The sequence below is a fragment of the Herpailurus yagouaroundi genome, unplaced genomic scaffold (assembly GCF_014898765.1).
Source record: "Herpailurus yagouaroundi ecotype Mexico unplaced genomic scaffold, PumYag 250, whole genome shotgun sequence".
In the NCBI taxonomy this organism is placed as follows: domain Eukaryota; kingdom Metazoa; phylum Chordata; class Mammalia; order Carnivora; family Felidae; genus Herpailurus; species Herpailurus yagouaroundi.
In genome coordinates, this window is record NW_024412467.1 from 21,795 (window position 1) to 93,883 (window position 72,089).

General features: G+C 41.7%; 3 protein-coding genes across 4 annotated transcripts; all 3 read right to left on the bottom strand.

Moving 5' to 3' along the window:
- Window positions 1–14,672: 14,672 nt before the first annotated feature.
- LOC121020632 (peptidyl-prolyl cis-trans isomerase A-like) lies at window positions 14,673–15,180 on the bottom strand. The gene has a single exon (XM_040460737.1). It carries the CDS (start codon window positions 15,178–15,180, stop codon window positions 14,698–14,700), a length of 483 nt encoding a protein of 160 aa, XP_040316671.1. The 3' UTR covers window positions 14,673–14,697.
- A 9,790-nt stretch (window positions 15,181–24,970) lies between these two features.
- On the bottom strand, window positions 24,971–25,900 carry LOC121020434 (putative olfactory receptor 2W6). The gene has a single exon (XM_040460483.1). The coding sequence runs from the start codon at window positions 25,898–25,900 to the stop codon at window positions 24,971–24,973; it is 930 nt and encodes a 309-aa protein (XP_040316417.1).
- A 17,225-nt stretch (window positions 25,901–43,125) lies between these two features.
- LOC121020523 (olfactory receptor 2B6) lies at window positions 43,126–44,325 on the bottom strand. Of its 2 annotated transcripts, XM_040460590.1 has the most exons (2): window positions 43,397–44,325; window positions 43,126–43,165 (listed from the first exon to the last, which is right to left on the bottom strand). In XM_040460590.1, the coding sequence occupies exons 1-2, from the start codon at window positions 44,323–44,325 to the stop codon at window positions 43,126–43,128; spliced, it is 969 nt and encodes a 322-aa protein (XP_040316524.1). The 2 variants fall into 2 exon arrangements, with proteins under 2 accessions (XP_040316524.1, XP_040316525.1); XM_040460591.1 differs by lacking the exon at window positions 43,126–43,165 and having other exon boundaries at window positions 43,384–44,325.
- Window positions 44,326–72,089: the final 27,764 nt, after the last annotated feature.

The following is a 72,089-nucleotide window of genomic DNA, read 5'->3' on the forward strand; positions in this document are numbered from 1 at the left end:
ATTTTTGGCTATGGGGCCGAGATAACATTGATACCAAGAGGCACAAAATGCCATTGTGGGCCCTCTGTTAGAGTGAAGACACATACAGGCCAAAGGATGCATGGAGTCCTGGCCCAGGTCCATCTCAAAATGGGTCTATATTAGTTTTATATTGTGGCTTTAACAAATCATTGCAAACTTGGTGGCTTAAAATACTGCAAATTAATTAACTGAGAGTTCTGGAGGTCAGAAGCCCAACATGGGAGTCACTGGGCTGAAATCAAGGTGTTGGTGAGGCTCTGTTTCTTTTTGGAGGCTCCAGCGGACAATGTGTGTCCCTGCTGGGTCCACCGGCTGGAGGAGGCCTGTGCCCTCTGGCTCATGTCCTCTTGCTCCATCTGCAAAGCCACCATCTGGCTGAGTTTTTCTCATATTGTCCTTCTGACTTTTCTTCTGTTCTTGCACTGTCTCTGATCACAGCTGGGACAAACTCTCTGCTTTTAAGGACTTCTGTGACATGATTGGGCCCCATCTAGATAATTCTGGGTAACCTCCCCATCTCAAACTCCATATCCCTAATCATGTCTTCGAAATCTCTTGTGTCACATAAAGGAGCATTCACAGATTCTGTGACATCTTTGAGGAGCTGTTATTGTGCCTGCCAGAGTTCAGTGGATCCACAGATTGTGTGGTGGTCATTACCTGCCATGCCTCAGAGCAAAACTGAGAAGAATATTCTTGGCAGCTGGTAAAGCTTTCACATTGGTCCCTTTTTTTCTTATTAGATTACTGGTTAATTATAAAAGGATATAACTCAGGAACGGCCAGGTGGAAGAGAGGCGTAGGACAGGATCTGGGAAAAGGGTATGGAGCTTCCACACCTTCTCCAGGGGCGCCAATGCCCCCAAATCTCCACACAGTCATTAACCGAGAAGCTTTCTCACAGTGTCTCTTGACTTGTTGACTGGGGTCCATTGTCTAAAAGGCTAAAAGGCCCATTAAGCTGCCCCAAGTTCCCAGCCACAATAGTGTATCAGAATGAATACCACATTACGGCTAAAGTGGCAGATTAATGCTACCCTCAAAGACTTAAAGGTATAGGGATAGCGGTTTCCATCATATCCCCATTCCATTCACCAGTCTGGCTCCTGCAAACATCAGATGGATTGCGGTGGGTGACAGCGGCTTACTACAAACTCACCAAATGGCACCACCATTGCCCCTGTGCGGTCGGATAGAGCATCTTTAATAAAACAGACACACACACACACACACACACACACACACACACACTGGCCATTATTATGCTCTCGTTGATCTTCTTGATAAGAATGCATTCTTATCAACACCCAACAATAAGGACAATTAGATTGGATATGTGTTTTAGAGATAACATTGACTTTTTTGTCCTCACTGACAGTAGAGCCTGAAAGGACCTTGGTCATCTGGACATTGTGAAGAACACCATACTCTTCACTATGTTGATGACATTACGTTAATTGGCCTGGTCAGCAGGAAGTGACCACCACTCTCGATATCCCTTTAGGATACATGTACTGCAGAGAGTGGGAGATAAACTCTATAAGATTTAGAGTTATATCACATTAATGACATTATATATATATATATATATATATATATATATATATATAAATTCTAAATCTTATAGTTAGCCAACATAAGTGTATACAGTGTGCTCTTGGTTTTGGGGATAGATTCCCGTGATTCATCGCTTGCATACAACACCCAGAGTTCATCCCAACAAGTGCCCTCCTCAATGCCCATCACCCATTTCCCTCTCCCCCACCCCCATCAACCCTCAGTTCTCTGTATTTAAGAGTCTCTTATGGTTTGCCTCCCTCTCCGTTTAAAAATATTTTTCCCCTTCCCTTCCCCCATGGTCCTCCATGAAGTTTCTCAAATTCCACATATGAGTGAAAACATATATCTGTCTTTCTCAGACTGACTTATTTACTTAGCATAATACCCTCCAGTTCCATCCATGTTGTTGCAAATGTTAAGGTTTCATTCTTTCTCATTGCCACGTAGTATTCCATTGTATATATAAACCACATCTTCTTTATCCATTCATCAGTTGATGGAAATTTAGGCTCTTTCCATAATTTGGCTATTGTTGAGAGTGCTGCTATTAACATTGTGGTACAAGTGCCCCTATGCATCAGCACTCCTGTATCCCTTGGGTAAATTCCTAGCAGTGCTATTGCTGGGTCATAGGGTAGATCTATTTTTCATTTTTTGAGGAACCTCCACACTATTTTCCAGAGCGGCTGCTCCAGTTTGCATTCCCACCAACAGTGCAAGAGGGTTCCTGTTTCTCCACATCCTCACGAACATCTGTTGTTTCCTGAGTTGTTAATTTTCACCACTCTGACCAGTGTGAGGTGGTATCTCAATGTGGTTTTGATTTGTATTTCTCTGATGATGAGTGATGCTGAGCATCTTTTCATGTGTCTGTTGGCCATCTGGGTGTCCTCTTTGGAAAAGTGTCTGTGTCTTCTGCCCATTTCTTCACTGCATTAGTTGTTTTTCGGGTGTCAAGTCTGGTAAGTTCTTTATAGATATTGGATACTAACTCTTGATCTGATATGTCATTTGCAAATAGCTTCTCCTATTCCATTGGTTGCCTTTTAGTTTTATTGATTGTTTTGGTTGCTGTACAGAAGCTTTTTTATCTTGATGAGCTCCCAATAGTTCATTTTCGCTTTTATTTCCCTTGCCTTCGGAGACATGTTGAGTAACAAGTTGCTGTGGCTGAGGCCAAAGAGGTTATTGCCTGTTTTCTCCTCTAGGGTTTTGATGGTTTCCTGTCTCACATTTAGGTCTTTCATCCATTTTGAGTTGATTTTTGTGTCTGGTGTAAGAAAGTGGTCCAGGTTCATTCTTCTGCATGTCGCTATCCTGTTCTCCCAGCACCATTTGCTAAAGAGACTGTCTTTATTCCATTGGATATTGTTTCCTGCTTTGTCAAAGATTAGTTGGCCATACATTTGTGGGTCCAATTCTGGTTCTCTATTCTATTCCATTGTTCTCTGTGTCTGTTCTTGTGCCAATACCATACTGTCTTGATGATTACAGCTTTGTAGTAGAGGCTACAGTCCAGGATTGTGATGCCTCCTGCTTTGGTTTTCTTTTTCAACAATGACATTTTTAAGTGGTCTGGGGATAGGTGGTCCAGACTGCTGTGTCATTTACCTTAGTTTTACCAATGACTTTCTCTTGACTCACACCAATATACTAAGGTGGGGGGAAGAGGGAGTTTACTAGGACCACCTGAGACAAGAGGAAAAACACAGACCTGGTTAACAGATGAGTCATCTTGGTATTTTGGCGAAAGCCAATATTTTAAACTTTTTTTAAAATGTTTATTTCTTTTTGAGACAGAGTGCGAGCAGGGAAGGGGCAGAGAATGAGGGAAACATAGAATCTGAAACAGGCTCCAGGCTCTGAGCTGTCAGCACAGAGCCCGACACGGGGCTCAAACTCACAGACTGTGAGATCATGATCTGAGCCGAAGTCAGACGCCTAACCTACTGAGCCACCCAGGTCCTCCTGCCAATATTTTAGACTACTGCTGATTTATACCCCCCACTCAGAGTGTCTCAGGAAGACACTTGTGAGAGGAAATCCTCCCAATGGGCAGAGCTTCAGGCCAACCACCTCGTCCTCCACTTCATATCAAGAAAACATAAGTCGAACGTAGGTATCTAGTATATTCCTAGGCAGGGGTGAGTTGGTTTGGCTGGTTTATCAGGGACATGGAAGGAACAGGATCGGGAATTTGTGGACAAGGAGGTCTGAGGAGTAAATAAATACATGAATGGATCTGTCAGAGGGGCCACACGGTATACATCTCTATCACATGTTGATGACCATCCAAGAAATCATCAGCTACAGAAGGGGTAAGAAGTATCACCATGTATGGGCCCAATAGGGGCTCCCTGTCACCAACAATGAGCTAGTGATTGCTGCTGTGAAGTCATGGACCCAAAAGAATTGGAAACACACTTTTGGATAAATGTTGCTTGAAGATAAAAATTAAAGTTATAATATCTTTAAAGCTGAAAGACAAAGAAGTCATTACATATGAATATCTAGAGTTGAGGGCCAAAGGAATGCACAGAGGAAATATTTATAGCATTAAATCCTTTTGACAGAAACAAAATGGGGAAAAATGAATTAAAGTTTCAATTCAAAATGGAAAGAAAACAACAGAAAGTTAAATGAAAGAAGAAAGACTAGAATAAAGAAGACTCAAGGAGAAATTGATGAAATAAGGTAAAAATGAAAAGTAGTTAATCCATATAATTAATATTTTCCATTCAAAGGATGCATGAAATAAGTAATTGATTAGTATGACTTGAAAAAAGAATTAACAAAGCAGCACAAATGAAAATTAGGAGAATGAAAACAGGGTACACAAAGATTATAAAACAAGTATTAGAGAATATTGTTGAACTCCTTATCAGTGATGTACTAGATAATATGAGCAATATTCTGTGAAGTCAATGTGCCAAAATTGGCTCCCAGTGAGAAAATATTAATATTCAATACAGAATTCCATAAAAATAATTGGAAATATAAAAAAATATCTATTTCTCAAAGACACACAGATGGTTTTATGAATGATGTTATCAAACTTTCAAAGAACAGAGAATTTCCCCAAACATTTCAAAAAATATGAAAAGCTCCCAAGTCCTTGAAAAGGCAAGAATCATCCTGATATCGTCATCAGACTGATAGTAAAAGGAAAAAAGTCAGGCTGAGTTGTGGGCATAGAAGGGAACATTCCAAATAAAATTTTAGTAAATGGAATCAGTATGAAGAAAAATAAATTTATAATATGAACACATGGAGTTTACTCCAACAAAGCAAAGAAGGCTTAATATTATGAAATCTAAAAACATAATTTACAACATCTACAGCTTAAAGTGAAAAAAAAAAAAAACCATGGGATAGATATTTCTCACCAACAGAATACTTTTCACAGAAATATGAAAAGATTTACCTCCTATCTCTCACCCCTTCTTTTTCTTTCTTTTTTTATTGTAGACAGAGAAAGAGTATGTGAGCGAGTAGGGGAGAGGGGCAGAGGGAGAGAGAAAGAATCCCAAGCAGGCTTCATGCTCAGTGTGGAGCCCACCACAGTGCTCAACCTCACCACCCTGAGCTCATGACCTGAGCTGAAATCAAGAGTTAGTCGCTCAACTGACTGAACCACCCGGGCTCCCCTCCCCTCCCCTCCTCTTTCTATGTAAGTACGTTCATACTTGGTATATAATTCAAAAGGCTTAAAAGGATATAAAGTGACCACATAGATACCAAAAAACATTCTGTTAAATTTAATATCCATCAATGATCAGTACCCAGAGTATATGGTCCATGATTTAGGAGCACAGTCACAGGGAAGCTGCGAGAAAACCCAAGTAGAGTGACTGAAACAATCAGATGAGTATCTCATGTGCAAAACTATAGTTAAGGTTTGGTGAAGGAGGTCAACAATGTTATCACAAAACCCAAACTTTGTCCATATTTCTGTTTCATTATCTGTTAGATAACACTTTCATCCCCTGGCACATCTCCTCTCCTCGGGTCTCACTAGGACACCAGCCACTCCTGGCCATATGTGTCCTTTGAGGACATGCAAATGGGTAAGTGACGGATAAGACAATCAAAATACTTGAGGTAATAAAAATATTGCTTAATGTTATGGTGATATACCTGAAACCCCAAGAAGTTTAGCACTCAGACCGTGACAACTGGTACGTATTTGGTAAGATAAATTCATCAACGTGAAAAATCAGTGACAAACCTTTGTGGCTGTATACCAAAAATAACCACTGGACACTAAATAAGAAAATAATATTAAAAAGATGAAAATAATGAAGAAAAATATCTTTAGCAAAGTCTTGAGTAACTACAGAAATGTACTGTATTTTTGGAAGTCTTACTAGTTTAACATCAATTTCTCTCAAATGAATTTATAAATCTCTTTCCATCCCAATAAAACATTACTATAAGATTTTAAAATCATCTTGACAAACTAATTTTAAACTACATATGGAAGTTTCAGTAAAAAAATCAGTATAGGCTATTTTAGTAAACCTGAAAACCTAACTTTGTAATAAATGTTTTATTTTAGAATTGTTTTAAGTTTATAGAAAAATTACAAAGATAGTACAGAGAGCTCCCATATAACCCACATCCAGTTTCCTCTGTTATTAATACCTTACAATAATATGGAATATTGATCACAATTAATGAACCAATGCATTTACATTATTATTGACTAAAGTCCATGCTTTATTCACATTGCCTTCATTTCTACCTAATGTACTTTTTTCCCCTTTCAAAATCCTTAACAAACTAAATTTAAACTGTATTTAAAAAGTAATGACATAATATTGACTAACCACCCTTGAAAGAATAAAAAAGGGACTTGGAATACATTTCATGTATAGTATTTAAATTGTGATATTAACATAAAAAGAGGCAAGCAGATCAATAGAGCAGAATCAAGTATCCACACTGACAAGTGCTGTGTCGATTTTAGTAGGAGTTATTCAATAATCTGCATTTGAAGAAATTGGCTGTTTTGGAAAATAAAGTACATTTAGAAATGTATCTTTCAATACTCAGAAAATTTCAAATGGTTTTATAATTCAGTTTTTAACCTATAAAACTTTAGGGGAACATACAGCAGAATATCTCCATAATTTTAGAGGAAGTAAGCCTTTATTAAACAAAAATGCAAAAAACAAAAGTCATAAGGAAAACGGGCAGTTGTAAAGGAAAATCCCTCTACACCAACTAAAGGAAATGTTTTTCCTACTCACTTCACTCCGAACACTTCTGTGACCAGATGTGTGGTGTTTCTCCCCACACTAACCAGCTCTCCAACACCAGCTGGGTGTCCTATAATTCAATCTGATCTGACATTATCTACCTGGAGTTGGGCTCCGATTCCACCTGTTAAGGGCTCAGTCCCACCAGCCCCACTGACTGGCTATAAATCAGGGTTCCCATAGCCCCCTCCTCATGTTCCATAATTTGCTAGAATGACTCACAGAACTTAGGGAAACACTATGTTTACGAGTTTATTACATAATAAAGGACATGACAAAGGACACAGATAAACAACCAGATGGAGAGATACATCAGGCAAAGTCCAGAAGTGCCCCACCTCACTAGCGAGCATCTGTCCCTATGGACTTGGGGTGCACAGAGATCTTTATGGGGGCTTCCTCATGTGGGTATAATTAATTACTAACTCAATCTCCAGCCCCTCTTCCCTCCCTGGAGGATGGGTGGGGAGGCTGAAATGACTACCACGTAGTCATTGCGTGGTATTTCTGGTGGCCAGCCCCCATCCTGAAGCTACCCAGGAACCCAGCAAGACTCACCACATTAGAACTGAAGACCCAGGAAATTCCAAAGGATTTGGAGCTCTGTGTCAGGAACTAGGTTCAAAGGCCAAGCATTAGAATAAAAGACATTCTCAGGGCACCTGGGTGGTTCAGTCGGTTAAGCGTCAGACATCGGCTCAGGTCATGATCTCACGGCTCCATGAGTTCGACCCCCGCTTGGGGCTCTCTGCTCTCAGCACGATCCTGGAGCTTGCTTCAGATTCGGATCTGCTGTCCCCGGCTCCCTCTGCCCCTTCCCCACTCACACTCTCTGTCTCTCTCAAAAATGAACATTAAAATAAATAAATAAAAGATATTCTTTGTACCCCTACCGCTTAGGAAATTACAAAAGTTTAGGGAGCTTTGGCCAGAAGCCAGGGACGAAGATTAAAAAATATATACTTTGTATTATATTACAGTAGCACATTAATAAATATCCTCACATTGCTTTATAAACTCAATACAAAAATACTTTATTAATTAAAGCTTTAAAAGGAACAATAGTAGGAGAAAATACAGTAAAATAAACTGTATGGAGTTTAGAAAGAATGTAAAGTATGCAAAGTAACCATACAATTCAGTAGGATCGAAACAAACATCAATGGAAATGGAAAAATAGATTGTGTGATTCATAGAGGAGAAAACTCTATTAGCCAATAAAATACAAGAAGATTCTGAAATTCAATGGTAATCATTGTGATGCAAATTCAAACAATAATTTACCATATTTCACCTATCAGATGAATTGCGGTGGCACTGTGGGGTACGTGTTAGAAGGAATTATATATTAATACCATGTGGGAGGCAGAGTTCAGTTTTTCTGTTGACAGAGGGTATGAAGCAATCAATAGAATGGGATTGAAGGAAAAGAGACCGTTTAAGAGATACTCCAACAACGTAATTGAAAATGCTTGGTGTGTGTCTGGAATAGAGAAGACAGAATAATTAATTAATTGTTACAGAATAAAAGAAATGCTGTTCTCCAAGGTCTAATTCAGTTGTTCAATGGTTAACTTGCAGTAATATAGGAGCAGAGTGTATTCATCCAAAAGAGAAGTAACATCTCATGATACTCTACATGGAAGACATAATAAATGGGCTTAAATAAACTTTAGAGAAGTATGGGAAAAATGTATTCGGTTGAAACTGAAAAGAAAACTGTATGCACACTTTAAAAAAGCCCAGGAAGGGGCGCCTGGGTGGCGCAGTCGGTTAAGCGTCCGACTTCAGCCAGGTCACGATCTCGCGGTCCGTGAGTTCGAGCCCCGCGTCAGGCTCTGGGCTGATGGCTCAGAGCCTGGAGCCTGTTTCCGATTCTGTGTCTCCCTCTCTCTCTGCCCCTCCCCCGTTCATGCTCTGTCTCTCTCTGTCCCAAAAATAAATAAACGTTGAAAAAAAAAAGAAAAGAAAAAAGCCCAGGAAGATGTCAAATGAGAGTTGACAAAACCAAAAAAGTAAATTAAAAAATAAAAGAATAGAATAATCCTAGAAATGAAGAATAAGATACAATTTTATCCTTTTCTGCCTTAACTATTTGAGGCTATGAATTTCATGGAAGCACTGACTTAGTAAAATCTCAGAAAATAATATGCAGTATTTTGTCAGTATTTTCTGAACATTTTATAATTGATAAAATGAATACATTCATAGCCTTTGTAAACAATTCTAGGTTTGAATTATGTCTGTTTGCTTTCAAGATTTTATTAGGTTTTACTTCTTATTGTGATTAGAAAACAATGCCTCATGGGGCACCCGCGTGGCTCAGTCCGTTGAACTTCCGACTTCAGCTCAGGTCATGACCTCATGGTTGGTGACCTCATGGTTCATCACCTCAGGGTTCATGAGTTTGGGCCCTGCATTGGGCTCTCTGTGGTCACCACTGAGCCCGCTTCAGATCCTCTGTCCCCCTCTCTCAACCCCTCCCCCACTTGTACTCTCTTTCTCTCAAAAATAAATATTAAAAAAAAAAACACAAAAAAAACAAAATGATGCCTCTAACAGTTTTGTTTTTTTAGGATTAATTGAAATGTTCTTTGCGGTCTAATACATGGGAACTTTTGGCAAATCCTCCATAGGAATTTAAGACAAATGTGTATTCTGTTTTAACCTGTAAGTTTTAATTTTTATTTCTTTCTTTTTTTAAGCAAGCTTCAAACCCAGCCTGGAGCCCAACACGGGGCTTGAACTCATGACCTAGAGATCAAAACCTGAGCTGAGATCAAGAGTCATTCGCTTAACCAACTGAGCCACTCAGGTACCCCTTAACTTGAAAATTTTAAAATAAATTTTCGTTTAGAACAATTTTAAGTTTGCAGAAATATTGTAAAGATGGTACAGAGAATGTCCATATCACTAATACCCAGTTTCCTCTATTCCAAACATATCAGTATGGTACATTTGTCACAACTAATAAGCCAATATTAACACATTGCTATTAACTAAAGTCCATATTTTCCTTAGTTTTACCTAATGTCCCTTTTCTGTTCCACGATCTTATCCAGCATATCACCTTATTTAGTGATATGTTTATATATAGTCATCATGGCGCCTTAAACTTTTCTTGGCTTTGAGTTTCTCAGACTTTCCTTGTTTTGGATGACGGCCACAGTTTGGAGGAGTTGTGTCCCTCCGCTGACACTTGTTGGACTTTTTCTCTCATAAATAGACTGAGATTATGTTTCTGGGAGGAAACACATACAGAAAAAGTGCCATTCTCATAAAATCCTATCGAGGACACACGCCATCAACATGACTCATCCTGTCCGTGTTGCTCTGGACAGCTGGCTGAGGTGGATTTGCCAGATTTCTCCACGGTCAACTTACCCATTTCCCCCTTTGCGTACATCCCGTATACCTTGAGAGTAGATTACTACGCATGTACCATAGTCACTAAGAGTTGTGGCTCCAATTCCTTGAGGGTGGAGTATTTGCATAAATTGTGTAGAATTTTTCTGCATGAGACTTATGTCTATTTCTCCCATTTATTTAATGTGCATTTATTTATATCAATATGGATCACAGATATTTATTTTATACTTTGGGTATAGCTCAATACAATTTATTTATTTTGTTTCACTCAAATTGCTACCACTTTGGCCTCTGGGAGGTTTTTCCCTTGCCTGCCATGTCACTTTGACCACTTCCTTACTTTCCAGTCCAATAAAATGCTCCAGTATTATCTTGTATATTCCCTTCCTTAGTCCTAAAATCAATCATTTCTTCAGAAAGCCCAGGTTCCTTTATTGGAGATTGGCATTAGAAATCAAGACCTGTTGGGGCACCTGGGTGGCGCAGTCGGTTAAGCGTCCGACTTCAGCCAGGTCACGATCTCGCGGTCCGGGAGTTCGAGCCCCGCGTCGGGCTCTGGACTGATGGCTCAGAGCCTGGAGCCTGTTTCCGATTCTGTGTCTCCCTCTCTCTCTGCCCCTCCCCCGTTCATGCTCTGTCTCTCTCTGTCCCAGAAATAAATAAACGTTGAAAAAAAAATTTTTTAAAGAAATCAAGACCTGACTGTGAGGTTTGCTCACAGTTCTTGGGACATCGATGCTTCTAGACCCTGTCAGTTGAGAGAGCAAATATATGTGTGTTATTGTCAGTTTTGGTGTTAGGGTAAAGCTGGCCTCATAGAATAAGTTAGGGAATTTTTCTGCTTCTTGTAATTTTCTAGAGGAGGTTGTGGAAGATGGGTATATGTTTTTTAGAATTTACCAGTGTAGCCAGGTGCTTTATTATTTAAGAAAGTGTTAATTATCGACAATTTATTTAATGGAAATTGTTATTCAGATTATCTATTTCTCCACATTTGACTTTTATTAGTTTGTTTTTTTAAGGAATCGGTGCATTTCATCTAGTTTATCAAATTCATGATCATAGACTTGTTTATAGTATCCCCTTATTATCAGTTTAAGGTCCCCGAGGTCAGTGCTGATGACCCCTCTTTCATTTACGGTTTTGGTAACTTGTGTCCTCTCTCTCTGTCTAGTCTGGCTAGAAGTTCATCAATTTTATTGATTCAGCCTTTGATTTCATTAATTTTTCTTGATTGTTTTCTTGTGTTTTATTTCCTTGATTTGTACTCTATAATTTTTCTTTTCTGCTGCTTGCTTTTAGCCTATAAATATTTAAGCTTATAAACTGGATCCATATTTTATTTTTTATTTTTTTAAGTGTATTTATTTATTTTGAGAGAGACAGAGCATGAACGGGAAGGGCAGAGAGAGAGGGAGAATCCCAAGCAGGCTCCAAGTGTCAGCGCAGAGCTGGATGCAGGGCTTGAACTCACAAAACAGTGAGATCATGGCCTGAGCCAAAATCAAGAGTCGTATACTTAACTGACTGAGCCACCCAGGTGCCCCTGGATCCGCATTTTAAATTATTAGTTTTGTATGCTTAATTGGCCAATGGCTGTGCAGGTTTAGGTGAATTTTCCTACTGAGAATGTTTTCATATGACTTCCTCTTTTAAATTCTCGTACTGTACCTTGTAAAGACTGATCCTAAATGATTTCATGGCACATCTCTCTTGTATAGAGAAAACCCCATTGTTACAATGTCCTTTGTTATCTTGTTTAATGTTTAGAATCTTAAACTTGTCTGAAACTATATTTGAAGTCTCTATTATTATTATTATTATTATTAGCATACATTTGATGTGCCTTTGAAACCATTTAATGTCTACAGAGGATTCTTGGAGAGTTACTAATTTAACATTTCATCTCTGCTCTTACCCTCAAAATATCCCCTTTGCCTGCCAGAACTAATGGTTGGAATAAGCAGACTGATGGCTTGCATGAGACTTGAGGCTCTCTGAGACATCCAGGTGAGGGTCCATTGAGGGCTTTCTCCCTGGAAGTCGGCAAAATGAGAAAATAGTCTAGAGACCCCTAGAGCAGATCCTGAAAAGATGGCAACTCTACTCTGTAATACCCAGATATAAATGTAGAGGAACCCACATCCACAGGGCAAGTGGAGCGAGACTTACAGATGCATTCTTATCATGTTATCCCTGTGCATAGAACATCTCATGGCTTTGGCTCTGTGTTATAATTGAAATATAAGCTCCTTAACATGTCTTCAGAGTCCCGTGTGACTTGACTCCTACCTACTGCTCCAGTGTCACCTCTCTCCCTACTGCACCCACACTGCCCTGGTCCAAGTTCTTGAACGGTAAACCGATTTTCCACCTCCTGTTCTTGGAATGTGTCATTCTCTAAAACGGTACTCATTTTCTCTCTGCTTCTTTCGCTGAATAATGCCACTTCATCCTTTAAATCGACAATTTAATTCCCTTAATCATAATGTCTCCCTTCAGCCCATACCTGTACCTTACTACAACATCTTATACTTTGTGGTCATAGCTTTTATATTGAGCAGTCGCAAGACTTATGAAGAGAACTCACAGAATGAGGGCAGGGTGGTGTTTGGGAATGTGGACTCTGGATCCAGGTGGCCTGGGGTCAGACGCAACTCTGCCGCCTAACCGTGGGATCATAGCTCATGTGACCTTACTGTGCCACGGTTGCTTCATCTGTAAAAATAACAACGGGAAGTGAAGTGTTTATTTTGGGGGAGGATTCAATAATTCAGTTTATGAAGAGCTCAGAACAGTTCCTGGCATGCAGTACACTCATATGGTAGCTTTTAGGATATTGTCGTTATGGCAATTGTCCCTATGCATTTGCATGTGAACTTGGGCCTATTGCTTCCTCCCCACTGGATCTAGTAGTTCCGAGAGAGCAGACGTATGATGATTGCTCTCCCCTGTGTTTCTACCAGTGTCTAATAAATTAACATCTGCTAAATTACTTAACATGAAAATTGTGAACTGATTTTGGCTTTCCAAAGTCAGTTAATGTCCTGCAAGGTAACATTTAAGAGACTGGGTGAGGCGAAAAGTTGTGGACAGTGAGCAGGATGACATTACTGGGGCTTTTTCTCCTCAACACCAAATGATTTATTCAATTTGGTTAAGAGTTCTTAGTTATAACACTTGCTTTCAGCTATTAAAGCGGAAGGACGAACACGGTCAGTACTTTTCAGGAGAACAGAGCGGGTACAGTCCTACCACTTACGGCTGAGCGTGATTTTCCTGCCACTTCAGAAACTGCAAGGGAATTGGGAGTAAATACAATGTGGCTTTAAAATGCGAAATGTAGGGGCTCCTGGGGGGCTCAGTCAGTTGAGCGTCCGACTTCGGCTCAGGTCATGATCTCATGGTTTGTGGGATCGTGCCCCATGTCGGGCTCTGTGCTGACAGTTTGGAGTCTGGAGACTGCTTCAGATTCTGTGTCTCCCTCTCTCTCTGCCCCTCCTCCACTTGTGCTCTGTCTCTCTCTGTCTCTCAAAATTAAATAAATGTAAAAAAAAAAAATTGTTAATGTGAAGTGTAGACTTAAAAAAATTCCCATTTAAGGGGCGCCTGGGTGGCTCACTCGGTTGAGCGTCCGACTTCTGCTCAGGTCATGATCTGGCAATTGACGAGTTCAAGCCCCGCGTCAGGCTCTGTGCTGACAGCTCAGAGCCTGGAGCCTGCTTCAGATTCTGTGTCTCCCTCTCTCTCTGCCCCTCCTCTGCACATGCTCTGTCTCTCTGTCTCAAAAATAAATAAATATTTTAAAAAAAATTTTTTAAATTCCCACTTACCAGGACTGATTCCTTTTTACAAGCAGAAACACATATGAGATTTAGAGAGACACTGTTAACAAAGACACCGAAGAGGGATGCCTGGGGGCCTCAGTTATTGAGCATCTGACTCTTGATTTCAGCTCAGGTCATGGGATTGAGCCCTGTGTTGCGCTCCATGCTAGGTGGGGAGCCTGCTTGGGATTCTCTCTCTCCCTCTGCCCCTCTCCCCCAGTTGTGCTCTCTCAAATACATACATACATATATGCATACATACAACACAAAAGACCCAGAAGAAACCCACCAATCAATATCAAGCTGCTTTACATTCTCACTCTCACTAATATTGGAACACCAAACTGTTTGATCGCATGGGGAGGACTGAAGCCATAATTTTCTGTCCCTGTGTTGAACTGGGCCCAGACACACTTTCCCAATCCCTATTTTATTATTTTTTTTTATTTTGTTGTTGTTCAGCTTTTATTTTGTAATCATAAACGTAGCTCTGCAATCCAGCCAGACTTGGCGGGGAATCAGGAAACTAGGGGACCCATAGAACTGCAGCCAGAGCACAAAGATTGTAGGATGTTTTGAGTAGATGGGGGTGAAGGACTGCTCCCCTGAGCGACAGAAGGAACAGTCTGGCAGTTTAGATGTAACGCGAGTCAAATGCACTAGATTTGTCCGCAGTTGGCAACGGTGATCTTGCTGCTCTTGCCAATGCTGGACCCAAAGTGTTCCCTGGCTTCCACAACATTCGTGCCCTCTTTCGTCTTGCCAAAGACCACCTGCTCACCATCACACTCAGTGCTGGCAGCGCAGACGAAACCTGGGAACCATTCGTGTTGGGTCCAGCCGACCACGGATGAGATGCCAGGATCCCTATGCTTCAGGATGACATTCTCATCAAGTTTCTCCCCATAAGTGGGCTTGCTGCCAGCGCCATTATAGCGTGTGAAGTCACCACCTTGGCACATTAATCGTGAACCAATCCCGTGAAAGCAGGAAACTTTATAACCAAATCCATTCTCCACAGTGCACAGAACACAACAATTTTCCGTTGTCTTTGGAACTTTGTCTGCAAACAGATCGAAGGAGACATGGCCAAAGGGTTTGCTGTCCAGGGTGATGTTGAAGAAGACAGTGGGGTGGATCATGAGTGGGCGGCTCCTGGGCTCTGGCATCCGCAAAGCTCCAATCCCTACTTTAAACACTGAGACCAAGTAATAATAACTTAATATCTTGCTCCAGGAAATACCAACTGAACAGCTCACTTATCAAGCTTTCCTTCAACACCTTCACCTTGTTGTACCTACCAAGCTACTATTTTTTTTAAGTTTTTGTTTGTTTGTTTGTTTGTTTGTTTTATTCATTTTGAGACAGAGATAGAGAGCAAGCAGAAGAGGGGCAGAGAGAGAGGGAGACAGAATCCCAAGCAGGCTCCGTGCTGTCAGTGCAGAGCCTGATGCAGGGTTCAGTGTCACGAACCGTGAGATCATGACCTGAGGCGAAGTCAAGAGTCAGATGCTCAACAGACTGAGCCACCCAGGCGCCCCATAAAGCTACTATTTGTAAGCTCTGCCCAAACTCAACCAATTCTTTGTTTTGCAAGGCTCACCTCGTAATCGTTCATGCCAGGTCTGAAAACCTTATAAATAGCCTGATTTTCCCCTTTTGAGATACCAATGGACTGTCAAGAGAGTATTTTCCATTTCTGCGGTGGGTTCAATAAACTCAGCTCTGCTTGATCACTAGCTGATATGGTGGTCTTTGGGGGTCTTGACAGTAGATACACTGTAAGTTTTTGGTGGACACATACATTCATTCTCGTTGACTGTATGCCTAGGAGTGAACCTTGAGGTCATAGAATAAGAATATGGAATATATTGTCAAGTAGTGGCCTCCTCCCTATATCCATGTCTTTTTCTAGCTCCCACGCACATTAGTTATGCGAGTAGCTTTGGCCAATAGCTTATCAGCGAACGTGACATAATGTTCAGAAATCTGAAAAGTGTATGTCCTCTTGGAACACTGTTGCCATGTGAAGAAGCCTGGGTTAGCTTCCTGAAGACAGGGAACCAACAGCCATCACCGAACATAAGAGTGAAGTCGTTTTTATCCGGTCCCAGACAAGCCATAATGCAGTAACATTGCCCGGTCTTGTCTTCCCTGAGCAAAACTAGTGGAAGAACCATCTGGTTGAACTAAGTCCAAGTTGCTGATCCAGAGAATCACGAACAAATTAAAGATGTATTGTTTGATGCCACTGAACCTTGAGATGGTTAGTTAATGGGACAATAGGTAACTGATGTGGTGTTTATTAACTTTAATGGAAACTGCCAAACAGCTCTCCAAAGTGGCTGCACCATTTTAACACTCCCACCAAGAAAGGATGAGAGTTCAAGTTGTTCCACATCCTCACCGACACTTGGTATTGTCCTCCTTGTGTTTTTAGCCACTATTCACAGTAAGGAAGACCTTATCGCACTTTTTTGAATGAGTACTGAGTTGAGCATCTTTTCATATGTTTATTAGCCATTTGGATCTCTTTTTTTTTTTAAGTTCTTGTTCAAGTTGCTTGCCTATTTTTAAAGTATTTTTTAGTATTCATGTTGGAGTTCTTTATAAGTTCAGGAGATGAGTCTTTCTATCAGCTATGTGTAAGGTAAGTGTTTTCTCCAATACTCAGTGGTCTGCCTTTTGATGTTCACAACGGTGTCTTTTGATGATCAGCGGTTTTAAATTTTGATGAATTCTAACTTTTTTTTTCATATATTGTCAGTACTTTTTGTGTCCTTTTTTTTGTCAAAAATTTTTTTAATGTTTTATTTATTCTTGAGAGAGAGAAAGAGACTGAGCATAAGTGAGGGAGGGGCAGAGCGAGAGAGGGACACAGAATCTGAGGCAGGCTCCAGGCTCTGAGCTGTCGGCACAGAGCCCAGCGTGAGACTCAAACTCACAAGCTGTGAGATCATGACCCGAGCCAAAGTTGGATGCTAAACCCAATGAGCCACCCAGGTGCCCCTTTTTGTGTCCTTTTGAAGTCTTCATTTACCAAGGCCATGAAGACATTTTTCTGTGTTCCCTTTTTCAAGCTTGTGGTAGATGGTCTCCATGAGGTTCACCAATTTCTTCCCTCTGCACGCATAATGCCATTCCCCTAATGATAGAAACAATATATTCTTCCTTGCCCTCGGAAGCCGGACTGGCTGGCCTCATGACTCACTTGACCAACAGAATGTTGTGAAAGTAGACATTCTGGAACTTTGGAGGTTTGGTCCTAAAAACCTTTAAGGTGTCCACCACAGTCTATCAGAACACTCACACAAGAGGCAGCCAGCAAGCATGTCTAACTACCCTGAGATTCCTTGCTGGAGGAGTGCTCCCATTAACCTCCCAGCTATTTCAACCATCACAGATGAAGCACCAGGCATGTAAGTGAAAGAGCACATCGAATATTTTATTTGCAAAAGGTGCTATGTGAAGAAATGAGGCCCCAGATACATGGCCCCATCTGAGCTGTGACAGCCATTTTCAGTCTCCTAAGCCATCTTAGCTGAGGCCCCAGATGTCCTAGAGCAGAAATGGTTGTTCCTGGAAGTCCTCTCTGAACCAACGCTGACAAGTGGCTGTGGCCCGGGTCTACTCTCCAGAGCGGTATTGCATTTGGGGTGGTTATTACTGGATCATTAGTGGTACCACCTTTTATACTGGTTACTATGTTCTCGTTGAACCCAAGGGAAAATGAAGACGGGGCCCATTTTGTCTCTCCTGCTGGATTTACAAAGTCCGGTACTTCTAGCTTTTATCACAGAACTGATATGACACTAATAAAGAGAATATAGATGAGCTTTCAGAAAAGAAGACTTTCCCCAAAGGTGTACAGCTCCTCCCACAAATGACTCGGGAGGTTTTTAGGGCTCAAATATTTCTCATGATTAATTTGGTCTGACTGTGCTTTCTACCTACCTCAATTTTTATGTTGAGAAGACAGGAAAACCAGATTAGCCAAAGGGATGGCTATTAAATTAAATAGTATTAGTAAAGTTCATGGACTAGAGCGTAGGCTCACAGTGGACATAATTTGGCCGTGCTGTTGAACCTTTCTGGAACCATTTTAGGGCAATTCAACCTTTTGTTTGGAGCCTTGATGACTTAAGGAGGAAGAGTCAAAATCTGGGAGTCACTCTTATTCAGCGGAAGGAAGCTGTGTATTTCCTTGATCCAAGGATGCATTCTGACCGTGAGGCCAACTGACTACACCCAGGGGTGGTGGGCCGGCAGGCAGCAACCCCCCCCCCCCACCACGCCCCCACCCGTCCCGGGCTGGTCCACCGTCCCCTGCCCACGACACAGAAGCCTCCCTCCCCGGCTGCTTTTCTCAATCACATACGCTTTCAAACATCCACACAACCATCTTGCCTTCTAACAGTTAAAGCAAACTAGTACATTAATAAAACACGGTATTAACAACTATGTAAACGATGCCATTAGACTTCTGTGACAATTCCTATCTTACAGCTAAACAACCCGGGAATCAAACAGGTTAAGTGGTATAGATAAGGACTCACATTTATAACATGACAGGGCTGGGGCTCCATCCTGACTTGCAGGAACGAAATGGTCTATGCTCTGTCCACTGCTCCCGATTGAAGGAAAATAAAAGTTAAGGGCTAGAATGGAAAGAAAAGGGGTATTTTCTGAAACCAGGGCTAAATCTGGATGCTAACAATGACTGTATACCCCATGAGAAATTAATGACAAGAGTCTATTCAGAAGGAAAAAAGTTTTCTTAATTTCTGGGGCATTTGATAATTTCATGGATATTATATGAAAAGGAAATCACTGCATACAAACAAAGAATCACACTGAGGTGTTTACTGTATGTTAATCAATTGGAATTAAAATAAAAATGTAAAAAAAATAATAAACTGAAGCATTTAGACAGTTTAATCAAAAGATGTTTAAATCAGGGACACCTGGGTGGCTCAGTTGGCTAAGCGTCCGACTTCGGCTCAGGTCACGATCTCACGGTTCCTGGGTTTGAGTCCCGTGCTGGGGTCTGTGCTGCCAGCTCAGAGCCTGGAGTCTGCTTTGGATTCTGTGTCTCCCTCTCTCTCTGCCCCTCACCTGCTCGGGCTCTGTCTCTCTCTCTCTCTCAAAAATAAATAAATGAATAAAAATAAACCTTAAAAAATGTTTTTAAAAAGATGTTTAAATCCAATTTAAGGCTAATTCCGTCTGGACTGATCATTTGCAGTGACCTGAATATCATTTTGAGGCATAATGTGCAGATTACACTTCTAAGTCAGAAAATGCTAGAATGATGAAATCTTTATACAGGGACCCCTGAACAACACAGGTTTGAATTGTGTGGGTTCATTTTTTTCAATAAATACAGGACAGTCCTGCAAATGTGTTTTCTCTTCCTTATGATTTCCTTAATCACACTTTCTTTTCTCTCGCTGACTTTATTGTGAGGATAAGTACACAATACACCTAAGATACAAAATATGCGTTAGTGGACTGTTTGTGTTATTGGCAAGCCTTCTGGTCAATAGCGGACTGTTAGCAGTCAGCTTTGGTGGGGAGTCAAAAGTTATATGCAGATTTTCAACTCCGTCAGGGGCTCAGTGCTCCTAAGCCTCACACTCTTCAACAGTCAACTGTATTGTTTCTTCACAGTCTTAAAGGATTTCTGCACCAACGTGGCCAGAAATTTTCATCTGTGTATCCAAACAGATAGATAATTCCTCCCTCGATGCATTTAATTTGGTCAGCCTCGAAAGAATTCGGGCTAGAGGTAATATTTTACACGGGGTTCAGGATGCTACCAGCACAACGCATTTCAAATATACGTGATTTGCTGTTATAAGCAACTGAGTGCAATAAATTTATGCTGTTTTGCCAAAATCTGTCATGCGACGTTGTTATTCATCTGTTCAAGAATAAACATATCTTCTGTGTCATTGTTTTAAGTACTAAAGGGAGGTATAGACGATTTCATAGTCACGGCTGGAAATTATAACACACATATTGGTGCCTCCTCAGCAAGTGTTAGAAGTAGGCAAAAAATAAACCAGTGAAGACATGTATGTTCTGGACACTATCAACCACCTTGACCTGATTGATACCGATGTCACAGGTCACCTTTGTCAGAAAACTGTCCCAAGAATATAGTCGCAGCTTGTTTTCACCACAGAAAGTCCCAGCAGGCAGTCCCCGGGGACAGGAAGGGCCTCCGCCGTGTGGCACCTTCAAACCCACACAGCAGCACCCCCTTTCCCACAACATTTGTCAGAAGAAATGGCAGACCTCGGTGGGCACATTTTCTGGTGCCTGGTGACCATCTAGAACTTTCACGAAGACGCCTGCAGGAAGTCCCTAAGAAATCATCTGACTAAAAATTTTTAGGGGCGCCTGGGTGGCTCAGTCGGTTGAGCGTCTGACGTCGGCTCAGGTCATGATCTCACGGTTCGTGAGTTTGAGCCCCGCATTAGGCTCTGTGCTGACAACTCAGAGCCTGGAGCCTGCTTCCAATTCTGTGTCTTCCTCTCTCTCGGTCCCTCTCCCCCTCATGCTCTGTCTCTTTCTCTCAAAAATAAACCTTAAAAAAAATTTTTTTTTTAAATTTTAGAAGAACTCAACATCTTTGTTATCTTGGGGAAGTACATGTTTGATGCCATAGAATAATGAAATTCCTCATTTTACTCTTCTGTCTTTACTAGAGCTCTTCACATAAGACTTTTTTAAGAAGCCTGCCGTACTGTCCTAACATAGGGCATAGTTTGCATGGCAATAACAGTAGGCAATGCACTAAAAATTATGGCAGAGGGGCGCCTGGGTGGCTCAGTCAGATGAGCGTCCAACTCTTGGTTTTGGCTCAGATCATGATCTCTCAGTTGTGGGTTCGAGCCCTGCATCAGACTCTGTGCTCACAGTGTGAAGACCACTTGTGGAGATTTTTTTTTCTTTCTCCTTCTCCCTGCACCTCTCCTGCTTGCTCTCTATCTCTCTCTCTCAAAGTAGATAAGTAAACTTTGTTTTTTTTTTTAATTATGGCAGAAAAAATGTGGTAGAAAAATTATGATAGAGGTAGATTTTTGCTTTTCAGATAGCCAGTCAATCCTGGAATTTTGCAAATTATCAATTACACAAAGCAAAATAAAATTTTTATTTGTCTTCAGAATCATAAAGAAGAAAATGTGGGCATTTTTAACAAGAAATCAGGAAGTTATTTGTTATACTTAAAAAGTAAATATGCCTTTTAATTTAAATTTTCCTATCAATCGCAACTGTGATATTTAATTTCACACAAAAGGGATGTGAATACCTATGTCTTTGTGGAGTTTTGTGAGCCCTCCTTTCTTTGCAAGTTGATAAATATTATTTTGATAAGCTTCATAATGATGAATGATTTTCTCATATTATGGATTCATTCCTTTGAGTGGCAGTTTAAAAAACCTGATCCCCTAATACAATAAAGTACTTCAGTGAAAAGAAGCTTGAATTTGTTTATCTTTTTGTTTTGTTTTGTTTAGTTTTGTTTTTACAGCACTTGTAAAGATAGTAAAAACTTTGGAAGTCCAACAGAAGAATTGCTTTGGTGCCACAGTAAGAGACAAAGTAAGTTGTTGGCTGTGAAAAACCCTGGGCATGTCTCCAGGGAATATGTCTGTAATAAAGGGAGATCCTACGTCATGAAAAATCCATAGAATTTATTTTATAATGGGTGTTTGACACTCATCCCACATTCACATTTGCTCTGTTATAACCTCTAAGAACTATTTTAGCCAATGTTAGACCTCTCCTAGCAAAATGACCCTTTTCCTTTTAGATTCTGTCTTAAGTACACTCCCAATAAACAAAGTCAAGGCAAATGGTCTGTAAAATACAGATTATGCAAAATAAGTGTGCCATCGGTGTTTTCTGATATACAGATGTTAAGATATTAAGCTACCATCGATGTTTTCTGATACACAGAAGAAAAAGCAGCATAGAAATGCAGGCTCTTCTGTCAACCACCAGATCTGCAACGCCCGTCATGGGCAGCCGTGCCGTCACAAGAGTAGACTTCTAGGTGTTCCCTAACTCAGTCTCTCGCGTCCTGAGACGTGGCGTTTACACCTCGGCACCAAAGGCAAAATGGATGCTTATTTAAGGCGTTTTTGTTTTGTTTTGTTTTTTACCTACCCCTTACAATACCTTGATTAAAAGTAATTGCCACTTTCAGCGTAACACTCAGCATTATGTAAATATGATCCTTCCCACTGGCATTCGCGAAGGTGGTCCTCTAACTTTCCAACAGATGTACAACTTGTGAACATATGTGGTTGCGCTTACATTTACAGAAGCTTTTTTAAAAACACGAGGCACTGGTCTCACTAATTGACTAAAAATGGGACATGAGTAACAAATAAGGAATAATGAAATGGGAGAGCACTGTAAGGGAGACTAATGTTAATGAGGAGGGGAAAAATCGCTTTCTTAGGTCAATCTGAAGAGGTTTATCATCTGCACTGTTGTTACCATCCAAACAGCCTCTAGACCATGGCAGAATTCATGGTAATCTTGAGTTAATGATTCCCATGTAGGGGGAAATAAAAAAAAAATTTAAAAAAAAGTTTTGTTACCTAAAAGTTGGGGATGACTTTTGATATATGTAGAAATTCCTCAACGGATTATTTTCTCTCTCATCATAGAATTTATACTGAATTGAGAAAAACAGCATAAAACATTTGACAGCAGATGTAAACTCAGTCTGCTGAGACAGATCCACTTATAATCTTGAAGAATGGTGTATCAATTAAAGTGAAGGATTAGGGGGGCGCCTGGGTGGCTCAGTTGGTTGAGCGTCCGACTTCGGCTCAGGTCATGATCTCACGGTTTGTGAGTTCGAGCCCCGCGTCGGGCTCTGTGCTGACAGCTCAGAGCCTGGAGGCTGTTTCGGATTCTGTGTGTCTCTCTCTCTGCTCCTCCCCTGTTCATGCTCTGTCTCTGTCTCTCAAAATAAATAAATAAACATTAAAAAAATTTAAAAAACAAAGTGAAGGATTGGGGTGCCTGGGTGGCTCCACTGGTTAAGCATCCAACTCCTGATTTCGGCTCAGGTCATGATCTCACTGTTCGTGAGTTTCAGCGCCGCATCAGACTCTGCACTGACAGAGCCCCTCCCCTGCTCGTGCTCTCTCTCTCAAAATAAATAAATAAAACTCGAAAAAAAAATTTTTTAATACAGTGAAGGAATTATTTCTGGATGTGATTAATCAGCTAAGATGAAAAATCATCCCAAGCTATTTCTGATCGCTTACTATCTGCAAGGCATTTTAATAACAACCTGATACTTGGAATGATGTCAAGAAGGATTAAAAAAATAGCCTTACAATCAGGGAATTGACAGCCTAATAGGAGACATATAAATATAATAGTATTAACTAGAAAAACTGTATTTCCAGGTGTAAAAATGCAGAAGTACAAAAGAAGGGCCAGGGCATTCTTAAATCCAAGGAACTCAGATAACTGTACAAATGTGATGCTAATTCGAGCTGACCACTGGCGCATGGGGAAGATTTGGATGGGGCATTTGCATGGAGAAAGGGGGAGAAATGGTAGAATTCTCTTGGAGGGTGTGTGGGGTATCCAGCACGCTGGTGCGACTGTGCAAGCACAGGGATGGGGGGGGGTGCTGTACACACAGTCTACACTGTGTAGCAAAAGCAGTGTCATTCGGTAGACGACAGCAGAGGTGCAGACTTATACACACCGCTTCTGAATGCCACGTATCCCCCCGTGTGACCTGGGCTAATTCACACAGGATCTATAAACCATAGTTTTGTCGTCTGAAAACAATCAGGATGAAAACACCTACGTGCTTTCATAGGAGGCTTGAGACCGCATACTTAGCTTTACAAGGTAAATAAGGTACAAGGTTTATTTTGTAGGGAAAAATGTATGCTTCCGTAGAAAATTATGCATTGTCCCGATTCTAGAGCTTACTGGATTCTGATTCTGTGGCCGGTGTTCCGCAACGTTGTAAATTACGGCGAACTCACAACAGTGCAAAGTAACCCTTGCTGGTGACAAGCGAATTCAGTCCTGTCAGGCAGAAGCTGAACTGGCTTCTCTCCCCACAGCAATGTTTTGTCTCCATTTGTACATTCATTTCAACATTGCTTCCCTTTTAGTTTTATATATTTATTTATTTTAGAGAGAGAGAACGTGGGGGAGGGGCAAAGGGAGAGGGAGAGAGAATCTTAAGCAGGCTTTTAGGCGTGGACCCCAACACAGGACCCGATCTCACAACCTCATGACCGTGAGCTCACTACCCGAGCCAACATCAAGGCTCGAGCCACCCAGGTGCCCCGACACTCCTTCACTTCTTCCTACCAATTTGTGCTTTTTGACTTTTTTTTTTTAATTGGTCACTATGTTTGCCTGATTCCTTCATTAATTGAATAAAATCTTTTCACCTCTCTTCCAAGACTTCATTCTTTCTACTAAACATTATTTTGCTAAGGTAGCTGCATACTATGTGTGGCTCTGGTTGATTGCTACTGACTCTGGATACACTTCAGGGTATTTACCCATATTTTTTTTTAATTTTTTTAATGTTTTTATTTATTTTTGAGACAGAGAGAGACAGAGCATGAGCAGGGGAGGGTCAGAGAGAGAGGGAGACAGAGAATCCGAAGCAGGCTCCAGGCTCTGAGCTGTCGACACAGTTCCCGACGCGGGGCGCGAGCTCATGGAGTGTGAGATCATGACCTGAGCTGAAGTCGGACGCTCAACCGCCTGAGCCACCCAGGCACCCCAGTATTTACCCATATTTTTAAAAATCCAAGTGTGTGACGCACGGGCTGAATTGATCGCAAGCACAAAGTAAATGGCAGTGTTTGGAAAGAAATGTTTCACCTACGGCTTCATAACTCAGCACATGGTCGCTCCTGCTCATGGTTGCCTCCCCAAGACCCTTTTCAGCGCTCCTTTTACCTCCTTGTTCCTTAAGGTGTATATGAGTGGGTTCAGCATGGGGGTAACCAGGTTGTAGAAGAGGGTGAGAAACTTGCCCTGGTCTTGGGAAGCGCTGTTCCCGGGCTGCATGTACATGTAGATGATGCTCCCGTAGAACAGAGAGACCACGGTCAGGTGGGAGCTGCAGGTGTTGAATGCCTTGCGGCGCCCAGCGGCCGATTGGATCTTCAGCACGGCTGCTGCGATGTGGCCGTAGGACACGAGAATGAGAGCGAGGGGCAGGAGGACGATGAGGACGGCGAAGGTGAAGGCCAGCATTTCCACCGCGCGGGCGTCCACACAAGCCATCTTGATCAGTGCTGGCATTTCACAGAGGAAGTGGTTGACCCTGCGCCGGCCACATCTGGACAGAGTCATTGCGAGCGGGGACATGACGATGGCATTGACCAGTCCACTCCCCCAGGCCACGGCCACCAGTCGCAAACACAGCTGGGGGTGCACAATGACCAGATAGTGCAGAGGCCTGCAGACCGCAGCGAAGCGGTCATAGGCCATCACGGCCAGGAGGATGCACTCCACGCTCCCCACACAGAGGAAGGAGAAGAGCTGGACCGCACAGCCAGCGTAGCTTATGGTCTTGTCAGGGCCCCAGAGATTCACCAGCATCTGCGGGATACAGCTCGTACTGAAGCAGAGATCTAGAAAGGAGAGATTGGCCAGAAAGAAGTACATTGGGGTATGAAGTCGAGGGTCTAAAATACACACAAGGATTATGGTTGAGTTTCCCAACACAGCCACTGAATACAGAGTGAAATTGACCACGAAGAGTACCAGCTCCAGCCTCGGACGATCAGAGAAGCCCACTAAGATAAAACCATACTCTGAGCTGTCATTGGATTTTTCCATGGTCTTCCTTTCACATCATCTGTATACCTGTAAGAATAAAACAAACACTGAATCGATATTTTCTAAAGCCCCTGAATGTCGGGACCTTTAAGGAACAGGTAAGCCACCAAGTCCAATATCAGAATAGCTTCTGCCCAGCTATAGAAGCCGTTCATCATTTGTTCAAACACGTAATGCAAATTATTTCATTGTTGGAAAATTCCAGCTTCTAATCATCATCCATTTATTAAGGAGGAATTTTTTTCCTAATTCATGAGAAAGAGAATTTCAACTTCATTGAATATACTTCATATCTAATCTCTCTTCATATGACAGCCATTTACATGTTTTGAACTAAACTAAATTTTCTTTAGGTCAAGACATTCAATTTCCCTTAATGATTCTCCCTATAACAAGGGTATCAAGTCTATGATCACCTTGCAACCATCTTCCACGTACCCTCAATGTTGGCCATGACCTTCTGGAAATGTGACAGCCAGGGCTGAGTTCAGTATCCAAGATATGATTGGAAAAACACAAGGTAAAGAGAAACTAACATGACCTGGAGATTAGATCCTTATTAAGAAGGAATAAGCGTGCAATTACTTCATGGTGTCAATGTCACCTTTTTATTTAGGTTATAATTGAATCTGCCAAATATTTACTGATTCCTGTGAAATGCTGTCAAGTCAAATCTCTTTCATTCGTTTCTCTGAAAGAAAAAGACTTCTGCAGTGTAGAATTGCGAGGATCAAGGGAGATATCACACCCACTAATAAAATGGCAACTTTGGGCACATTGGTCTTCTGGTCGTCTTTCAGAAACATGGCAACAGCATAATTAGCTTGTGGAAGAGAGGTGCATGGCCAGAGGGATGAAGGGAGAGAGAAGGAAAGAGACTGTGGTAAAGAGAGTGATTTAAAAAGTAGATGGAAAAAGATTGAGGCTCAAAAGAATAAAGGCTCAAAAGAATAAAGAGAGCTGGCTTCATAAAAAGACAGGTGTATACTTGGAATCGAGGATGCCAGGATAATAACGACCCTAACAAAGAAAGGGAGAAAAGTGTGACAACAGCAGAAAAGCAGGTACAGAAGGAAAAGTACCTCAGACCGTCTGTCATGTTGATTCTGTGAGAACCGAAGCCAAAATAATGACTACAATTATTAAATGGCCATTGTAAAATATCTACTCTGCTGTGTGATCTAGAGGATCAAGGGCTGCTTCGATTATGATAATATGTTCAACTAGCAAGGTGGGACAGATGAAGGCAGAGGAGAACACAAGTTGTCACAAATGTTTTAATTTTCAAATTAGAAAACCGTATCTTTGCTGATAACTGCTCAGCTTCAAAGTTCTTACAGTAAATTTATTTTCCACAGCAAAATACAATATACCAAAGTGAAAGAAAGAAAGTTTTCTTAATTTTCTCTAATCATTTAGGCTTACCTGACTTCAACTGTCCCAAAGGATTTAGGGATAACACATAGTAATGTTTTTTCCTCACGTTGGGATTTGTTACCTGGGATTTTGTGGGAGATTGTGCCGTTAACGTAAGTAGAAAATAAAGATAGGGTGATGTGAGACTAATGCACCAGAAATCATATAGAAGCGGTTACAAAGACCTCAGCTTGTCCAGAAAGGGTACGACATACAAGCCCTGAGCTGACTTGTGTGCATTAGATTCTAGTTTCTTCCTGAAGATAAGAGTTGTAAAAGCTGTGTGATTTCTCTAATAATTTGACTAACGTGATAGAGTAATGGTGTGTTGCTACCTCAGAGGAAAAGTAAAATAGAGCAATTGCTGTAGGGCAGTTAAATTATAGAGGAAAAAAAGGCAACTGTCGTGGAAAATAGGGTTAGCTGTTCCTCCTCTGTCTGCCTGCCATTTGGGCCGAATAGCCAGCCTTCAGGAGCCTTCTAGGAGCCGTCCACCCAAACCCCAAGGTGAGGCAAAGACTTCCTGCTGACCCCAGAAGATAACCAGTGCAGGCGTGGAAGCTCTTATAGATGCACATAGAATAAATGGAGGACTAATTTCTTAGCATCAAAATGGTACCTAGAGGTTGACAGCATGTTTCCTTGTTGAGATTGCAGGGACTGTGTACTCCTTTGGGTAATTAGCAGGGCTACAGAAGAAACTAGAGGTGCAAATTCTTCGGGGAAATCTTGGAATAACACCAAGATGATTGGGCATCAGCACTCTTAGATTCTTGGTTTCTACCTGGGGCCATAGTCTCAAATTTTGATGTGTGTGGTGGGGGTGGGGGGCGGTTAACTATTTCTGGTGTTTGGTGGGACAAAAAAGTTCAAGTTTGGCAATATAGCACAAATAGGAACATCTTCCAAGCACCTCTTTGTCCTTGAAGTGAGATTTAGTCTGTTTTCTAAGGAAACAATCTTAAAGTCAAATTTCTTTCCATTTTAATATAATTTTCAAAAGGGTAATGCAAAAGAGTAAATAAAGTTTCTCTTTGTAACTTGATTTTTAACTTTTATTTTCACTTAGGTTGGCGAAGTTTCTAGAATATAGTAAACATAAAGCAAATACTTGGAATTTGATCGATTGGTGTTCTTTACATTATAATCAAACAAATGGGCAGTGGATAACAAGATGAAATGTAGTGAAATAGTAATTCATAAGATCCCAAAATACATAAAACTTTTTCAACCTCATTTATGATTTATAATTATTTATAATTAAATAAATACAAATTAAAACACTGCGATCTTTTCACTTTGGTAATATCCAATCTGTGAGGATATGAGAGAATGGCACTCATACACTGCCTGTGGGAATGTCAATCAGGTTTACAATTTTGGAGGATGGTTTTACCAAATTTAAATTTGGCAAATGCACAAATCTTTGACCCACTAATTCCAATTCCTTGAATTTATTATTAGGATTGCTTCCATAGGTGTGTAAAGATATATATGTATCTTTATATCTATATACCTCTATGGATATCACAGTTACATTGTGGCTAAAAAAGGAAACAGACTAAATGTCCATTAACTGAATAATAAATGTTTACACAGTTGTAAGATAAATAACATAAAAAGCACAAACAATGTAATGTGTATTGATATTGGTGTTTGTAAAGAATTGAGGAGCACCTGGGTGGCTCAGCTGGTTAAGCAGCCGATTTTGGCTCAGGCCACGATCTCACAGCTCATGGGTTCGAGCCCCACGTCAGGCTGTGTGCTGACAGCTCAGAGCCTGGAGCCTGCTTCGGATTCTGTGCCTCCCTCTCTCTGCGCCCTCCCTGCTCGCATTCTGACTCTGTCTCTCTCAAAAATAAATAAGACATTTAAAAAACTAAACGAAAAAAATTGATATGAAATTGATATGGAAACAAAAATGAAATATAGAAAGCATATTTTAAGTATATTATATATTAAATATATCTATTAAGTATATCATACATATTAAAATTATATTAAATGTAATTTCTATTTTAAAACATGTTGAGATTAATAAAATTAAATATAGTTTTTATTTTCCATGTTTACATAAATATGCAAAGATAATGGGTGTTTGGAGGAGAAAGATTTTGTTTCCATTTTTCCAAATTAAAAAAAATTAACATATAACCCTATAAAAATGTAACATATAACCATGATTATGTTGCTTTAAACATTTAAAAGAAATAAAACTTTGGAAGGGAATACAAAGAATTTGCTTTGAGTATAGTATTTAGGTTTGACCCCAGCACAGTCTCTAGCTCACAAAGAGCACAGATCTTTGCATCTCATTGCCAAGGCACGAACATCACTGCGAGTGGCTGCATGCAGATTCTATAGAGCCCATGATCCAGCTTTTTTAAAAAATGTTTATTTTTGACAGAGAGAGTGTGCATGCATGTGCATGGGCAAGCGGGGAAGGGGCGGAGAGAGAGGGAGACAGAGGATCCCAAGTGGGCCCTGTGATGACAGCACAGAGCCTGATGCAGGGCTTGACCTCACCAACCGTGAGATCGTGACCTGAGCAGAAGTCAGAAGCCCACCCGACTGAGCCCCCCCAGGCGCCCAGCCCGTGACTCCATCTCCGTGACACAGGATCACACTGCCCCAGAGCTCTCCAGATGCTTGGTCTTCTGACCCACATTGATGTAGGTGTATAATTACATTCATTATTTCCTCACACCACCCAGGAATTTGGTAGGAAATAAATTATTTTGCCTCGTTCACAGATTGACATTTAAGTAGAGAAAACAAGCACTTTTCAAGATCATAGCAGGAAAAATTTCGACTTGTAGCACCGAGACCAAGTCATAGCTCAGTTGACGAAATGAGCGGTTTCCACTAGCTATGCGCCTGATCCCTCTCAATTAAACCTCACTCTGATTCTCTGGGCTCAGATGGAACCTGTAAACGTGGTGCGACCATAAGTATTTTTGTACAAACTACTAGTTTAAAAAAGAACACAAATTGGCTCGATTTTCTTCTTTTTTTTCAAGATGGTGGTGTGAATAAGTATGGAAGAGTAAGTATAGAAGAAACGAGAGATAATAATACCTTGTTTTCCACCTTTAAATGCTTTACAGTGTGAACATAAAACGAATGAATCTACATAACTAAGAAGAAAATGCAAGGTTTTGAGTCTTTGGGGTTTATTTTTTTCTGTTTTTCTCGTCTTTTAAGTGAAAAGAAAATACAACCGCCTATCATTTCACCAGACACGTGACTTATTCACCCTGCAAGTTGTGTTCTAAAGGAGATGACAGAGAAAGATGAAGTTATAGGCTGAAAAAAAACCCAGAGAATGAGAAATGTTCGGATCTGTTGAAAAAAGCAGTTTTTCCTAGGCCATCTCTGCTTGTTGGTAAAATTGAAATATGGCTCCATTTCCTCATGGCATTCCCTCTGGAGAATCTTAAGGGATTCTGGATGATGAGGTCAATGAGCAACATTTAAAACTAGAACAGGCGGGAGGGCAATTTTCAACTTCTGCAGTTTTTTATAAAAGTTAGAAGGAAGTACAAGACCCTGGAGAGCTCATTACAAGGCAGCTTAGACGAGGGCTCTGGTGACAACGACCTTGGCTTCTCTGCGTCCACAGGGATCTGGGAGAGTACCACTGATTGCCGTAGCTATTAAAAAGTTTCCAATGAGTTTCATTATAATTCACGACGCGGAGCAGTCTCGAGGGTTGTCTGCCTTGGAGGAGAAACATTCAATTAAGAACTGACGGCTGCGGAGAGTGAACTCATGAACTCGCGTCAGCCCCTGTCACCGTGGGGCTCCCTCAGCTCTGCAGTGAGAGTTGTGGGGTTCCCTGTGGGGTTCCCTCAGCTCTGCAGTCGCTCCTCAGGAACCCTGGAGATCTGCTCAACAATGTTATTCACACCTGAACTTTCAAACAAAACACCAAATCTCCACTCTTCCAGCGTAACTGGCATAAGCATGTCGTCACTTGTGGATGGCATTTTGCTGAGCAGGGAATTAGGGGGGGTCTCTAGGAGAGCCATTCTCTATCAGCGACTTTTTTGTTATTGTTCTATACGTTCTCCTCAGCAATAATTCCCATAAAAACTTCCCATAAAAACTTCCAATGCAGAATTACTCTGGGAACGCAATAAGCTTTTACTCATCAAACACATTTGCAGGCATTGTGAAAGATTCGTGGTATATAAACAAATTTTATGCATCTGCCCTTAAGGATCTCTCAATCCAGAGGAAGATAAGAATGAGGAAGTTCCAACATTGTGTCAAAATTACTACTGTATTCAAAACATTGAAAAAAGGCAAACATTGGTTTATTGATTCTATTGAGAATGCAATAATAATTCATTATTTTCCCCACTCTGTATTTCTCCTCCTTTTAGGTATTGTATTCGCTGCTACATTCCCAATGCCTACCAAGTGTTAGCACATACTAGTAACCCAATAATATGTAAGTATATATCAGTTAATCTATAAAGTGATAGTAAATATGACATGTTGAAGGCTTGCTGCTTTTCCAAGGAACATTTTGCAACAACAAAAAAAGCACAGGTAATTTTCAATAGAGTAGATTCAAAATAGTGACATCTCTATCTTATGTCTTCTTCATGCATCTCCATTTACCGTAACTATTTCTCAGTTTACTGACAACTATGTACATGTAGTTAAATAATAAAAATAATAAGTGGAACCAGGTGATTATATAGTAAAATTGAAGATTCGTATATAACAGCATCCCGGAAATTCCATACCTATAGAAAAACTTGCACATATGCCCAAGAGATAGAAACAACTATGTTGATAACAGCTTTATTTGTAGTAGCAGAAAATTGGAAAGCACCTAAATCGATGTCAGTTGGAGATTAATACATTGTGGACCATTTATACAAAGGAATACACTGCAGTACAGACAATGAATCAAAATGGATGAGGGGCGCCTGGGTGGCGCAGTCGGTTAAGCGTCCGACTTCAGCCAGGTCACGATCTCGCGGTCCGTGAGTTCGAGCCCCGCGTCGGGCTCTGGGCTGATGGCTCAGAGCCTGGAGCCTGTTTCCAATTCTGTGTCTCCCTCTCTCTCTGCCCCTCCCCCGTTCATGCTCTGTCTCTCTCTGTCCCAAAAATAAATAAACGTCGAAAAAAAAAATTTTTTTTTTAAAAAAAAAATGGATGAATCTCACATTACATGAAATGAAAGTAAAGAAAGTTTTGCAGTGGTTGAAGTGATCACGCAGGGAATCATAAGCCATGTTAACACTTTAAGCTTTGCAATAATGGCCATGAGGGTTTGGGGCAGGAGTGAGACAGTGCCACAGTTTTAACTAAAGGATGCCATTAATATATAAAGAAAACATGGTGTGTATATATACACATATATACAATGGAATACTACTCGGCCATACAAAGAATGAAATCTTGCCATTTGCAACAATGTGGATGGATCTAGAGAGTATTACGCTAAGTGAAATGTATCAGTCAGAGAAAAGACAAATACCATATGATTTCACTCATATGTGGAATTTAAAAATGAAACAAATGAGCATAGGGGAAAAAAAAGAGGGCAAACCAAGAAATAGACTCTTAACTATAGAGAACAAACTGGTGGTCACCAGAGGGGAAGGGAGGGGTATTGGTTCAGTAGGTGGTGATGAGCACAGGGTGATGTATGGAATCACTGAATCACTGTGTTGTACACCTGAAACTAACATTACACTGTATGTTGACTAGCTGGAATTTAAATAAAAACTTTCAAAAAAAAGACACTTAAAAATAAATAAATAGGGGCACCTGGATGGCTCAGTTGGTTAAGAGTCAGACTCTTGGTTTCAGCTCAAGTCATGATCTCATGGTTCATGGGATCGAGCCCCACATCGGGCTCTGCGCTGACAGCACAGAGCCTGCCTGGGATTCTCTCTCTCTCCCTCTCTCTCTGTGCCTTCCCTGCTCACATCAATGCTCTCTGTCTCAAAAGTAAATAAATAAACTTTAAACTAGATAGGTAGATAGATAGATAGACAGATAGATATAGATAAAATCTTAAAAAAATAAAGTATGCCATTAACAAACATGTTTTAGTACAAGCATTCCCACTGATATGGGAATAAATTTGAGGGGAACAAGGTTAGAAGCCAAAAGAAAAATTTAGAAACTGTTGTAGTAACACAGGTGAGTGATAGAAGTAGGAAGTAAAAACAAATTCGAGAAATATGGAGATATTGAAGACGATAAACTGACAGGATTATTTACTGCACGCAAACGGTGAGACAAAGGCTGCTTGAAATTCCATTTTGACCAACTGAATGCTCTCTGTCGTCTCAGTTTCAAACTCTCTCTCACAAACACCTCGTCTTATTTTTGCAGCTGACTTCGTCTTGAAATCTGATTCTAACTACCCTTCAACCCCTCCAACCCATTGGGTCTACCATGTTTCTCTTCCTTCCTATCCGCTTTCCTCCATCGCCCAAATTTGCACTATCACAACTTTGGTGAAGTTCAAGTCTCTATCAACCACATACGCACCTAATGCAGCCGAGCAGGACCGGAGAAAACAATTTCGTTTCCAAGCCGCAGCCACAGACCTCACGGAAACCCCAGGGCTTCCCATACTTCCTCACCCCTGCACCTTCCCAGGGGCACGTCGTCCAGCTCCTTAAGCCACCGGCACCTCCCGGCTGACCGTCATCGTCAGCGCATGAGCGGTGCAACGAGTCTGCCCAAGAAGAGAGGCAAACAGAACTTTCCAGACTCCTCTTCGGCGACGGCCTCTGCCACCTGCCCACGTCGCGCCCCTGAAGTCCCCGCTGCCCTCCTGCCCGTTTTCACAGATGAACCTCTGCCTCAGAGCAAAGCCAGCCCCTCCGTTACCCCGCTCTGGTCCATTCTGCCTCGTCTCTAGAAATGTGCCCATCCTTCCGTGTTATCAAGCGCTCACGTTTTACGACCTCATTCCCAGGAGGACACAAATATACCATGAATTCTGACATCTTAAAAAAACAAAAAACAAAAAAAGAAAACAAGAAAAAAACTTTGCCAACCCCTCTCCCCACCAGGTTCATTTTTATATAATTTGAAATGATGCCTCTTCGCAGATAAATTTCTCAGAAAGAAGCTCTATGTCTCTCATTCTTGGTTAAACCCGCTCTAGTCTGGCATTTGACCCCCTCCCTGTACAGAAACAGCTTTCGTCGTGTTCCAAATTGCCTCCAGTTTCCCAAATGTGACAGTGGGTTTTAACCCTCATCCCGCTTGACCCAGTGTCCTCTCTCGCCTTCTCACACTGTCTACAGCTGGCTATTTCTCTAGATCACGAGGATCTAAGACACACGAGTCCGTACCACACGGAGTTCCTACACTTTGGAGTGGCTGCCGGCAGAGGCAGTCACTCCGAAGCTGCCTCTTTCTCAGGGGGGTTGAGCGCGTTTTTGCATGTGTGCAGGAAGGAAAAAAAATAGTGGCTGGTGACGATACGCGTGGACCACAGTCCCTGGAAGTGCTGTTTATCAAACATCTCCGTATCTCATCCCTTCTGTGTATGTGCTAGGATTGCATTTCCCTGTCCCCTTAAATTAAGATGTGACCATGTGAGTCCATTTGGTCTTAAAGATGTGAAAAAATATCATCTGTCTCTCCCAGGAAGAAGCTCTGGGACCCAGGGAACAGGTCCCCACTGCCGTGATGATCACGAATGCACAGCGGCCTGAAACGTCTGCTCTGTTTTGTCCCCAAGTGACTCCGGAAGGGACCTTCACGGGCTGCCTCGTACAAAGGACAAGTAAACTTTGCTGTGTAAGTCACCGTGACTTTGCTTTATCACAGCACAACACGGACCGCCTTGAGGGGAACAGCCTCCCTGCCTCCCCTCCAGCCGCCCGGGCCCGTCTTGTTCCTCAAAGAGCTACGCGTCTATGCTGGTCTCTCGGCGATTGCTCTGCCTATGCCCTCGGACTAGCCCTTGGCCCTCAGATGTGCTCTCGGCTAAGGCAGACACCCCTCCAGACCTTTGCTCAAATCTCACCTTCTAGACGAGGCTTCCCCTGAACCTGCCATTTAATGTTGATGCTCCCCCTCGGCATTCCCAAATTCTCTTAAATTCACTATAAATTCTTTTGTGTATCCTAATACCTTCTTATATACTTTTAGAGTTATTAGGTCTAATGTTGATTTTATGTAGTCTTTGATAGAATGCAAGCCCTGCAAAGGCAGAGATTTTTGTCTATTTTGTTTACTCCTGTCTCTCAAATTCTATAACAGTCCATGGGGGGTTTGGTAGTAACCCAATCAATATTTGCTAAATAAATTGAAAAAACAAACATAAGTAGATGTGCAAGTAAAGTCTTAATGTGAGGGCTTTTAGTGTATACAAATAGAATCTAATATTCTGAAGTTCATCGAAAGTAGAAAAGTAGGAATATTTTATTTACTTTTTATTTTTTTTAACATTTCCTTATTTTTGAGACAGAGAGAGACAGAGCATGAATGGGGGAGGGTCAGAGAGAGAGGGAGACACAGAATCCGAAACAGGCTCCAGGCTCTGGGCTGTCAGCACAGAGCCCGATGCGGGGCTTGAACTCAGACCGGGAGATCATGACCTGAGCCGAAGTCGGACGTTTAACCGACTGAGCCACCCAGGCGCCCCAAAGTAGGAATATTTTAAAAGGAAAACACTGAGCTCATGGGTACAGAGAACAGATTGGTTGGGGTGGGGGGGAGTTGGGGGGTGCAGGTGAAATGAATGAAGGGAGTCAAAGGTACAAGCTTCTAGTTACAAGATAAATAAGTCCCGGGGGCATAATGTACAACATGGTGACTGAAGTGAATACTTGCAAGTTCTCCGAGAGAAAAGATCTCAAAAGTTTTTATCCTAAGAAAAAAGAATTTGTAACTTTGTGTGATGACACCTGTTCACTAGATTTATCGTGCTGGTCACTTTGCACTGGATACAAATGGCAAATCAATACGGTGAACACCTGAAACATACACCCGAGTCAATGATACCTCAATACAAAAAGAAGAAGAAATATCTACAGGTGTGAAATTAAGAAAAAGAAACCTGGACTGAAGATATCTATGTATATAATCTTCTTTATCAATTGGCTTTTACATCATGGCTGCCATCAAATCATCATCATTACCAGCTCCACCATTTACATAGAGTTCCATGCCCTTAAGCTTGCGTACTTCGCTCATTCTTACAGCCAATAAATTAAAAAAAAAAAAATTATTGAAGCAAAAGGCTTTCGGGTACTGTTATGAGAAACAGATACAGTTGTTAGAACATAAACGCCTGGCTTCATGGAGCTGACAGTGAACACGGAGAATACATTTAGTCCTTTTATTGAGCCTAATTCATAATGAAGCATTCTAAAGTAATTTCTGCTTACAAGACAATATCTCTCAATGGTTGTTTGGCATAAAGTAATCTGCAGCTGATCGCTCCGGGACAAATAGAGCACAGCCCTAAGTAGGTGGATTGCAGAATGGGTATTTTGGTGGGCTGGGGGAAGACTGTGAAAAACCGACCACACATCTTTGTTGGCCCTGGAGAACGAAACACATAAGTATCATCACTAGAATGTTGATCTCTCTGCAGGTGAGCTGGGAAGAATCATAGGTTTTTGAAACCATTTGAGTCATAAGAAAATGATTGGTTCTATTCAAGAGGACGAACTGAGCACACTGTCTCTCTCCTCTGGGCTTGCTATTGTTTAATACCAAACTGAGAGTTTCAGGTTGGGAAGATGGAAATATTCTGGAGAGAAACGGTGGTGAAGGTTGCACAAAAATTTGACTGCATTTCACTCCACCGAAGGGTACACTCAAATTTTGTGTGATGCATATATTGCCACAATGTCAGAAAACAACATCTAAAATACACTTCCTGGTTCAGTTCTGGTTCAAGATGTTTTCTTTTTCTGTTGTTTTTTTTTTTTTTCTTTTAGAATGTGTTTGAATTTAAATGACCATCAAATCAATACGGACTACTATTTACTTAGGATGTTGTATATGAACATCATGATAAATGACAAACCCAAAACCTATGACAGATACACACAAAAAAATAAAGAGAAAGAAAGCCAAACAAAACACTATACTCGTCCGTCATAAGAAAGAGAGCAAGAGCTGAAAAAAGGAACAAAGAACTACCAAAACAACCAGAAAACAAATCTTTTAAATGGCAAAAAGTACATACCTATCAATAATTAAGCATAAATGTATTAAATGTTCCAATCAAAAGACACGGAGTGGCAGAATGGATTACCAAAAAAAAAAAAAAAAAAAAAAAGACTCATCTATATGCCTCCTACGAAAGGCTCACCTCACACCTAAAGATGCCTACAGACTGAAAGTGAAGGGATGGAAAACATTCACCATACAAATGGAAGCAAAAAAAAAAAAAAAAAAGCCAGGGTAGCAATACTTACATCAGACAAAATAGACTCTAAAACAAAGACTATGACAGACAAAGAAGGGCCTTACATAATGATAAAGGGATCAGTCCAAAAAGAGGATACAACTCGGGATGCCTGGGTGGCTCAGTCGGTTAAGCATCAACTTCGGCTCAGGTCATGATCTCACGGTTCGTGAGTTTGAGCCCCTCATCGGGCGCTGTGCTGACAGCTTAGAGCCTGGAGCCTGCTTCAGGTCCTGTGTGTGTCTCTCTCTCTGCTCCTCCCCTGCTCGGGCTCTGTCTCTGTCTTTCAAAAATAGGTAAACGAAAAAAAAGAAAGAAAGAAAGAAAGAGGATATAACAATTGTAAATTATCTACACACCCAACACTGGAGCACCTAAATACATAAAGCAAATATTAACAGACATAGAGAAAGTGATGGTAATACAATAAGAGTAGGGGACTTTAACACTCCTCATATCATCAAAAGAATAAGCTTAACCAAGGAGATCAAAGGCCCGTACTCTGAAAACTATAAAAGAGTAATGAAAGGAATGAAGATGACACAAACAAATGGGAAGATAGTCCATGCTTGTGGATTGGAAGAATTAATATTGTCAAAACGTCCATACTACCCAAAGCTATCTACAGATTCAATGCAATCCCTATCAAAATACCAACAATATTTTCCACAAAACTGGACACAATACTAAAATTTGTATGGAACCACAGAAGACCCGAATAGCTAAAGAATCCTGCGAAAAAAGGAGCAAATTTCAAGGTACTGCAATTCCAGATTTCGGGATATGCTACAAAGCTGTGGTCATCAAAACAGTATGGTAGTGGCACAAAAATAGATACATAGGTCAATAGAAAAGGATAGACACCCCAGAAATAAACCCCCATTTATATGGTTAATTAATCTGTGGCAAAGGAGTCAAGAGTATACGATGGGAAACAGTCTTCGATAAATGGTGCTGGGGAAACTGGACAGTTACATGTAAAAGAATGAAACTGGACCACTTTCTAATACCATATTCAAAAACTCAAAATGAATTAATGACTTCATGAATTAATGACTTAAACGTGAGACCTGAAAGCATAAAAATCCTAGAAGAGACAATTACAGTAGTTTCTCTGAAATCGACCACAGCAGTATTTTTCTAGATATGTCTCCTGAGGCAGGGAAACAACAGCAAAAATAAACTATTGGGACTACATGAAAATTAAAACCATCCACAAAACAAAAAGACAATCTAATTAATGGGAGAAATATTTGCAAATGATATATCTGATAAAGAGTTGATATCCAAAACACATAAAGAACTCGTACAACTCAAAACTAAAAAAACAAAACAAAACAAAATCTGATTTTAAAATGGGCAGACGACCTAAAGAGACACTTCTCCAAAGAAGACATCCGGATGGCCAACAGACGCATGAAAAGATGCTCCACGTCACTTCTTATCAGGGAAATTCAAATCAAAACCACAGTGAGATACCACCTCACGCAAGTCAGAATGGCTCAAATGAACAAATCAGGAGACTATAGATGCTGGCGAGGATGTGGGAAACGGAAACCCTCTTGCACTGTTGGTGGGAGTGCAAACTGGTGCAGCCACTGTGGAAAACAGGATGGAGGTTCCTCAAAAAGTCAAAAATACAAATAATCTGATCCAATAATTCCACTTTTGGGTATTTAGCCAGGGGAAATGAAAACTCTCACTCAAAAAAATATATGCACCCTATGTTCATTGCAGTGTTATTTATAGTAGCCAAATTCTGGAAGCAACCTAAGTGCCCATCTATATAGATGAATGGATAAGGAAGATGTGGTGTATACATATGAATACAATGGATTATTACACAATCATAAAAAAGGATGAGGTCTTGCCATTTGAGACTACATGGATGGACCCAGAGGGTATTATGCTTGATGAAATGGATCAGTTTGAGAAAGACAAATACCATACAAGTTCACTCACTCACAAATGGAGTCTAAAAAATGAACAAATAAAAAAGCAGAATGAGAACTGTAAGTGCAGAGAACAAGCTGACAGCGGCCAGAGGGGAGGAGAGTGGGGGATGGGCAAAATGGGTGAAGGAGAGGGGGAGATGTGGCCTCCAGTTACGGAATAAGTCACAGGAATAAAAAGCAGAACATAAGGAATACAGTCCATGATATTATAAAAGGATGTAACGGGACAGACGATAGCTATACTTGTGGTGAACACAGTATAATGTATAAACTTGTCAAATCACTAAGTTGTACACCTGAAACTAATGTACCATTGTGTATCAACTAGACTCAAAAAAGAAGACAAAAGAAAACAGAAAACAAAATATTTTCCTTAAAAACGGTTTGGATTAAAAAAATTAATTTCTCAGAATTGCAAACAGAAGACATAAAGTTAGATGGATATGTCTTATTCTAAATGCATCTGTATTCTAAATGAATACATATAAAAGGTTATATATATATTTTTAATAGTCACAAGGTAACTGATAATAGCTAATAGCATTTATCTGTAAATCATTTTCTACCAGTATAAAATTGTACACCAGTATAAAATTATATACCAGTATAAAATCAAATCTACCAGTATAAAATGAATTGAATCAATGTATTAAATCCTTCATTTAAAAATTTAAACATATCTCAATTTTGATTTCTTTTAATATAATTTATTGTCAAATTGGCTTCCATACAATACCCGGTGCTCATCCCAACAGGTGCCCTCCTCCATGCCCATCACCCACTTTCCCCTCCCCCCCACCCCCCATCCACCCTCAGTTTGTCCTCTGTATTTAGGAGTCTCTTGTGGTTTGCCACCCTCCCTCTCTGTTTGTAACTATTTTTTTCCCCTTCCCCTCCCCATGGTCTTCTGTTAAGTTTCTCAAGATCCACATATGAGTGAAAACATATGGTATCTGTCTTTATCTGCCTGACGTCTTTCACTTAGCATAATACTCTCCAGTTCTATCCACGTTGCTACAAATGGGCAGATTTCATTCTTTCTCATTGCCAAGTAGTATTCCATTGTATATATAAACCACGATTTCTTTATCCATTCATCAGTTGATGGACACTTAAGCTCTTTCCATAATTTGGCTATTGTTGAAAATGCTGCTATAAACATTGGGGTACACGTGCCCCTACGCATCAGCACTCCTGTATCTCAATTTACTCCTTGGGTAAATTCCTACTAGTGCTATTGCTGGGTGTTAGAGTAGTTCCATTTGTAATTTTTTGAGGAGCCTCCACACTGTTTTCCAGAGCGGCTGCACCAGTTTGCATTCCCACCAACAGTGCAGGAGGGTTCCCATTTCTCCACATCCTCGCCAGCATCTATAGTCTCCTGACTTGTTCATTTGAGCCACTCTGACAGGTGTCTCAGTGTGGCTTTGACTTGTATTTCCCTGATGAGGATCTGGGTGTCTTCTTTGTAAAAGTGTCTCTTCATGTCTTCTGCCCATTTCTTCACTGGGCAATTTGTTTTTTGGGTGTTTTTGGGTGTTTTTTGGGTGTTGAGTTTGGTAAGTTCTTTATAGATTTTGGATACTAACCCTTTATCTAATATGTCATTTGCAAATATATTTTCCCATTCTGTCGGTTGCTTTTTAGTTTTGTTGATTGTTTCCCTTGCAGTGCAGAAGCTTTTTAATCTTGATGAAGTCCCAATAGTTCATTTTTGCTTGTAATTCCCTTGCCTTTGGAGATGTGTCGAGCAAGAAATTACTGCAGCTGAGGTCAAAGAGGTTGTTGCCTGCCTGGACCCACAAACATATGGGCGACTAATTTTTGACAAAGCAGCAAAGAGCATCCAATGGAGAAAAGACAGTCTCTTTAGCAAATGGTGCTGGAAAACTGGACAGCAACTTGCAGAAGAAAGAAACTAGACCACTTTCTTACACCATTCACAAAAATAAACTCAAAATGGATGAAAGACCTCAATTTGATTTCTTTTCTATGTCCTCATAATTTACCAAGTTTCACTAACATTGGCTTTAAAACACACATTTGCTTCTAGATATTTAATATATCATTTATTAGGTCCTTTAGCAATTTATTTTATTTATTTTCAGTGATGATAGTATTTTGTTTCCAATATACTCTATTAGTGTTTTGCTTCCATTTACTCTTTTTTTGTGTAAGTTTATTTATTTAGAGAGAAGGAGAGAGAGAGAGAGAGAGAGAGAGAGAGAGAGAGAGAGAGAACATGAGCAGGGGAGGGGCAGAGAGCGAGGAAGAGAGAAAGAGAATCCCAAGCAGGCTCCGTGCCACCAGCGCAGAGTCGGATGCGGGACTCAAAACTCATGAGCCACAAGATCATGACCTGAGCCAAAATCAAGAGTCGGACGCTTAACCGACTGAGCCACCCAAGCGCCCCCCCCCCATTTACTCTTTTCACATCTAATAGGAAAGAACTGGAATTGGAACTTGGCAAATCAGATTTATTTCTCTTAGCGGTGAGCATTATGTTATGGCAAAAATACATGGTGTTCCTGCAGATTTTAAGAGGAAACAGGGCAGATGTAGTTTTTTAGTTATTGTATTTCCTATACGTACAGTTTGGTAGGAGAAAACAAGGGGGGGAAAGCAACACAATTAAATAACTATAACGTGAATGAGTCACTCAACCCAAACACCCCGGTGATAAAGCACATGCTACTTCCCTAGAAGTTTGACGACTTCTAAAGGAAACATTACAAAATATATATCCAGGCCGTGTCCTCTCAAGGAGACCAACATGCAATGAGATGTCTGTCGTGCAAGCAAAATGTATGAAACGAGAAATCATTAGAAATCAAGACAGGGCACACTAGTTTAAAATCTAGGCTGTAAGTGTTTGGGGGTTAAGAGATGATAATAATATTGATAATTGGGAGAACTGTGGAAATTAGGTAGGCCTTCTAAAACCTAGGATTTGATCTATAAAGGAATTAAAACGGACGCTTTCATTTAGGAGGAAAACATGAGTACACAACCGTGGCAAATCCAGGTGCAATTCTAGAAGAAAAATTACCGTGATTTCTATTAGCCTGCTCATGCGGGAGTGGTATTGAAAATTAAAGCTGGGGTTGTTAACCTCAGATCCAACCTTAAAGTGGTTGTTTTTCATGGTTTCATTAAATCTCCTTTAACTACGTGCAAAAATACTTGTGTGTGTACTTGTGATATTACCACAGCAAGGATTTCTGGCTTTTATCGCATTCCCAGAAAGGTCTAAGTTCACCAAATTACACAAACATTGGGGTAAAGCTTGAAGATGTTGAAGTTACACAGTTTCCGGTCAACTGGAAGACGAGCTCTGGGTACTGATTCAATGAGTGTGTTTGGCCAACAGAACATTCTCTGTAGGAATGATGAAAAGAGGGCAGCCTGAGAAGTTAGTAAGCCAAGTAAACATTAAGTGCTTAAAAGCTTATCATTTGCATATCCTTCATTTCCTTTTTTTAAAATTTTTCTTAATGTTTATTTATTTCTGAGACAGAGAGAGACAGAGCATGGGTGGGGGAGGGGCAGAGAGAGAGGGGGACACAGAATCGGAAGCAGGCTCCAGGCTCTGAGCCATCAGCACAGAGCCCAACACGGGGCTCGAACTCACAGACTGCGAGATCATGACCTGAGCCAAAGTCGGACGCTCAACTGACTGAGCCACGCAGGCGCCCCATTCATTTCTTGATTAAGGCGGCTCTTGCAACTAACCTTTTAAAGGCCTCCTTTACCTCTTTATTCTTAAGTGTGTATATAAGGGGGTTCAACATGGGTGCGATGATCCCGTAGAAGAGGGACACCATCTTGCCCCGGTCCTTGGAGTTGGGGGATGGTGGTTGCAGGTACACGGAGATAGCAGTGCCATAGAAGAGTGACACCACAATTAGATGGGAGCCACATGTCCCAAATGCCTTTCGTCTACCTTCGGCCGACTGGATTCTCAACACTGCTCGGGCAATAAAAGCATACGATACAAGGATGAGGGTCAGGGGTATTAGATGGAACAGCACGCTCACAAAGAATAGTTCAGCCTCGTTTGCCGTCGTGTCTACACAGGACAACTTGAGCAGAGCAGGGACTTCACAGAGGAAGTGATCCACTTCTTTACGGCCACAGAGCGGCAGCTGAAGGGTCAGGGTGGACAACCACACTGAGTTGCTGAAACCCGTAATCCAGGACGCGGCAGCCAGCTGGAGGCACAGCCTCTGGTGCATGACGACTGAGTAATGGAGAGGCCGACAAATAGCGACAAACCTATCAAAGGACATGACGGCCAGGAGAACACATTCAGTGGCCCCCAAAGCTAGAAACATGAAAAGCTGGGCCACACAGCCGCCATAACTAATTACCTTCCTGGTGCTGCATAAATTGACCAGCATTTGTGGAACTGTACTTGTGGTGTAGCAAAGGTCCAGGAGTGACAGATTGGTAAGAAAAAAGTACATGGGGGTGTGGAGTTTGGGGTCCAGGCGTGACACTAGAATAATGGTCAGATTCCCAAAGATAGTGGCCACGTAAGAAATGAAGAAGACCACAAAGAGTGGGAGCTCCAGCCGCGGTCGATCTGAGAAACCTAAGAGGGTGAACTCCCAGGGGGCGCTCGCGTTTACCCCCTTCATGATCGGTGGCTCAGCTCTTGGTTCCTGAAACACAAAAATTCAGGAAGTCGGTGAATGCAGGGTTATGGGTGATTTCAATGATTTATAATCACTTTGCTACCTGCCTGAAGCTATTTACAAAATGGAGATTGCCAATACGGAGCTGGAAATATTCACGGATACTTAGGTATCTCTGTAATGTGATCTTTCTTCTATCTGTATCGGCATTTCAAAAACAAAGGCCAAAATTTAAAAAGCAAATACTTGATTTAAACGACTTTAACAAAGTGCATTCCCTGATAATTTTGGTCATTTCGTTGATCTTTATTTACACTACCTTCCACCCAGATTGCTATTTTTAGGACGATTCGGTTACAATCCCTGCCATAGTCCTTTTTCACTCTCATTTCTCCTCGTTGCCATGGAGATGGCCTTTTCATCCGAAACAGCTAATATTATTCAGACCACCTCCCGAAACCATGTAGGTAGGTGCTAGCAAGCGACCAGACACATTTCAAAAGAACATGTCTCTTGCCTTTTAAGATCTCCCAGAATCAGGATAAAGAGATGTCGGTAGCATGGAATTTGGAGCCAGACAAGCCTGGGTTCAAGTCTCTACTAAATAAAGTCATTGGTTAAATCATCCTGGGAATGTACATCTTATCCTCTTGAACTTCAGGCTCCCCGTCTATAAATTGGGCATAACAATGCCTTCCCGGTGCGAAAGCGTGAGTGCGACGGAAACGCACCGTAGTGACCGCAGGCCTCTGCCGTGTTCGTAGAGGAAGCTGACTGTGACCATTGGACCCCAAAGAGTCCGAGGTGCGCGACTCTGAGTCGACAGTTTACCTTCTGGTCCCCTCCACTCCCACCTCACCAACAGATGCGATGGTGGCTCTCTGATGTAAAGGATAAACGTGACCTTCCGGGCAAGTTGCTGGGCACCGAGCTGAGCGGCCTGTGAACAAAGCATCACAGTGAGACAGCAACTCTGACTTCAGACAGCAGAACTGAGTCCTCAGTTCGCTGGAGGAAATGAGCTAAGGCCACCTGTCGAGGATGTGTCCGCCCCAGAGTCTGCCGCCTTACTAATACTTCCCTCTATTCTTTGCTTATGATCCTGTTGGTTTAGAAATGCAAATCTGGGGCGCCTGGGTGGCTCAGTCGGTTAAGCGTCCGACTTCGGCTCAGGTCATGATCTCACAGTTTGTGGGTTCGAGCCCTGCATCGGGCTCCGTGCTGACGGCTCAGAGCCTGGAGCCTGTTTCAGATTCTGTGTGTCCCTCTCTGTCTGCCCCTCCCCTGCTCGCACTCTGTCTCTCTCAAAAATAAACAAACGTTAAAAAAATTTTTAATGTGAATTTAATGATAGGAACATAATTTTTAAATTATTCGTCAATGTGCGCTTTAATTTCAGTCACTCCTTCTCTAGCTCTCAGTACAGTGGTGGGGAAGTCTCAGAGATACTCGGAAAGTTTCTGTTGCTACACAGCTGTCAGTGAGATGAGGTATGAGATATAGACATAAATCCAGATGAAGACACAAATGTGCAAAACCGCTCAAATCCTCGAGGGGGACAGACAAGTACCTGAACATGCTTCCGTGTGTTTTTTTACATACGGCAACATCGCATTATGTCTGTTAGTATTCGCATGTGTGCAAAAATTACCTGGAAGGTATACACAAGTGTTAGAGATTGTTACCTCTGGGGAGTGGGGATGGAGAGAGAGTAAATCAGACTTTAATATTTACCTTTACGCCTGCTCATTCTAATTTTCAGTAGCAAGTAGATTACTACACTTATTAATATATGTATTATATATGTATGTAACCTAACATATGTATTATATAGAGTATATAACATGTATATGTATTATGTATATAATATGTATATATATGCATGTAATATAATATCTGCATTATATAATATATAATATATAACATCTGTATGTATTATATATGTATAATATGTATATATATGCATATAACATAATACATGCATCATATAATAACTTTAAATGTCTTACTTATACTCTGCATTTTACTATAAGGACCAGCATTGCTTTAGACTTAAATACCATTAAAAAATCCTACATGAATTTAATCTTGTATCTGTTAATAGATCCTTGAAACTGAGTCTGACTTGGGCTCCATATGAAGATTTCCTAAAGGCTGGAGTCTGGGGACACTGGGCATCTCACTGCCAAAAAAAAAAAAAGAAAAAGGTGTCCCTGTTAAAGGGATTCTGAAAAGCAGGGCAAATGGAATCAAGAGAGATTTCACGATTTCCTTGGGTTCCTCGAGTGTTGGAAAAATGTCAAGTCCACATAATCACGGCGAGCTTCTGCGCTTGTGTCCTCGGGGCTGTTGCGGAAGTTTCTGTCCCCGCACGATTGCCGAGAGGCCCCTTCCACTCTCAGAAGAGTTTTTATCTGGAGGATAAGTTACAGGGCCTTCCAAGCTGTGCGTGGAAGAGTGACACGAACTTCGCTGTGTTCTTCGGAAGGAACCTCACTGAGGACGCCGCGTGTTTCCTCCTCCAGTCCAGACGGCATTGTGGATCTCACATCCTCTCCTAGAACTCAGATGGGAGATGGCCTCTCCCAGAAGCCATTGCTGAGGATCATAGCAGAGGGGGGGCCCAACTAACTTCTCGCCCTTTCGTCATTGTGGGGACAAAGCTTCACCCATCTTTCCAACTGCCCGTAACCTCAAAATATATCCACTCTACAAGAGAGACCTTTCTATTAAAAAGTTGAAATATCATTTTGTACTAAAAGTTCAGTAATTTGAATCATCACTCTCATCACTAACATTAGGTTGGAAGGATTTGTTAACAATGGAAGCAAACTAGGGAGTCGTCACCTGTGTCACTGAAATCCTGGCGGGGGGCTCTTCACCTCACGGCGCAGGTGATTCCTACTCGTGGCTGAGGCCTCCCAAAACTGCACAATCCGCTTCTCTGCTCCTGGGTGGGGTTCTTCTCCTGCCATCGTCAGAGGACACGGCTCCCATTTTGAGTAACCAGTGTTCCCTTGGTCAACACAGGGACACATATGTTTTTTAACATGTATTTATTTTGAGAGAGAGAGAGAGAGCAAGCCAGGAAGAGACAGAGAGAGAGGGAGAGAGAAATCCCAAGCAAGAGCTGCAGTTAGAGCCTGACAGGGGCTCGAACCCACGAACCATGAGATCGTGACCTCAGCGGAAACCAAGAGTCTGGCGCTCAACCGACGGAGCCACCCAGGCGCCCCAACATAGGAACATATTTTAACAATGTGAGACACAAGAGAGATCAACCACAGGTAAGGAAAAAATGAGGCTTTTTTGAAAGTAGCAGTTGAAAGGAGCTGTTTGGATTGTTGAGTCTTTATCTATATGTAATTCAGGATATTTCCATTTATTTTGTCGAGATACTATGAGTTCCTACCACCTGCTTGCCTGTGAACTGGCTGACGTTACATGCCCAGCTACATACTGGATTTTCTCACTCTGTGACTGACATTCAGGGATTCGGAATGAAGAGGCCCAACAAAGTCTTGGAAACCTCTTTTTAAGCTGCGACTACGGAAAGAGCATTGAACTAAGAAAGGTGGCAAGAGTTAGAGCTCTGGTCAGGCCGCAAAGTCACTGCACAGCTGGGCCACCCACTCGGTGGTTTGGGAAAGCGATTCAGTCCGTAACACCGGGATTTTCTGTTTTCCATAGAAGGCAAAATTGGTTCCCAGTTTCCTCAAGCACTCACGTCTCCGTGAATGTTATGGATAAGTAACAGAAGTAATCTATTGACCCAACAGTGCTCTTTGGCTTAGACTAGAGAGGAAAGTTTGCCCTGCCCTTTCCCCCCTTATTTCACGAAGGATCGACTCAGGGAAAAACCTGAACTGCAAGGCTCAGAGGGGTTCTTTGCCAAAGCTAGTACATAGCAGACTGGAAATTAGAACCCAGGACTGCTCTGCTCCAAAGTTTTGATTTTTGGTACAGATAACAAATATATGCAACGGAGCACGATGAACAAATAAATGGAATGAAGGCATTGAGCCTCCGTCAGATTTTTGCAATATAATGATGACCAATCCATAAGGTGAGTTCTCAGAACACCCGAATTTCAGCATGTTTGGTAGAATAATTTACCTCTGTTTGAAGCACTAGAGATAGGATGATGCGGGTGTGCACTTGTGTGAGAAGCTTTCCGGTACGACTGAGTAGAAGCACGCCGTTTCAAGCTCTTGCGATGCGATGAAGTTCTTCGAGTCCTTACTCCCCTTTGCCGGTGGCAAATGAGATCTCCATTCAGGATTCACTAGAAAATATAAGAATAGGAATGAAATCTTGCGGACACCCAGAATGTCTTTTTCTGGATTCACGGTTAAGGTTTTTTGGGGTTTTTTTTGTTTTGTTTTGTTTTTTTAGAGAGAGAGAGACAGAGCACGAGCAGGGGAAAGGGGTGGAGAGAGAGAATCTTAAGATTCCACACTCAGCATGGGGCCAGAGGCAGGGCTCCATCCCAGGACCCCGGGTTCATGACTTGATCTGAAATCAAGAGTTGGGCGCTCGACCACCCGAGCCACCCAGGTACCCCCACAATGCAAAGTATTGAGGCATTAACTGCTGTTTTCAGTATTCTCCTCACCACATTTGCAACATAAATGAGGACAGAGAGGTTTTTTTTCAAAGTCATGTTGGCGCGTGTTCTGGTTTATAAGGGAAGGTAACACTGTTCTGTGTTTAATGGTAATTGACCAGGATACCCAATGGGCACAGAGGGAGATCTCTATGAAGCCAATTCCAAGTTTAGCTTAGGTTTGCTCCACCATTACCCCCCCTCCAGAGACTGTCTCCTCAGCTTTTTCTAAGGCAAAAGGGAATGACAATAGGGACTAAAAGAACTCATCAAATAAGGCTTGAGTTTTGTGCCCTCAAACTGGGAGTTAATTTCCTTTTGTAAACTATGGAGTTCTGTGAAGCCACATGGGAAAGAAAATGTCCATTGGTTGTGAAATTCTGAGATCAATTTCTAGACAATAAACAGATTTCTACTTAATTTACCACAGAAATATTTTATTACCTCGATTTACATAAAGCAGTTTTATTTATCATATACCCAAATATTTCTTTCACAGACTTTTACATTTCTGGGCTTAGTGAAGAAACTCTCCCTTTCTTTAATATGGTTTTCTAGAATTGTTTTTGCAAGGTTAAAAAATGATTTCTATTTTCCTATAGTTTCTTCTATCCAGGATTTATTTTTGTATGTTCTTCTAGGTAGTTCCCTATCAATTTTTCATATGAGTAGACACATTATTAAAACATATTCATAATTATGAAAAGTTGAGTATTTATAATATAAAAATTTTTACAAAGACCATGAAAACATACAAGTAACACAGTAGAAAGAACACCAAATAATTTGAATGTACAACTCAGAGTGGCAAATCTATATGAGAAGATTTTAAATTCCCAATGAGAAAAATATGTTGAAGTGATAATAAGTCACTTACCGGATTGACAAAAAAAAAAAAGTATAGCCAGAAGTAACTCATGTTCCTAATCTTGCTGAAGGGAAAAGGCTACTCTCACAAATTATGGATAGAAATGTAAAGCACTATTAGATTTTTAGAAATAAATAAGACAGTTAATTTTGAAAATACACATATATTTATCAGCCTAGCAATATTGTTCATGGAAATTGACCCAATGAAATCAAATTGTCAGTTTATAAAGGCATAGGAACATGAACTTGTATTGTTGCAATGTTTGTAGTCACCAAAGATGGAGAAAATTTGCGTCCCTCAACAGAAAATTGACTAATAATTAATCTGCACTAGAAGTATTTGCATCCGATGCTTCTGAGTGAGGAGCTCAAGATACAAGAAAGAATAGCGAACATGCTCTTAACTATATAAACCCATGACTAAAATGCTCTAAATATAAATTTATGTATCATATGCCGGTATGGGATTACCTGAGAGTGAGAATTCCTTCTTTATGTGGAAGGGGCATCAGGTAAAAATAGAAAAGGAAAAAAAAACCTAAGACTTAATCCTCCAAAACTAATGCATAATATTTTTAACCACCCAAACTAATAGCATTACCTCTGAAAGTGAGAACGGGCGTGAGGGTGGGATCATTTGGGGAAAAATGATGTTGTAATGTAGGATTTCCTTTTTTTCCCACAAGACCTTACACTAGTTAGGTAAAGAAAATAGTATTTTAAAGAAAATGAAAGGCTAAACCAGTAAGAAAATATGAATAACCAAATCTTTAGTTTATAGGATACACCAAGGTTAATAATCTCAAAAATGTCAGTAGTCCTTCAAGTGAAAAATTAGGAAATAATGCCTAGTTACCAACGACCTGGAAATAAGAACCTGCAGCCTTTACTAATAGTGGGAATAGTATCTGATCGGGCTCACTGTCTTCCCCCAAACCCTCTAGAACAGGTCCACTTTTAACTTAGTGTGTTGATGTGGAAACAGGCTCAGAGAAGTTAAACAGATTTCCCCAAAGTCACCGATATATCTGTTAGGAAAGAAGACAGAAACTACGAAATATACGCTCTGGTTCATTTACATTTCATTTCTCTTCTTAGCTAGTGCCAGTGTCTCTCTCCACCTTTTCTCACCTCTGTTTCTCAGAGGGCTGCTTAAAGGCATAGTTTCTCTCTCCTCTCCCTCTCCCTCTCCCTCTCCCTCTCCCTCTCCCTCTCCCTCTCCCTCTCTCTTTTTAAGGGAAGAGCTCCTGGAACACTATAATATTCATTTCTGACCGTCTAACCAATTACTCTGTCTGGACGGGAGCAGGCATGGGCACAGGGATATTTGGGAGAGAGGCATGTGGGTTGGATCCCTGAGTGCTGATCCCAGGAAGAGCCTACTTTGTTAGGAGGACCCAAGCACCAAGAATAGCAAACCTTCAACAGGACCTTCGGAAGCACCAAGCATGGGTCAGAGGCAATTTCGAACTTAGAGGTCATAAGCTCTAAGCTCATTGCCAGGTGACTATGGAATCTGAAGAGCAGCATGAGAGAAAAACCTGAAGGTTCTGGAATAGTGCCACAGAGTGCGTGGGCTTGTGTTCGAATTCATGGGGCTGAGAACATGCACGTGGATGGCAGGGACTAAAGTACAAATCGTAGTAGGGAATCCAAACCTCTTTTTTAGTTTATAGTTCCTTGTTTAAGATGGAAAGGTCTTGGGATGACGTCAGGTTCAGCATGTAAAAGGCTCAGACTGAACTTGAAATGCCTTTGCGCTAGATGGGCTCCATGAACTAATGCTATGACCCAGCAAATATTAATTACTGAGTTACTGTTGGTGTGGCTCTGGAAAGGTCTAGGTGTTTTCTTTTTTCTTCTTCTTTTTTTTTTTTAATGTTTATTTATTTATTTTATTTATTTTTTATTTTTTTTTTAATTTTTTTTTCAACGTTTATTTATTTTTGGGACAGAGAGAGACAGAGCATGAACGGGGGAGGGGCAGAGAGAGAGGGAGACACAGAATCGGAAACAGGCTCCAGGTTCTGAGCCATCAGCCCAGAGCCTGACGCGGGGCTCGAACTCACGGACCGCGAGATCGTGACCTGGCTGAAGTCGGACGCTTAACCGACTGCGCCACCCAGGCGCCCCTATTTATTTATTTTTGAGAGGGACAGAGATAGAGGGAGACAGAATCCCAAGCAGACTCTGTGCCACCAGGACAGAGCCCAATGTGGGGCTTGAACCCACAAACTGAGAGATCATGACCTGAGCCAAAACCAAGAGTCGGACGCTTAACCAATTCAGCCACCCAGCTGCCCCTAGGTATGTTCATTCATGTAATCAATCCTGGCATCTTCTCTCAGGACATTGGGTGTATTAGGGTTAAGGGCAGGGTCTAGCTAGGCCTCCAAAGAGTAGAGATTCAAGAACGCAGAGAAAAATTTGGAGGTGGCGTGAGATTGAGAACCTTACAGAGTTTAATGGACTTAGAAACAGTATTCTATTCCAAAACATGGAGGCAGGAAGGGCTACACTTTCCATGACTCTCTATGATCCACTTGAGGAACTTGTGCTCCTCAATGCCACAATCCTGGGGTTTGTGGGTTCGGAGCTCCTGGTTCCCCAAAGAAGAAAACTTCCACCAGAGAACACAGCTAGAATCCAACTTCTCGGGCTTCTTGACCTAAAAGACCAGCACGTAGGATGCGGAGTCACCACCTGGGCAGGGGAAACTTACCCCAATCCCCTGGGGGAGGGGAGCTAAGGTTGAACAATAGGGCCTGCAGGGGATATTTCTGGCACTTGGGTTATCCACTTGGACTCCTCCAGGAAAATCCTTTCTCAGTTGCGACAGCAAACGGACCCATGTGGCAAGCCCAGCTCTAAAGGGGCGAGGTGATCAGAGGCTGAGTGCCCTCAGGAGTCAAGATCTGAGCCCCCAGACCGGCTGAAGGTGAGGGAGGTCTGGAACGGATGATGGAGGGATCCAGCGGGTGTTCGTTGTGGCTTCCAAACCGGCCCAGTGGCGGAAGCTGGAGTTCACCTCACCCCCCTAAGTTTTCCCCGGGAAAAGAGACCCCTGTGCAATCCCAGATGAGCTCTTCCAAGAACCTCCATGAGGAGCATCCAAGCAGCAGGAAAGTGGCCTGTGGTGGACCCTGCGATGTGCTACTGACCTGGTCCTTATTCAGAAAGAAAAGACACATTTCCCAGAGATCAGCTTTCACCACATTAAAAAAAAAAAAAAAAAAATCCATCTTTTCTCAGTAACTTAAGATTCCATTTTTGTCACTCACTAAATTACCACGGACGTTTGGGTCTAAATCCAAACTTTCTATTCTACCCCAGGGTCTAGTCACACGCTAATACCGCGTAGTTTCAATTCTAGAGCTTTGTGGTATCAATGTCCAGTAGTCCAGTGACCCTTCATCGTTTTCATTTTTCAGCATCTTCCTAGCTTTTCTTGCATTTTTGTTTTTCCATGTGAATTTAGTATCAGCTTGTTTCAGCTGACACTCCCAACGGGCTTTCTTTCCCGTATCGTATAGGTGACAAGACAACAAACGCTTACTGCTTACTACACGCCAGGAACTGTTCCCAATGCGAGTCTTACCTCATTTGAAATCCAAATAGCCCTTTGGGAATGTCATCACCCACATTTCACAAGTGAAGAAACTACAGAGAGGCGGAGGCCAAGGTGGGGCCGGGATCCCATTCATTCAAGAGGTCCCTGCTCTGGGACACTTGGCCCTGGTCTCCGTGAAACGCATAGGGCCTCAGAGCTAACTTTATCTCTGACCTACGCGTACCAGATTGGAGGGAAAGGGACCCCCGAGGGGCAGCAAACGTGTGAGAATGTGTATACTCCTTGTCCCAGATGGGGACGATCTGAGCGCTGGGTAGGCTACGGCCGCAAGTGCGACCACGGCCCAGGGCGGGGGCGTGTGGGAACCAGCCATCCAGGACGTCGGCAATGACCAGTGCTGACTGCTTGTTACCGGACGTGGGCCATTGGGATGATAGGAGAGGATTAACTAGAAGGAACTTATGAACGTCTTTACCACGTGAAGAAGGGTGTGTAAATCTTTCTCCCGGGAATCGCTTATCCCGTGATTCCGGTGACCAGCACGAAGCATCTGCTCAAGATCTCTCGGGTGTGTCAGCTGATCTTTCTTCCACTCCTTACAGAAGGCGACAGCCGAATGACAGGGGGGTTGGGAAGTTGAGGGTGACTTCCGGCCTATTCAGAATTGGCTTGAACTATTTCACCGAAATAAGGGACGTACTGAACGCGCCGACCCCGGCCGGGACAGGACGTGGGCGGGTGAGGACTGTCGCTGTGTGACTGTTGTACGAGGAGCTGCAGGAAGGTTTGCACCGGCCTGTCGGCGTTGGTCACCGATGAGCGTGACACTGATGAGTCTCAGGGAAACCCCAGGAGGGCTCTGTTAGGTCTGATTCGCAGCAAGAGTCTGTGTGCATGACCAGCAGGGTCTAAGAAGCCCCATGTGAGACTCCCTTTTGCATTCCCTGTTCTAGAGTGTTCCGTGCGCATATCAGGACTTTTGATCTGAGACAGAAAGCACATCCATACGGTTTCTACACCGAAAAGAGAGTTGGCGTTCATGCCTGGCTTCTCCAAACTTCTAACTGTGAAGCAGCCTTTCCTTCAACGCTGTTGTTATTTTATATCCTTTTCTTAAAATAACCTTAGGTTCGCAAGCACTGTTATGTTGGGTCCTGTGAGTCTTCTATCACAATGGAACCCTGTGCACCCCTGCTGCTACTGGTTTTAAAATCCAAGAGAGGGGTGCCTGAGTGGCTCAGTCAGTTAAGCGTCGGACTACAGCTCAGGTCATGATCTCACAGTTCACGAGTTTGAGTCCCACATCGGGCTCTATGCTGACAGCCCAGGGCCTGGAGCCTGCTTCAGATTCTGTGTCTCCCTCTGTCTGTCCCTCCCCCACTCAAGCCCTGTCTCTCTCTGTCTCAAAAATAAACATTAAAAAAATTTTTTTAATAAAATAAATATAAACATTATTAAAGTCTTATAGTATAATCTTAATACCACTACTTATATTGGTAGGGATGGAATATATTAGGTAGATATAATGATAACATTATTATCTCTGTTAACATAAACAAACGGCATACAATGATTTTCTTCTGTCAACAAATATTGAAATACATAGATGAGCAATCAAACCTGATCAGTATTAGATTTGTATTTTTTTTTTAATTTTTTTTTTTCCCAACGTTTATATTTATTTTTGGGACAGAGAGAGACAGAGCATGAACGGGGGAGGGGCAGAGAGAGAGGGAGACACAGAATCGGAAACAGGCTCCAGGCTCTGAACCATCAGCCCAGAGCCTGACGCGGGGCTCGAACTCACGGACCGCGAGATCGTGACCTGGCTGAAGTCGGACGCTTAACCGACTGCGCCACCCAGGCGCCCCTAGATTTGTATTTGAGCAAAGTTCTTGGCACCATGAGACAAGTTGCCTCCTGACAGTTGCTTCTTATCTCTAGATTGAGTTATTAGTTTGTACTATCTCAGCCAAAGATTTTCTCGTGGAAGTGAGGGAGAAGTATCAGGAGACTTTGATGCTGTCCAGAATTTCCTACCCGAGATAATGAGTCCCTCTGAGAAACGGAGATGAGGGCCTCATAGGGTACCTGACTCCACGGGGGACGTGACATTGTGAGCCAAGGAGGAAATTTTAGATGCAACGTTTAAATTTTTTTTTTGCCTCGTCACTTTTACCCCTTTTCCTCACACTTGGCTCTTCAGTACCCTTCACCAGGACAAATACATTTAAATTTGTATCTGTTGGAAATGTTATAGTTAAGGAAAGCCCTTTTCTGTGAAATAAAAGAATACAATCCAAGGTTCTATAAATGGCTACCAGAGATGCTTCCCAGCATATTACCATTTGACGTAATATGTTGTGATGGGACGCCACCGAATGCAGCCTCTAAGTCTACGTCAGTCACTTCCATCAAAGGCAATTACCTTTACACAAACCTCTTTTATTGGAACTTAATCTAATCTGTTAGCCCTGCAGCTTTTGTGGAAGTAAGCAGATTATTTATAAAACTCTTATCACAGGCGTTCATAAAATTCCATGTCAAGCGTCCACCATTTCTTTGAACCGTATTTCCCAAGCCTGCTTTTCTTGATTTTTACCTCATTGCGATTTGTCCAGTCACCAAGTTTTAAACTATGACAGTTTTCCTGAGCCATCTCTCTCCCTGAATGCTCATATCCATTCAGTTTTTAAGACTACCCATAACATCTCTCTTTCACACCAACCTCTTCTTTTCCCTTTTCGCTTCTCTGGCCCTCGCCAGTATATCATTAGCTCTTACTTGGTTTGTTCATTAGTTAGGGACTCTCTAGAGTCTCGCTGCTTAAAATTATCTTTCGCTTTGCTACAAAAGGAGCCCTTCTGAAACATAGGGACTTAAAGTCCTGAAGGGACCCTGATCGCCCACGGAAATACACATTTATTCCTCAGGGTTAATGTTGGTTCTAGACCAGCCTCCGTTTCCAGCTCTCCCCACAAGAGCTTCTGTTGAGTTTACACTTGAAATGCATCAAGTTACTCACCATTTCCCTTAAGCAACGACAAACTGAGTCATCCCTGGAAAATAAGTTGGAATGAAGGGGAAGGAGGATAGCCTTTCAAGACAAAACGGCTCCGGCTCCAGCTCGGAAACAATCGTCACAGGCTTGAAAACTAGAATCCTCATTCACCATCACGAAGGAGAAAAATTACTCTCGAGGGTTTCCATGAAAGTTACGGGAGGTAAGAAATACTGTCTAGCCTTGTCCCTGACACAAAGTCGATCTTGGATAATGGTGATTTCTCCTCACTGTATCTCTCCTTGCCTTTGATGTTCTCTCAGATGGGAGAGTTCATTCTATTAAATGTAATACCGAAATCATCAAGGCTAGCCAAAATACGCTTCCTAGAAAGTATTCTCATGGCTCTTTGGCTTTCTGGCTATTCTCTTACAGCCAGAAGCTATAAGTTCCGGAAGCTCTTTATTCACGATTCTATTTTGCTTGTACTGCACTTACTATACTCTACATTGGATTTTAGTTATTTTAAAGAAAACCTAAAGAGGCAGATGATTAGGGAGTAAATTCTTGGTTAAGAGGATACAATAGAGTGAGAAGGGAAAATTTAGAGGAATTTGGCAAAATGAAAGACATGAGACACTTGTTGAGGTTGTATGTAAGGGGACAAGGTAGCAGGGGAAGAAGATGGTAAAGTGGGAGAAAAAGAACCCTTCACCCGACCTACTCAAAGGACATCATGGGAAACCCCTTTGGTGGGAAATCACATCATCTAATGCCTTTATTGTGCATTTACATAAAGTCGAGTATGCAATAAAAATTATTAGACATGAAAAGAGGCAAGACCATATAATCAGTAATCAAGATTAAAAAAAAAAAAAAGGCCATAGAAAGAGATGTCTAGATAACCCAGATCATGAAATCAGTAGATGAATATTTTAACACAACTGTGATTAGTTTGTTGAAAAATATGGACCAACACACACACACACACACACACACACACACACACACACTCCTGTGTTTCACTAGAGACTTGAAATGCAAAAAATAGAATGTACATTCTAGAAATGAAAAGTAAAATAACTGAAAAATTTCAGCCTGAGTTCAACATCGTCATGTAGAAGCAGTGACTAGAAATAGAAGACACCCAACAACAACTGTAACACCAAGAAAAAAGTGAAAACACATTATGAACATAACCACATACAGGTCATGCACAAATGGTTTCAGATACAAATTATTAGTTAGGCATGAAAAGAAGTGAAAAAGAATAGGGCAGAAGCAAAATACGAAAAGATGATTGTTTAGATTTCCAATAACAAACATTAACTAACATATTCAAAAATTTCAGAAACTCTAAGATAAACCAAAAAATAAAACTGCATAGAGTTTTTAATTTTTTTTAACATTTATTTATTTTTGAGACAGAGAGACAGAGCATGAATGGGGGAGGGGCAGAGAGACAGGGAGACACAGAATCTGAAAAAAACTGCATAAAGTTTTATTTTCTTAGACATGCAACCGAAAGCATGATTCATAAAAGAAAAAAAATCAATAAATTGGACTTCATCAAAATTGGAAACATCTGCTTTGTGAAAGTCCCTGTTATTTGCAAGCCATATATCCGACAAAAGATTCACAACTACAATATATAAACAATAGTTAAAACCCAACTATAGAGGGGAGCCTGGGTGGCTCAGTTGGTTAAGTGTCGGACTTTGGCTCAGGTCATGATCTCGCGGTTTGTGAGTTCGAGCCCCACATCGGGCTCTGGGCTGACACTCGCGGTTTGTGAGTTCGAGCCCCACATCGGGCTCTGGGCTGACAGCTCAGAGTCTGGAGGCTGCTTTGGATTTGGTGTCTCCCTGTCTCTCTCTGCCCCTCCCCAATCCCTCCCCTGCTTCTCTCTCTCTCTGCCCCTCCCTCCCTTGCTCTCGCCTTGTCTCTCACTCTCAAAAAAAAATTCAACTATAGAAACAATTTGAAAATGAGTAAATGAGTAGAAAATATAACTGACATCTCATGAAAATATCTTCAACATCACTAAATGTTGGGGAAATGCCATGAAATCCTGTCAGATGATAAGACAAGCGAGAGTCCTATAGTTGTGACATGGAGCTTGGGAGCTGCCTGGGGAAACCGATGAAGGTACCTTGTGCTCCTCCCCTTGGTGTTATTGGCTCATGGCAATAACTGTTATTGGCAGTAGGTACACGCCAGGAACCAGAAGCTGGATTCATTCTCACAGTAAAAAGGCCACAACTTCAAGAACAATTGCAATTAAAATTGCCACTTGATTAAGTGTACAATAATCCATTTCATTCACTGGGTTCATCTGTCTATGCACAGGCCAAACCAAAAATAGTAAGTAGGATCGAAGACAATCTTCCAAGTCTTTTTTTTTTAAGTTTATTTATTTATTTTGAAAGAGACAATATGAATGGGGGGAGGGAGAGAGGAAGAGAGAGAGAGAGAGAGAGAGAGAGAGAGAGAGAGAGAATCCCAAGCAGACTCCACAGTGTCAGCACAGAGCCCGATGTGGGTGGGGCTTGAACATATAAACCACGAGATCATGACTTGAGCCGAAACCGAGTTGGACACTTAACCAACTGAGCCCCCCAGGTGTTTCCTGGAAGTATTATTCTCTGCAGTCCTCCCAGGAAGTGGTACAGATTTGGGGTAACTATTATTTTCAGTAAGAAACCATTTTCAGAACTTCCGCTTTGCCCTCCAGTCATAATGCCAATTGCTCTGCGGGTCAAAGAATCAACGTGGAGTTTGCTCAGTTGTGGAGTATGGGTGTGGTCCATACACCCAGAATCCGGGAAAATTACTACAAATTGGATTTGTGGGTCCTCTGGACCTCCATAAGGTAAGCCTGAATGCAAACAGTAAATGTCCTTTAACTGCTGCAAATCTCAATACTGAATGGTTGACTAAGTAGTCAGAGTATCCAGGGGGGAAAAGATCAGCTCAGAGCTAAGGTCCAATAATCCCAGAAAGGAATTCTTTTCCCAAGTACCCAATTACTCAGATAAATGGCTGGAGGCACCACTGGAGAAATATAGGCGAAATGCGAACAGTAAGGATCTGTGGTCTTACAGGACACTTTTTCAGGATGCTGGCACCCTCACCCGTGTTCTTCTCCATGCCAACTGTTAATTCCATGATAAACGTAACGTCCTCTGGGCCATCTCACGTTCAGACGTGAGTGATCCAGCTGCACCAGATAAATCCACTTATATTCTAATGAACTTCTAGCAAATTAACTGCACTCACCGCAGCCCATCATGTAGCCCAAATGGTAAAACAGCCAAACATGAAAACATTAGCAGCTGTTCAAACTCAGACATTAATTCCAAATCTGTTGGTAATTCCAGGTTGATAAAACATCTCAATGTAAAACATTCTCCCTCCCTGGTGTCACCCCCAGAAACCATTCCCACACATATTCACCGAGTTTCTGGTGACAAAAACTAAAGCAAATGCCTGCAGTTCTTGTAGTGTGAAAGCAGTTCCCTCCAAGGTTTCACTTATAATTGCGTCCCCAGGGCACACGGTGATCGGATGCTCCGCTCAGGAGTAGGGACTGACGAGAATTGTCCTCTTGCGAAGGAACTGCTTTGGTCAAGATCCGCTCAGCTGACCGCTTCACTAGAGAAAAGGAGAATCTCGCTCTGTCTTGGAAATCCCCGTGGACGTTAAGGGTTTAGATACACAGGATCGTCTAAAACCACCAAAGGTCCCCGTTCCAATCCCTGGGGTCCCATTCTTTCCAAATAACGTCCAACGTTTCATCAAAAACAAATCACACAGGGTTCGGAGCTGTTTTTACTCGAACCAGCGAGTGCATAGGGGTTTCCGCTTCAACTCCGACAGGACGAGGACCGACTGACTATCAATTCAGGGGCTCCCACAACCCCCTCCTCAGGTTTGATCATTTGCTAGAATGGCTCACAGAACTCAGAGAAGCAGCTAAGCTACTATTACTGGCTTAGCGTAAAAGACACAGCTCAGGAACAGCCAACTGGAGGAAATCCAGAGGGCGAGGCCCCTGGGTGTGCCTCCTGCCTGCTGGTCCGTGTGCTCACCAACCCAGAAGCTCTCCAAACCTCGGTCATTTAGGCGTGGTTGACTAGATCACGAGCCGCTGCTGACCAGCTCAATCTCTCCAGACAGTCAGGACGTGCAGCTGAGATTTGCGACCCCCTAATCCTGTGGCCGCTTCCTCCGGCAACCAGCACCCTTCTGGAAGCTCCTGGGCCCCACCCAGAGTCCCCTCGTTAGCATAATAAACCCGGGGGTGATGGAAAGGAGTTTATTATGAATAACAAAAGACTCTTCATTCCCATCACTCAGGAAATTCCTAGGGTTTTAGGAGTTTTTATGCCAGGAATCAGGGACTAGGATTAAGTATCCATTTCTTATAGTACAATATATCACAGGGCTATGAATCTGATTTAGAATTTGATTCAGAAACCCACAGGATCATTCTCTGCAACTTATTTTTTTATATTTAGCCCGACAATGACAAGAAATAAAAGGTTGGCTGAGGACAATCTTTTATTAAAAAAAAAAAAAAAAAAAAAAAAATCCTGGTCCTCTGATCCTGATTTGAGCTGATAATTTGAAGGCTTGAGTTTGTAGTATTATTTCTTCAAGCTCTCCCACACACTTCAAGCAGCTTTCCCCAACTCCTGGCTTCGTGCCCTTGTGCCGGCCCTGGAGATCTATAGCGACAAGCCTTGAATGCAAAGCTTCATTCCAGATACCACAGGAGGTAATTTAATGATGGGAGAGCTGGGGCAAGCTGAGGGCAAAGTACAGGTTACAGCACCGCCCACCCCCCCCCTCCCCACCCAGGTGGGACATGTGTGATATTCCTCAGACACTCCTGGCCACCCAATAACGAAAGAGGTTTCAGTGCTGGCCACGGTGATGTGGGAAACTAAGGCAAATGAAAAATTAAATTCCCTTACTGACTACAGCCATGGACAAGTCCTTGAAACCGGCAGAGAAAACTCCCTCTAGGAGCTCAGGTGCCTCGATGATGGCACTTTGTTGGGGACAAAAGAGAGTCTTAGCTTAACATTATCCCAACCCCCAGGATCCTGTAAGTCTACTTTAACATATAAAAATTCCTTTGGAAGCTTCCTTGATCTCAACTGCCCCAAGTATATGCTGGCAATCATACTCTAAGCTTATGGCCCCTGATATATATCTGAAGGGTCCCACGACTGAGGTTTTACTAAAGGGTGATAAATGGTGTTTCTGTAGCAACAGCTAGCCCCTCAAGGTCCCGGAAAAACCTTGCTTCCAAAATTCCTTAGAGACTTACTCAATCCCTGACCCCCTCCCAACCTGAGGATATATAATGAGCTACCCCATGCAGCTCTTCCTGCCCGCGGGTCCTGTCTCCGTGTTTTGATAGAATCATCTTTTTGCACCAAAGATGTCTTCAAGAATTCTTTCTTGTCCGTCAGCTCTGGACCACCCCACCATCACCCCACAACTTCATTAGTGGTACCAGTTCCCATATCTAGAAGACTTCCCAATTGCTAACAAAATAATTCCTCTTGGTTCGCTTAAATAAAGGAGTTCTCGGGAAGTACCGGGAATTTCACAAGCTCATGAGCGTGCTTTATGTTGAGCTTCCAGAAACAACTCCCAGAACCATGATGCAGAACTGAACCGGCAAGGGATCTGTCTGTGCTCCCTCACCCTGCCTCACCTGAGTCAGAAAGATTCTGGGGCCCGGGAACTGGTGCCAAAGCAACTAGAAAATTCTAGAATCATTTCCCTCTACTGTAATTGGAAAACCGCTCTGACTTCCAGTCCCGAGTCTGTACTATGGAGGAGCCGATCCAAGCTTGGGGAAGCCTGGAGCTTACACAATCCTGGAGGTTCACTTTAGTAAAATAAATACAGAATAAAAAATAAAAAGTAGATATAATAATCAATATGTACTTAGCATGAGAAAAGAAATCACACAAATTGCCTATTTCTGAAAGGAGACAAATGCCCTTATCACCACTGAAGGCGGTCAGGATAAGCCACTCTAAAATGTGTCAGTTTGGCCCAAGGATTATTTTTAGCTGAAGACAAATGAGATTCAGCAGATGCACAGAGTCCTCTGCCCTCCCCTCTTCTGCCTAAAATCGGGACATAAATTTCCGTTGGTGAAGGTATCCCCTCTTCCATACCAGGAAGAGGGAGGGCTCTTATCACCGGGGACAGACTGAGCCTTGAGATGAGTCTACATAAACCAACCTTTTTATTAAAACAGCCCTTAGTTTCCATCTGTTTCCTCTATATACTTCCTAGTCACATCTCCACAGTTTATTATCCCTTGAAGCCCAAACTCCCTTTCCTTTGTTAAAATAATGTATAAGCCCCTGGGTCTAGCTGCTTCCTAGAGTTTCACCTCTTTTCTGTGAACTCCTATGCACTAAAATATCAATAAAAATTGTATGCCTTTTCTCCCGTTAATCTGTCTTTTGTTATTTTAATTTATATGCCCTCAATTACAGAACTTAAGAGGGTAGAGGAAAATATTTTCCTCCGTGACATCACAGAATCTAAAAAATAATATATCATTTTAAAATTAACCGCCTGATACACGTCTATGCTCTCTGTTTTATGGATGGAAACTCCTTAGTTAATTTTCCATTTTTTTTAACGTAACAGTAATTTTCAGGTTGCAAGTTTCTATAGACAGAATAGAAAGATAATTGAATCTCTGCTTTAGTGTGGCGTGGCTGATCCAATTTTACTTGTTATAAGTTAACAGAAATAGTTTAGAAGTTTCCTGTTGCCTTCACAACTCATTATCAAGAAGGCTTGTAAATCCTTACTGTTGTTTCACATTTGGGGAAAACCTGTGGTCATTTCCATTTTTACATGTTGTGTAAGAATTGGGGGGGGGGAGGGATTGCAAGTTTTCTTGTGAAACAGTTAATGACATAATAGCACTTCATTAATCATTTTCTCATCGATGCTTCATGCAAATATTAGAGTGACATTTTACTACTTTTCTGTTACCTTCATTGACGTTAATATTTTCTTCAGATATTAAGAATGCAAATCACTTTCAAAGATGCTCTTTGATTCACGCCTCTTTGTTAATTGGAATATTAAAAACAAATCCAAGATCCTGTTCATATTTCTATTCAGATTTTATCTGAAGAAAGTACAATTTCAATGATTCACGCACTCTGCTTTTTTTCCCTCAGATGTCATTAATTTGCCTGACGGATTTTCTGTAATTGGTTTCTAATCAACAAACTCAATGATGACAATGGATGATACCCTGTGTTGATGCACATCAGAGATCTATGACTTCACACTTGTTTTTCTTGACCAGTGCGAAACACCTTTCCAAAGCAGAGTTGAGTTCTATTAGCTTTGTGTTGAGATTCTCTTTTATGTCTCTGAAAATACGACCCTTCATCAACTGGGGTCCTGCCAGTGATCACGAGCTCGGGTTCCGAGGCTTGAGCGGCTGGGTCACGGCTCCTCTCCGCACACGCCGCGGGTTCTCGCATCGTCGGGCGTCTTCACATCCTGCCCTGCTCCACGCGGACATCACGACACGGGTGAGGCAGGCAGCAGGGCCAGAAGCCGTCTCTACACCAGGAGGCCATTCCTATATACGGGAACGGCTATGTCCCTAAAACAACCCTCTCTCAGCCGGGTGACAGGAATTCCCTCAGTTGCATCATTACCAACTGACAGGAGACTTATGGCAGAGTACGTCAGGCCAGTGGAGGCCCCGAGAGGACAGGCCTCACTCAGGCGCACGGCCCAGAGAGTTCTTGGTTTTGTGCGAGAAAGAATTCAAGAACAAGCCACGTGGAGAAAGGGACAAAGATTTATTAAGTATAGAAGTAAGCAGCGATCTTTCCACCCAGATGGGGAAGAGGACCCCCCCCCCCCTTTGCCTCCAGCCAAGGGTTTTATGAGATATCTTCAATTAGCTAAAGTATAGGGAGGGGCTTACTCTTGAACTCCGGTTTATCACTTCAATGGGGCGGTTAGTTTTTCTATTGTCTCACGGTTGTGGAATGACCCACAAGAGCAGTTGCAAGAATGTCCAGCCTTTGTGGCTTTTACTGCCTGAGGGAGTGGGGTCTTGAGCTTCTCCCTGAGTCGGACCTGGGGACTCTTTATATGACCTGTTGACTTTCATGTTAAGGATCAGCATAAAACCAAAATGGCTTTACTTTGGTCAGCTTGTCTCCCTAGGAGAGTGGGAAAGAGAGTGTGGCCTTAACTAATTATGGATAAATTATTTTTTGGAAATTTTACAAAAACATATGTTCATGTGTACACATTGCTGGGATCCCTCCCAGGGTCTTTAAAAAAAATTTTTTTTTTTAATGTTTATTCATTTTTGAGAGAGAGAGAGTGAACAGGGGAGGAGCAGAGAGAGAGGGAGACAGAATCAGAAGCAAGCTCCAGGCTCTGAGCTGTCAGCACGGACCCCGACACGGGGCTTGAACTCACAAGCCCTGAGATCATGACCTGAGCTGAAGTCAGAGGCTCAACCGACTGAGCCACCCAGGTGTCCCCCTCCCAGGGTCTTTGAAGGTGCCCGTGTGTCAGTGATGGATATGAGGATTGCGAATGATCAGTTTCATGGTAAATCCACCTCTGATGTTCCCCTGAAGCCACCCACACCAGCAAAAAATGTGCTGTTTATGACAAATTCAGCTCAAATCTGATTCGAGACTTCTTTTTTTTTTTTTTAATTTTTTTTTCAACGTTTTATTTATTTTTGGGACAGAGAGAGACAGAGCATGAACGGGGGAGGGGCAGAGAGAGAGGGAGACACAGAATCGGAAACAGGCTCCAGGCTCTGAGCCATCAGCCCAGAGCCTGACGCGGGGCTCGAACTCCCGGACCGCGAGATCGTGACCTGGCTGAAGGCGGACGCTTAACCGACTGCGCCACCCAGGCGCCCCGAGATTTCTGATTCCAGGCAAGACAGAATAGTTTTCAGGAGTCGAGAGCTAGAAAAGCCACAAGAAATACAACAAATCATTTGTGTAAAATATCAGAGAGCTACCGAAGGAACAAACACAAAAAATATGTGTTCAGTGTAATAGTCCATGGAATAAAGGGGCACCTGGGTGGCTCAGTCAGTTAAGTGTTTGACTTTGGCTCAGGTCATGATCTCACGGTTCCCGAGTTGGAGTCCCGCATCAGGTTCCGTGCTGACTGCTCCGGGCCTGGAGCCTGCTTCGGATTCTGTGTCTCCCTCTCTCTCTGCCCCTCCCCCACTCATGCTCTGTCTCTCAAAAATAAATAAATGTTTAAAACATTAAAAAAAAAAAAGAATACAGTGTATAATATATATAACATATAAAATAAAAAATGTGAATGGATTCTTTATGTTATCAATAAGGCTTCCAGCGGGAGGAAACCTTATCCATATACTATTTCACATTTTATAGGCTATTAGCAAAATTTCAGGGGAGTCAAAAGTTATGGGTGAATTTTTGACTGCACATGCCGGCACCCCTAACCTCCAGCATTGTTCCCAGATCAACTGTACAATAATACATCTTCTAATGCTATTAGCATTAGCATTAGAGCTATGCTAATAAGTAGATTTCTAGAAAATGAGTCCTTGTGGTAAGAAGGGAGACTCATGACTCTGGGTAACAGAGGAAAAATAAAACAAACATGGACGAGGGTAGGACAGCCATATGAATCAGCCAGTTTCCTAACACATTCTGTTTGAACCTCTCCAAGCCCGGTTCACTAGCTACATATCTGTGGAGATAATGGCTCGCTCTCATAGGGCAATAGAGATAATCACAGGATTATTGAGGAAATAATCCTTTCAAAGGACAGCAGGGCATCTGTCTGGATAATAAATTCAGCTGACTCTTCCCCATTTCAGGACGAGAGAAGTGGGCATTGCTTGGTAATTTCTATGTTTCAGGACTTGTGAAACAATTTCAGTTTATCTACACTTGATCCATTCTGCAGAATAAATATTTATTTTTATTTATATTTCCTTTAGGCCTCGCTTACTTTCTTTTAAACTGTAATTTCGTTCATTTAAATTACAACCTGTTGAAGATAAATAAGTTATAGCCTGTTAAGAAACATTGTAAAAAAAAAAAAAAAATGCATGCAGTAGTACAATTTTGCCCTGAGCATCCCCATCCTTACTTCTGTTCTGTCCAGAAGCAATCACTGCTATTAATTTCAAAAAATGTTTCAATGTACACAAAATCTTCTTTTCTTTTCTTTTCCAGTTTTTCTTCATACCTTTCCTCCTTTTCTCTCTGTGGCTATTGTCCTCTATCTCCAGGTTATTCATGTTAATTACCTAAGAAGTAGCCTTTGCTATTATTCCAGAGAAAAACAAACATATTTTCTCATCAACTCTCATACCAACAATACGTTAAAAAAAAATCATGTTCAGGGTGTTTTAAATCATTATTTTACAAAATTATGACCAGGTTATGTGCATTTTTCTGCATTTTGTTTGCTCATTCAGCAATATCTCAGGAAAACATCTCCAAACCATTTGTTAGAGCCATCATTGCTTATTCTACATGGATGAATATTTCCCATTCTGTGACTATATTAATTATTTACTGAGTTTAGTATTGTAAAATACTCTGTGTTTTTCTCCATCTCCGGCCATTAAAATATTTCTACATCAAGCATTATTTTCCATTTGTCCTTATATACAATTAGATTTCTCTCCTTTTTTTTTTTTTAGAAGTTTATTTATTTATTTTGAAAGAGAGAGAGAGAGAACACAAGGGAGGGGCAGGGAGAGAGGGAGAGAGAATCCCAAGAAGGCTCCATGCTGTCAGCGAGGAGCCCCGATGCAGCACTTAAACTCACAAACCGTGAGATCCTGACCTGAGCCCAAATCAAGAGGCAGACACTTAACTGACTGAGCCACCCAGGTGCCCCGTTAGATTTCTATGAGAGAGATTCCAAGGACGGGCAGCGCCAGGTTGAGAATTTGTAGTAGTTAGAGGTCATTATTTTCCCCCAGAAAGACTGTAACGCTTTGCATTTCCTCCAGTAATCTGTGAGTAACCTTTTTGCTTCTTTCCCATCAGCAGTAGCCTTCAATTCTCCGTTTGCTTGCAGTCTGATGAGTATGAAGAGTTTTATCATCGCTGTTTTAATATATACTTCTCTATTTGAGAATTTGGTCATATTTTCTTACATTGGTCGTTTGGATTTGCTTAGTCTCTATATTGTTAATTCCTATAATCTGTCCTTTTCCTATCGAGCTATGGGGTGGGTCCTCAAATTTGTTAAAAGCTTGTGGTTTTTTTCTACTTAATAGATCCGAATATTTTTTTCAGAATTATAAATATATGTTTGTCAAATCTATTCATCTGGAAAGGAAATTGACATGAGCCTACATATTATCTTCCAGCTCTTCTCAAAAGTAAAATATATATTCTGTAAATATATATTCTGGCTAGAGTAAATACTGCAATTTAAAAAAATTAAATCTTACAAGAACATCTATGCAATCTTGAGTCAAATAAGAGCTTAGTAATGAAGCCTAGAAAATTTCAAATCCATGAAAGATAAGGGATATATTGACTCTATGTTCATTGGCTCTGTGTTAATTTTTAAAACTACTTTATGTAAAGTGTATTACAAAAGAAGTTAATGAAGCAGTGTTCTTAAGACAAATAGAGGTCCATTTAGAGAATTTACATGTGGAATAAAGAATTCCTTTCTGCATGCCTTTAGAGAACTCATGAAGAGTTAACTAACTCTTAACTAACTAAGAGTTAACTAACTAAGATTAGTTCCACAGCACAACATCAAACTTTGATACCAAACTTTAGTCCCCATTGTCATTACTTCTGTCTTAGAAAAAGTTGAGGATTTTGTCCCTAGAGGAAGTTTGCTGAGCAAATCAAGAGCCCAGAGATCTCCTCTCTCTCTCTTCCCATTGGGTATGCGGTTGAATACCATAAACTGTGGGGGAAGAGTTTGCAATTCAGTGTTTGAGATTTCTACCAGAGACCAAAACAAGCACCAATATTGAGAGAGGAAGTACGGCCATACTTCTATCTGTTTCTTGCAAAACCGGTTCGAAAAAAACGCTCTGAAAATACCAGTTGATGGCCTAATTCCAAACGGTGTGATGCCAGAACACCACATTCTGGTCTTCGTGGTTGTAAGTCCTCATCTTCCAGCTCATTCTGAACAGAAACCTCAGGACCTACATGGAGCGTAACTAAAAGAAGTTGAATGAATTTCATCGAATCGGCTACACAGCTCAGTGACACACCTGTGAACTTGAATTCTACTTGGATTCAAGCCGTCTGGGTCACAAAAATAGATTGCTCGGTCTCCAATGCTTAAGATGGAGGTAAGTAGAATACAGATCAAAAAATTCCCAAGCTCACGGAGTATTACTTCGTAATATACACGCGCTTACTGTGTTGTAATACTATCATATCCTTACACACTGAGTATCATATTACTTACACTTGGTAAAATGTGAGTGTTCTAAGCACCCATTTCATGGACTGTCTCAGCTGAGACCAAACGATGTGCTAGGAAGAATACAATTCATTCTGCTTCAGCTTCTATGAACGTTTATATAGGATGTTATTTTGAATACATTGGTAACCTCTATGGGAAATAAGAACTTTAGAGCACGTCAATCCTGGCTCTAATCTTCAGTTTGCTGCTTGCTAGCTCTAAGACCTTGGGCAAGGAACATCTCTGAGCATCTAAGTTCATTTTCTGCCTGCAAAAGTAATCTTTCCTAAACAGGAGAAAAATTTAGCAAACTTCTTTGTCAATTATGCTAAGCCAAACTATAATGCATTAGCTGTGTGAAAATTAATCCCGGTGTTCATCCTTACACTCCAGCAAGAAGATGGAATCTGCGTGATATTTGGAAGCCTATCTCTTAGGCATATGAGATGATTTGAGAAACCTTAAAAGTAAACAGCTTTTATGCCCGAAGGAAATACCGACCCCACAATGTTACAAAGGATAAAACTAACATCTGAAGCAATTAACTCACTTCCCCAACTGTAGGACGACTTACTGGCAGACTGGGGAGGAAAACTCTTGTTACCTCTCTTGTCTTGATCCTCTGCCCATTCTGTAGCTCGTGGAGATGCTTCCAAGACTCTGTCAAACCTTATCTTTTTGAATGTTTGAGCTCAGATACGGGAGGAGAGATTTCCACAGTGAGATGACCAGTATGAGGTCAACCAATGTACAGGTTTACAAAGAGATGATCATGCGTATTCATCTGGGCAAGTGTTCCGGACTCCGGGTTCAGGCATTCTAAGAGGATCACAGATAAAGTTTGCCAACATCCCCTCAGCAGCTTCTAAAATTCTCCTTCCATTAACTTCTGCCTCAACCCAGATGTGCTCTTTTCTGATCCCCTCGGTAGCTCGCATAATCAAAATACTTTACTTTGCTGCCCTGTTGAATGCTTGTTACTCACAGGGAGAATAGCATTAGCTTGAGATGCTGTCCATGCAGCTTCACTCCAGACTAGGGGAATCTGCCCAGTGGCCTTTAAGGTACCAGCCACGACCACAAGCTCGTGGCCTGTGTGTCAACAATCGGGAGCAAATCTGATACAATTGCAGAGATGCAGATAAGAACTTCCTAGGTTTTTGTCTGTCTGTTCTACTTGTTGGCAAATAGTGCGATCCTAACACTGAGAACATGAAGCGGAATTGGAATCACGGAAAGCCTCTGGGAGGAACAGTCAGCCGAGGTCAGATGGAGGTGACATTTGAGAGAAGGGTGTGTTTCTGGGGGAAATTTGGGTACAGCAGCACCAAGGAGATTGCTGCATGTGGGGGGACAGTCTGTGAGATTGAGGTTGGGGATGTGTGGGCAGAAAACTAATGGATGGATTTTGAGACGATAAAAGTATATTACAAGTCAAATACACAGTAGCCTTGACACATAGCTACCAGGTTTCCTAAGGTGTGATCTACATTAGAGCAAAGGAGGGCAAAAGACATTTTTTTTTTTAAAGTTTTTTTTTTCAACGTTTTTATTTATTTTTGGGACAGAGAGAGACAGAGCATGAACGGGGGAGGGGCAGAGAGAGAGGGAGACACAGAATCTGAAACAGGCTCCAGGCTCTGAGCCATCAGCCCAGAGCCTGACGCGGGGCTCGAACTCACGGACCGCGAGATCGTGACCTGGCTGAAGTCGGACGCTTAACCGACTGCGCCACCCAGGCGCCCCCAAAAGACATTTTTTAAGAATGAAGACATTCTAAAATTTTAGCAGGTATGCCATAAGACTTCATATTAACTTAAAAAAAAAAAAAACAGCAAGCAATAAAAACACGGCATTAAGTGAAAATCCCGTGAGTTAAAATTTACGCTCAGCTTTACGACGTGGATGGGCTAGAACAGCTTATAACGTGCACGCTCAAAGCCACGGGCAGAATTGTACTTTTCTTCTGCACCCTTCCATTTTTTGAAAGCTGGACAAGCTTCATGCACAGCGCGACTTTTGTTTTCATTTAATTACCCAAGCACTTCAGAAAGTATATACTTGCTACAAGTTGTGCTACTTCGAGCCAGTTTTCTTGTTTGTTGTTGACACACTCCCTGCACTGATTTCCTGTGGCTGAACGGCCCCTACTGCCAAAGTTTGATTCGGTTCATGAGGTTCAGCTTGGAATTGTTGTATGTTTGCTCTTTACGGCTTCTATTGATGGGGAAAACGCTAATACCCCAGAGCTCGCTCACCGGCTCTCTCCTGTCACACACACGCAGACACACACACACCGGCCCCTCACATCACAGTCCAAGTGTCCAAAAATAAATTTACTGATCCAACATGAAATATATTATAGTTATACATTTTTAAATAATTCCTCCCTAAAGGAATCCACCTTTTGCTACCGTAAGGATTGACTTGAGTCTTTCTCACTAAATATCTAAACCAAGGTAATAAGACTCGTTAATGGAATGTTGACACGGGACTGTAGCAAAGAAAACACTGGGCATTTACAAATGACTCGCGTATTTAAATACATTGCAGTTGAAGGATAACTAGCCAGCCAACTCTGTGTCCAGCTCTCAGCTTTCAGGTTGTGCCTGTATCAGCTAATTTCATCAGAAGCACTCCTGAGACCGTGCAGTGCACTTTTATACAATTCGATTCTACGTAGTTGGAAATATGTAAAAAGCAAAGGTAAACGGAAGTTCTTTTATTTTACTCAAAAGGCCCTCACTTTACGAAATAACCCAAGAGAATAATCCCGGAAATAACATTCTTCTTCGTCTCTTTACAACGTCATTCACAAATGTTTTTCAAGAAAAATCTTTTAAACATTTTTTAACTTTTTTTTTTTTTTTTTTTTTTTTTTAAGAGAGAGTGAGAGGGGGTGGAAGAGGAGCAGAGACAGAGAGACACAGAATCCCTTTCAGCCTCCAGGCTCTGAGCTGTCAGCACAGAGCGTGACTTGGCTGGAAACTCACAAAATGTGAGACCACGAGCTGAACCGAAGCCCTAAGTCTTATCCCACGGAGACACCCAGGCGCCCCTAAAGAAGAATCTTTTAGTTAAACTGGAGTTCACCATTGTTTCCCATACCTTTAGAAACAAAAGTAGAATGTTTCCATGTAACAGTAACAAACAGAACACAAGAGAACAGGCAAAGTTGACCTGGGAGTCAAAAGGTTTCAGGCAAGAAACCCGAAAATCGCATGTTTACC

Coding starts and splice junctions, on each gene's coding strand:
- LOC121020632 (XM_040460737.1), bottom strand. CDS start 15,180: ATGATCCACCCCACTGTCTTCTTCAACATCACCCTGGACAGCAAACCC.
- LOC121020523 (XM_040460590.1), bottom strand. CDS start 44,325: ATGAAGGGGGTAAACGCGAGCGCCCCCTGGGAGTTCACCCTCTTAGGT. Junction 43,166..43,396: donor TTAGTTGCAAGAGCCGCCTT/AATCAAGAAATG, acceptor AGAAAAATTTTA/AAAAAAGGAAATGAAGGATA.
- LOC121020434 (XM_040460483.1), bottom strand. CDS start 25,900: ATGGAAAAATCCAATGACAGCTCAGAGTATGGTTTTATCTTAGTGGGC.